Genomic DNA, 71,482 nt, shown 5'->3' on the forward strand with positions numbered 1-71,482 from the left:
TCTCTCTCTCTCGAAAATAAACATTAATAAAATAAAATAAATAAAAATAAATTAAAAAGGAGAAAAAAGAAAATATGATTTGTACTGATTTTTGACCTAGATGTTATTCTGTGTAGTTAGTGTTTAAGAAAATGAGGCTTAAATTTAAATGGAGTTACCCAGCCAGCTCCTCCCCTACTAGACCCCTCCTCAGCGTCCTGTTCAGTTGACTCTTTCCAGAACCCTTTTCCCTACCTGTGCCCACTCCTCAAGTATAAAAGTAATCTAAACAGTGCACTGTTAACTTGCTCAGGATCTAGTCAAAAGGGCGCCACTCAAGCCCCCACCACATGACAAGACAATGGTGGTCATTTTAAAGGTCCATCGACGCCCCATAATTAGCAAGGAACCAGCTCCCAGCAGTCCTCTCGGCCCCTCCTCTCAAAGCCCGATTAATCAGCATTGCTCCCTCACAGACGCAACTAATGCGAAACATCCCATTTGCTTGCTTAGTTTACAAAAGCTCTTAAAGCATTTAAAATTGATCAGCTTCTGTTTCTACCAGTTGTGGTTTTTGTTAGGATGGAGATCAAGTCAGGCTTCCTGCTCAGTCTTCCACAAAAAAATGGCAAAAACAAACCCAAACCCACATCTTCTTTTTACGAACAAATCACACAAGAAAAGGACGGGCGCATCGAATGTTTACACGCGCCATCAGGTGTCAGAAGTTTGGCTTGCCTTTGTTTTCCAAACTGCTAGATGCACGGAAATGATAATGCTTTCTCTTCTTTCCGATTGTTCTATAAATGTCCTGACCTCTCGTTTTACGGGCACACGGACATCACATAGGGTCTCTTAGAGTGCATGGTGCTAGTTAAAATAAAGGTACCAGTGAGTGAGGCTAGACAGTGCTTCTCAAACTCTGAGGACTGTAAGAACCCCCTGGGAATGTTAACATGCAGATTCTGACTCTGTTGGTCTGAAGTGGCCCGGATATTCTGCATTTCTAGGTCTCAGGAGCTGCCAGTGTTCTTTGTCCCCTCATCCCATACCCAGCAGTCAGGATGGTAACAGTGCGATAGATGTGCCTGGAAATCGGTTTAGTTTTGCTCAGGGGGCAAAACCTTTACAAGGCACGCCCTGCCAAGAAAGATAAGTTGGTTGTGTCCGTGGCATTTTCCTTTCCTAGAAAACATTGGGGGAGGAGTGCCTTTTGTCAGATGTCATAGTAACACTGACTACTAGTCTCTCTTATATCTGAATTTCCGCCCCCCCTTTCCTTGCATCGCTATCATTCGGTGTAATAACAGTGAGTCCATTGGAAATTGCCCAGCTCCCTTAAAATTCCGGACCTATGAAGGAAAGAAAGCAATTCTACTGGCCGGGGTGGGAGCCAGCGAGTTGGGGCTTAGCGGCTATGTATTTCAATAAACCCTTCTGGTAATAAAGCTTCAGGGCAGGGGGGCTGAGTTCGGGGGGCAGAGATGAAAGAAAGCCCTGGCTGAAGAAACAATGACCAAAGTCATCCAACTGTCACTTCAACACTGGTGAGTTGTGGATACAGGTGCCCAGCAAGGCCTGATAGCAACATCCCTCGGGGTTGGTTGTGACCCAGGCATCAAAGAAGGCCACCTCGAAGCCCAGAGGAAAACGGCAGCCAGAGGAAAAAACAAGGGTGGGGCCCCTGTGAAGAGATTAAATGTACCCTCACTTTCATCAGGAGCTCCGATCAGCTGGGCAGATTACGGAGCCCCTGGGCAGAGCCCTGGAGGACGCAGATTAGAGACAGCACGCGTGTGCGCAGGCGTGTGCACCTGCACGTGTGTCTGTGCGAAAGGATAGTGACGGGAAAGGAAGCCCCCGCCGCTCCAGATTCTCTCACAGCTGGATCAAAACAGCTCCAGAAAAGACTGTGGACAGAGCCGCCCCCGGGTGCATTCTAATTTTTGTCCCCGTAAGCTATGCTGTTATCACGGTCCAGTGCTTCCTCTCTGTTCATCTGGGACAACCTTTGCCCCCCACCTTGCCCAGGCCCTAATTTTCCTAGTAGGATCCTTTCAGTTCCAGAAAGACAATAAGATAACCGAAGGCTCGGCAAGAGATGATTAATACCCCGTGTACCAAACCACCATGCCTGCCCGCTGACCGAACTACACAGTTGGGAACAGAGAGGAGAAATCCTGAGGCTTCTAGAGGTCAGACCTAACTGGGGCCATAGGCCTTCAGAGGGCCTGCTGCCTTCCCGGAAAGGGGAAGCGCAGGAATGATTTTTAAGATCCCTGTGCTTTTGGAGCCTGTGTTGAAATAAGGAGAAGGGAAAAAGATGAAACCAGGCAAAGCCGGAGCTATGAGGGCAGCTGACTCCCAGAGGGCGGACTTTTCAGGTTCAATGGCCCTCTGCGCAGAAAGTTATGTGTCTCCAATCAGTTATGCTGTCATCACCTATCATGCTGCCTGAGGGCCTAAAATAGACACTAATGTGCAACTTTTATCCTTGTGACATGCAACCCTATCTGGAAATAGAACCAGGCCGATGGCCTGTGGTTGTGAATCCGTTTAATTTAGAGCTGGGAATTAGAACAGAGAAAATTTAGACAGCAAGGAATCAAACCTTCCTTGGACACTCGAGGAAAGCTCGGCCCTGAGAAAGGAAGGTGAGGGGCAGGGGCAGGGCACAGCCACTACTCCTGGTCTGTGCCACCAGACTATCCATGTCTCCCCGGCACAAGTTAAGACGGGTTTATTTAAAATAGTCATCTGTCGAGGATCTCCTTTGTGCCAGCTGCAGCAAGGAGAGGTGGAGACACGGCGGACATGGCCTTCAGCCCGTGGAGCTGACGGTCTAGTTCCGGAGACTGATAAGCGAATACGATGTCAAGTACGGCCACCCAAGAAATTAAGCTGCTACCGCTTTGGCTATGTTACGAAGGAAGAAAGCCAGGGAGGGAGACCAAGAGGGATCAAGAGGGACGACTGTTTCGGGTTAGGTGCAGAGCAGGTCTCAGCGGCATTTCAGCTGGGATCTGGAGGATTGGAGAATCATCCTCGGCAGAGTCTAGGGCAAGTACAAGTAAGCACAACAACATTGAGGAAGGAGAGCTTCCTGTGATTCAAGAACCTGAGAGGACAAGATGCTCGGGTGTTGGATTTCAAAGATCTGGGTCCAAACCAGTTGACTCTGCCAACTGCCAGCCTTGTGCCCTACACACATTAGAGCGCTGGGATTTTGAGGTCGTAAGACTCAGTGGTTAGACATATTGTCGTCACCTTGATGGCCACTGAGATCAGAAGTCACTGATTCCACATTTCACGTGACTTCTACTTAGGATATATGTACATGTATATTTTTTAGGTTTATTCATTTATGTTGAGAGAGAGAGAGAGAGAGAGAGAGAGAGAGAATGTGAGCAAGTTGGGGAGGGGCAGAAAGAGAGGGAAAGAAAGAAAATCCCAGGCAGGCTCCAAATCCGCAGCACAGAGCCCGATGGGGGGCTCCAACTCACGAACCTGAGATCATGACCTGAGCCGAAGTCAGATGCTTAACCCACTGAGTCACTCAGGTGCCCCTCTACCTTGGACATTTATTGTTGTTTCCTACACGATACAGAATGTTTGCCATTTCTGAGGAATATAAAATTATCTTTTGCTCCCACGCTGACTTTCTTAACTCTAATGTTTTAGTATTGCTACCTCTGTGACCTTAGGTCACAGGTTTCCCTAAGAGATATCGTATCTTTATTTCATTGTTTTGTGACTTGGTAGGACTGAATGAGACACCAATGAACCTGACTCCGATTTTCATAGCGCATTTTGCTCTGTACTGTAACTTCTAACTAACAAATACTAGCATCTGTGAATTTCTTAAACTGCCACTGAGAGACTGAACAAAAACATTAAGCACATTGTAACACAAATGTTTAAAAATTCAGCATTTATTAAATGATCGCAGAGGAAACGTGTCTAAGTAAGGGCTAAATACTTAGGCTACTCAGCTGTTCTTCCTCTGTTTTAAAGTGTTCAGTCAATGCAACAGAAATATCGACCCAACTTTGAGAAAAAAAAAAAAAAAAGTATAGGTCCACAGCCCTAATTACAACATCTGTCACCTACATCCTGAGCCCTCGTGAACTGTCTCTGCCCTGAATTGTGATGATGTTGATGATGACTGATAATAACGAATACGTACCTCGGGCTTACTACGTGCCAGGTGTTCTCATTGCTTTATTTACTTCCTTGACCCTCACAGCAATCCTCCGAAAGGGGATATAGTGCTATGTCCCTATTTTATGGATGAGGAAGCTGAAGCCCAAGAAAGAAACTTTAGAAAGTTAGCTTAAGTCGTGACAGTATTAAAGCCTGGAAGAGCTTCACACTTCCTGTCTTAGCCACGCCTCACTGATCCAGCTGTGGAGTATTCCTGAAGTTCTCCTGAAGCATTTGTCCCCAACGATTATTAGGGAACAAAGTAGACTCTTCTGACAGTTTTGACAGGGAGACGAGGAAGAGCTTATGCTATGCGCAAACAATCTAAAAATACAAATTGGATGTTGATGTCCCCTGAAATCCCTTCTTGGCCATCCCATGCCCTATAGGGCTTTTCTCGGTGTCGGCCCCACCCCCGCAGCTCTCATTTCTGTCAATCGTCTGCACATTCTGAGTTCCCCTGCCAACATCTGGTCCTCGCCTCAGCTGTATAAAACGTTCAAGGTCTTCTCAGTCCTTGCTCCCCGCGTCCCCCCGCAGCCTACAAAAAAAAAAAAAAAAAAAAAAAAAAAAATCCACAAGCTCAGCTACAACCTGTCTTTCCCCAGAACAAATTCCACATCCTCAGAAGTAATAATGGTAGGTAGTAAGGCAAATTGTGTTTCTGGTAGAATTTGTTTCTATGTAGTTACATAGCTCTTGTAATTCTCATCTTAATGGCTCATCAAGTTACTTCCTGCTGACGTTCTACACTTAATAAACCATCCTTTTCCTGTTGGGTATTTTGGTAGTTTTCGGTGGGTTTTGTTGGTGTCGTTGTTTGTTTCTGTTTTGTTTTATATAATACTGCAACAAACATTTTTATTCGTTTGGGAAAAAAATAAAAGTTTGGCATTTAGTGATTACTGGAAAATTCTTCTAACGTTCTGTTATTTCTTTGTGAGTCTCATTAGCATGGCTCCAAACAGCTGATTTCATGGCCATTTATTTCTTTTTACCTTGAATTGATGTATAACATCCAGGCAGGAAAGAACGGGATACATTCTCACAGTGAACTTGCCTCCTCCCGCCGGCCCCCAGCACCCAGATCAAGAAATGGAATATTCTCAACACCCAGAAGCCCTCCTATGATCCTTTGGTCACTAACTCCTCTAAAGTAACCCCTATCATGACTTCAACGTCATAGGTAGTTTTGCTGCTTTGGAGTATTTTGCCTATAGGTCGATCATTCTCGTCGCCACATAGTATTTGGAGTTTTTTATCTATAGGTCATTCATTCTCATTGCCACTTAGTATTCTACTATGTGAATGGACTGCAATGTAGCTATCCATTCCACCGTTACAGGTTATTCTTTGCAAAGCTTCCAAGTTTGAGGTCACTCTAAATAGCGCTGCTCGGGGCGCCTGGGTGGCTCAGTCGGTTAAGCGTCTGACTTCAAGCTCAGGTCACGATCTCGCGGTCCATGAGTTCGAGCCCCGCGTCGGGCTCTGTGCTGACGGCTCGGAGCCTGGAGCCTGCTTCCAAGTCTGTATCTCCCTCTCTCTCTGCCCCTCCCCCGTTCATGCTCTGTCTCTCTCTGTCTCAAAAATAAATAAACGTTAAAAAAAAATTAAAAAAAAAAATAAATAAAATCTACTATCTCACTCATTGAATCATTCCCAAAACTCATGAGGTGGGGCAAGGTCACGACTGCCAGCCGGTTAACAGCCCAGGCCCTGGAGGAAGTCAGTCCTTTTCCAACAAAGACATTGGGTTTTAAGTGGCAAAGCTGGGAGTAAATCCAGGATTTCTGTCTCTAAAACTTGGCATTGTTCCTGCATAAAGGATCAGAGTTAATATCTGACAGCGGTGACATGCAAGCTGAAAGAACTCTGCACCCAGGGCTTGTCTGCGAGCTGAGGCCCCAGCCTGAGGACGGCTGTGAGCCTGTGTCTGGGACCCCCAAGAGCAGGTGCAGACCCCACGCTCCTTTTCCTGCCGGGATTTCATTTAGAAAGATAAATTTGGATATTTGCTCCTGCATATCTCCCGAAGGACAGCTCAAAAACAAACACACAAACAAACCTAAGCAAACCACAAGTCACCTGCTGATGCACTGGGGTCCCGGTCCCCCGCCTGTGGGGCCTCTAGGCTCTAAGACTGAGAAAGTGATTCATTTCCTCTTTTTCTTTTAGTTTCCTTTCTCTGCCTGTCACCTCTTTCCTTTCTCTGAGGAACTCGACAAAGTGGGTCCTGTTTACAATCCTTGCATTCTGGTTGGAATTCGGCCCATCATGCTGACGCTTTGAGTTTTCCCGGGCAGAGCCCCCCTGTGTGCTTGGGATGGGGAAGGCACCCACTGGGAATTGTGCTGGTGGGGGGGGGGGGGAGGGTTCCTGGTGGGAGGGCTGCCACTTTCTTGCCCTGCCCTCCTCATTCTGGGAAGGGTGATGGGGGGAGGCAGACAGGGAAGGAGCCTTCCCCATGTGGCACCCACAGCTGCTACCTGACTTGCCTTCATTATCCCTTTTCATTCTCAGGACAAAGCCCTGGGTGGGAGGTATCATTATTAGTCTCCCTTTCCAGAATAGGAAACCTTGGCTCAGAGAAGTGAAGCAACTTGCTCAAGTACACAGAGCAAGTAAACAGTGAGGCTGGGATATCAATACAATGAAATAACAAAAAAAGGTGTAAGAGAACTAAGTCCCCCACTAACCTAAGTTGTACCTAGCATCGTCCTTCTTTGGGAGTCTCATCTTTCAGGTACTTCTTGTCAGCGAAAATACAGATAAACCCATTATGAGTTGAAAATATCCTAAGTCGCTGGGCTCCTGGGTGGCTCAGTAGGTTGAGCGTCCGACTTCGGCTCAGGTCATGATCTCCAGGTCTGTGAGTTCGAGCCCCGCGTCGGGCTCTGTGCTGACAGCTCAGAGCCTGGAGCCTCTTCAGATTCTGTGTCTCTCTCTCTCTCTCTGCCCCTCCCCTGCTCACACTCTGTCTCTCTCTCTCCCTCTCTCAAAATAATAAATAAACATTTAAAAAAATTAATACAATAAAATAAAATATCCTAAGGTGAAAATGCATTTACTACACTGACATCAGAGCTCGGCCGCGCCTCCCTCACCTGAGCTCCGACCACTGACATGAGCCCGCCGTGGCGCAAAATCCTGTCACACAAAGCCTGTCTGAGAACCAGGTGTTGATTGTCGTGTGTGATGCACCGACCCCGGCGCTGAGGTTGAAGAACAGGACGGCGTGTGGGCACAGGTTGTCAGCGACCCCACGATCAGAAGTGGCACAATCTACGGACCGAGCCAGGCAGGCATCCCATTAATGGGTATTTTTTAAACATTATATTTTCTAAGTGGTTGTTGCTGGACTGTAAGACTATTCTAATTTTTTTTAACGTTTACTTATTTTTGAGACAGAGAGAGACAGAGCATGAACGGGGGAGGATCAGAGAGAGAGGGAGACACAGAATCGGAAACAGGCTCCAGGCTCTGAGCTGTCGGCACAGAGCCCGACACGGGGCTCGAACTCACGGACCGCGAGATCATGACCTGAGCCGAAGTCGGACGCTTAACTGACTGAGCCACCCAGATGCCCCTTTCTTATCAACCAATAACTAGGTGTAATGAACTAAGCATAGAGTAAGAAGTTTTAGATTATCATGGCCACTGGCTTACTTCTTAGCACTGCAAATTCAGGCAAATGATAGTAATCTTCAGTTTTGGTTTTCTCCTCTGTGTGTGGAAAAGTGAAAACCTAGTCCACAAAATTGTTTTAAAGTGGAAGGTCCTTCCCAACATCCCATTAATGGCCAGGGATTTTACTCAACAAATATTTGCTGAGGTCTGCTTATGTGCCTGGTACCATAGGTCTAGGTGCTGGGACCGGGAAAGAACACACCATATAAGGTGTGAGCTCATGTCAAGTTTGAGTTCAGAAGGGGAACCAGACAATAAACAAGTCGGACAACTAAAGAAAATAGATCTCACGGAAGAGAGTCATATGGAGGGTAGAGGTGGGCAATTTTAGACAGGATTGTCCGTGGTGGGGGGGGCTTGCCAAGAGAATAGCATTTGTTCTGAGACCTGAATGGCCAGAAGTATCTAGTTATGGAAAAATCAGGAGAAAGCATTGTAGGCAGAGTCCAGGGCGAGGGTAAAGGCTCAGAAGCAGGAAGGGATTCGGTGAGTTAGAAGAAGGCTCAACGAGGTGGGTATCAGTGAGATGCATTGGCGGCCCCCTACATGTTATTCCCAAGGCTCACAAGTCCACTAGGTCAGTGACACAGAGTCCCCCCTGGGGTGCTGTCGGCAGATGGAATTAGGCATGGCTGAGGGTAAGCAAGAGTACCGCCTCCATTTCCACATCAGTGTGCCGGAGTTGACGTTGTACCTTCTACTAAAGGCAGCAACTATCCCTACAGCCGGCTAAGAATTCTGCTCCCTAGTTGTAACACTCAAAGCTTCTGGACACTCCGAACATCTTCTAATTTCTAGTTCCCCTCTCGTTTATCAATCGTGTCGTGTTTTGCCCCTTCTGCCTCTTGTCGATCATGAGTACCAAGAATTTCAGCCCTGCCTCCTCCCATTCCACTGGGCAAATGCTATGGGTTGGATTGTGAATGTGTTATCACTGTTTTTATCCTTTTTTCCTAAGACTGTTTATCCTGGAGGTCCAGGCTTCTTTTGTCTCCTGAGGATAATTAACAAGTCTTTTTTTTTTTTTTTTTTTTTTTGCCCCTTTCCCTACTTGTTTTTTTTTTTTTTTTTTTTTTTTAATAAAGTTTATTTATTTATCGAGAGAGAGAGAGAGAGAGAGCAGGGAGGGGCAGAGAAAGAACGAGAGAATTCTAAGCAGACTCTGCAGGTCAGCACAGAGCCCAGATCGGGGCTCGAACCCACCACCTGTGAGATCATGATCGGAGCCAAAACCAAGAGTCGGCCGTTTAACTAACTGAGCCAACCAGGTACCCCCTACACAATTTTTTTTTAATTGCGAAATATAACACTCATCCAATAAAATCAATGTACAAATTATTTTCACTTAACTATCTTGTAAAAATATTCCCATGTGTCATAATTTCATAACGAATGAGATTCCATTTTTTAATTATTTGCTAATTTATATATATTTTATTTCTTTAACTAGACTCTACACTATTTGAGGTCAGGTATCATCTTTTTAAATTAATTGCCTTATTTTTGAGAGAGAGAGAGAGAGAGGCAGAGCACATGAGCGGGGGAGGGGCAGAGAGAGAGAGAGAGAGAGAGGAGAAAGAGAGAATCCCAAGCAGGCTCTGTACTGACTGCCACTGTGGAACCTGGTGTGGGGCTTGAACTCACGAACCGAGAGACCATGAGTCAGCAGCTTAACTGACTGAGCCACCCAGGCGCCCCAGGTATCATTTCTTAAGTGGTATTTCATCCTCTCCATTAGTGTAGAAGCTTGTGAAAATGAGGATTTTCAGGCCAGGGTCCCATGGATTGTGAAGCACACTAATAATGTGAGATCAGGTCTGCATTTTAAATCAATCCTGAGGTCGTAGTTAACACAGATTACACTTAAACAATCATTGTTTTCTACTCACACAAGACTGAATCGCCTTGCTAGCAGTTATTCAATAACCACCTAAAAATCATTTTATCATCAGACGCTCTGGATTCTAATAAACACAGCATTTCCTAATCGTGTCTTGATTAAGTCCTCTAAGTCAGTTGAATTTACCAGTTGTTGAAAATCAACAACACAGCGATACCGACTGATTTCCACTGTTCAATTGATACTTGTTGAGCCATAACACTGCCTACTTCTCTTCTGGAATCCACAGATGAATAAAGCACAAACATGCTTGATGATCGTTATTTGTGATTATCCAGCAAGAAAACAGAAAAAAATATATTAATTGGGGGGGGGGGGGAGCACGCATCACCATGTGCGCAAACGGGGGAGGAGCAGAGGGAGAGAGAATCCCAAGCAGGCTCCACGCTCAGCACGGGGAAAGAGGGCTCGATCCCACGACCGTGGGGTCATGACCTGAGCTGAAATCAAGAGTCAGACGCTCACTGGACTGCGCCACCCCGGTCCCCCAAACATAACAACATTTGTAAACCAGAGAGAAGAAAATGAAGCATAGAAACTTTGGGGGATTAAACAAATTTAAAATGCGGTCCAAATTTTACAATGTGCTTATACGTTGCACTAACGAAAATTAAATTTGCTTTCAAGCTCCACCCAAGAATTTATCAAAAACTCGTTTGGCCTTGTGAGTGAGAAGCCTGGGGGTGGGACGAAGGGAAGGCATCATACCACAGTCTCCAACTAAGATGTGCATGCCTTCTGTGGCTGACAGGTGTCCTAAACCTGTTCCCTTAGAAGCCATCTCATTTCTTATCTTAACCACACTACTCTGGAGCTTTATTTCTGGCCGCTTGAACCCACTGTCAAGTTTACTAAGGGCCTTTTGGTTTACAAATGGTGCAAATTGCAAATAGGATGAAAGAAAATGTATATACAGAAATTTTTAAAAGGCCCCTGATAAGGGAGATGTGATGGCTTGAGCTGCGTCCCTCAAAAAGATATGCGGAAGTATACGGCCCCCCCATCTCATCATCCCCTACCTCCATTCTATGAACGTAAACTTATTGGAAAACAGGGTCTTTGCCGATGGAGTCTCATTAAAATGAGATCCCACTGGAGCGAGGAGGACCCTCAAACAATGACTGATGTCTTTGGAAGAAATTTGGAAAGAAGGCCATGTGAAGACTGAGGCGGAGATTGGAGCGATGTATCTACGAGTAAAGGAAGGTCATTACTGCAGGCGACCACGGGAAGCTGAAAAGACAAGGGAGATTTCCTCCCGTTGAGACCCCAGAGAGAGCACGGCCCTGCCCGTACCAAACCTTGATGTCAGCCTCCAGAATTGTGCGGGAATGAACTATTGTTTTAAGATTTTATTTTATTTGTTTAAAGTAATCTCTATGCTCTGTTCCCAAGGCGGTGCTTGGACTCGCGACTCTGAGATCAAGAGCTGCCCGCTCCACTGACCGAGCCCTCCAGGTGCCCACGCTCCCATTGTTTTAAACCCCTCAGTTTGTGGTACTTTGTCGTGGCAGCCTTAGGACCCTAATATAGGAGAAAATTATAATCGTGCTGAAAAATATCAAGTCTTGCTCCAATAGAATGTGGTCCTATCCTAATCAGGAAATGTGGGAATTTTATTTTTGTATTTTTTTTATTGGCGGGAGGTTGGCGGGTGGAGAAGGGCAGAGGGAGGGAGGGAGAGAATCTTAAGCAGGCTCCACGCTCAGCACAGAGCCCAACACGGGGCTTGATCCCACGACGCTGGGATCACGGTCTGGGCCGAAATCAAGAGTCAGGCACTCAACGGACTGAGCCACCCGGGTGCCCCATGGAAATGTGGGGATTTTGATGAGACGGGGGTTAATACCGTGACTGTCCTTGTGGACACTACCATCTTGGAGGAGGATGACCACAGCACATATCTTCATGAGTCACAGCGTCACCCCTCTTAGCTCAGCTCATCTAGTAACAGTGCAGCCAGAGTGAACTGTCTAGAATCTGATCCTATCACCCACGTGCCTAAAACCTTCAGTGGTTCCCCCGTGCCCCCCCCCCCAAATAATACACAGACTCCTGAGGTGGCTTCCGTCTCCCCTCGCCTCTCACCCCTTCCTCCTCACACTGCCCTGCAGTCTTTGCCCAGAACATACTTCTTTTCTTTGGCCTCATTGCTTAGCCGATCCCATTTATGCCTCGGTCCCTTTCTACGCAGATGTCCTTTCCTGCCCCATGGCCCTCCGGGGCCGTCCCATAGTCCCCCATAATTTCCGTGGGACAGCCTTGACGCACATCTCTTTGTACCCGCCTGTGTCCTTACCTGTATCACCCTCTAGCCTTTGCTACTCAAAGTGAGGTCCGGGGGACAGGCACGCGGGCATCACCAGAGTTTGTGGAGCTCAGGTAGATTTGCACCATCAGATGTGCATTTTCACCAGAGACTTGGGTGGTTCTCGTGCACATTGGCTTTGTGAGGTGTTGGTCTCTTCAGCATAACCTCCACGGGGGTAGGGAGCACTGTCTCCCAGAGCCCAGCACAGTAGCTGTTTAAAGAGAGATGTAACTGATGAATGCATCGGGCCCATTTCCTGTTAACACGCGTGCCTCGCAGGAAAAAAACAATGACCAAACTAGAAAAAAGCAAGTCTCCTTTTATTGACATACAGAGACTCAGGTCCTTAGCCTGTACGTATTTGTCACAGCTCTCTTGAAATTCCCCCTTACATCTGTCATATTCTTTGTTTTCCTGTCAAATCCTATTTTCTGCACGAAACACGCGAATGACTGTTCTATTACTAATCATGTTTTCTGTTCTGTTTTGTGTGTTTTTCTTTTTTTTTTTTTTTTTTTAGTAATTAAAAAAAAAAAACGCTCTCATGACAACACAGGCATAGCCAGGTTTACACTGTTATTTTTGAACTTGGTCCATGAAAACTGATACCTGGTAATAGCTTTAAAAATGGTCCTCACCGTTCTTTTTTCCTCCTTCTCTCTCTCCCCTCCCTACCCCAGCCCCTCCCCTCTCCGCCTTTTCTCCCATTCAGCCGATAACTGGGTATTCTAATGCTTCCTGATAAGTCTTTGTGATGTCAGTCCCGGGGGGTCAAAATACGCTGATAGGTTTCTATTTCTCACAAGCTCTCAGTAAGTGATACGTCACTTTTCCAGAGAAGTATACAGGTAAGAGAGCCTTTCCATACTCAGCTTCTAATTCCCTTCATAGAATGTTAAATCTGACAGTTTATGAACCATCTCAAATTCAGAATCTTTTTTTAACGATTATTTATTTTTGAGAGAGAGAGAGAGAGAGAGCGCGAGCGAGCAGGGAAGGGGCAGAGACAGAGGTAGACAGAGGATCTGAAGTGGGCTCTATGTTGACAGCAGAGAGCCAGATGAGGGACTTGAACCCACTAACCCTGAGATCATGATCTGAGCCAAAGTCAGACACTTGACCAACTGATCCACACACGTGCCCTCAAATCCAGAATCTGGAAAATCCTCCATAAATTGCTGACTTGACCCACCTCGGAAGCCTATCTCCTCTTAGCTTCTCTCCTCCCTTCCCCTCCCCGCAAGCTGAATTTGCAATTCGCTAAAAGGCACCACTTGCCTAAGGTTTGTACCTAGTAGGGGTCACGTGGCCAACAACCTTTTGTAATGATAATGTTCCAGGAGGAGATTGGCACCCTCTCTGTAGGTAAACAACCGTAGGACTGGCTTTTCTTTCGATGAATGTATTCCCTGCATTTCAGGGTGCACGATGTGGCCAGAAGTTTCCTAATTCATCCAGTCAGAAAGTTAATGGTGTTCCTTAAGTATTAAGACAGTCAAAATGAGCCCTGGGAGAGTCCCCGTGGCTCTGCGCTGTGACAAAAGATTTGGAGGCCCCACCTCTGCGGTGCTTCCCAGGTCGGGGGGATAACTCCTCAGTGCGGCCCCCTCTTAACCCTCTGAGTGTTTACCACACTCAAAACTACGTTGTTTAAACTCAGGAGGAGTCTGGTTCCACGATGATAGCATTGTCTATACTTCTGTAGGACCAAGCCATGAATAACTAAATACTTTCAGCTTTGCGTAGATCGGGTGATCTCAGGTAAATAAACAAGCTCAAACGCCTACTGGGGCCACGTAATGTAAATGGCAAACGCAACAGGGGGGAGCGTGGCGGATGGGAGCTCCCGCCCCAGGTCCAAGCGGGAGAGGCTCCCACACTTCCAGCCAGCTCTGCTCTGCTCGGAAACGGAGCCCCGGTTGTCAGAGCTTCGCCTTTTACAAAGGACGCCAGAGATCGGGGATTTTAATGTAGTCTCTCAAGTTTTAAATGTTGGTAACCACTTCAAATCTTCAGAAGACATTTTGCAAGTCAATACCCTGAACCAAAAGCAAACACTCCTGGGAGCCAGACAGCCCTAACTGGCCAATTTGTAACCTGGCCACTGAACAGTGCAGATAATTAAGACCACTTTCAAAACAATAACAACAACAACAACAACCCAAACAACAACAACAACAACAACAACAACAACAACCCCAAACCCCCCTCCCGTTACTGGGAAGGCCACCATGGGTACCGACTCCTGCTCCGTAGGGCCCCGCCCAGGTTCAGATCCTGGCACGACTCTCGGCCAATGTTTTCACACCTGTAAAGCGGCTTTTATGGTTAAGAATGACAGTTTCGTAGGGTTGTTCCGGGGACAGAATGAGAAATGGTCTACCGAAGCCCTTATCGTGAATTGGCCCCCAGTACCCTCTCTCCACCCCAAATTACCACTTCTCTTGATAAGAATGGAATTACTCCAGGCCCGGGCCAGCATCGTGCAAATAACTTCCTATTCCCCAGATACCTCGTTCCCCCGTCCACAAGGGCACTTGACGGTCTACTCTCCTTGTGTTTCTACGCAGCATCCAGATGGGAGAAACATGGACCTATCCGGGGGCAATGTGCTCCACACAGACCTGATCCGGGCCGAGAGCTCGTCCCTTTGTCGCCCTACATCGCATCCACACACACCAGCACCCCCACTCAAACCAAAACAGCGTTGGCTTGCTGGCTCCGGGGTTTCAAGCTGGTACTTTCTCGCACGCCTCTGGCATCCTCTCCCCTGCTATGAAAGTTGTCTCCCTTCCCCTGCCCCGCAACTACCTCTCCGCCCCCCCCCCCCCACCGCCCCAGTTCCAGCTTTCCTCCCCCCCACCAACCCCCCGCACTCCTTCCAGGGTTGGCCCGGAGTCTCTAACTGCGGGTTTACGGGAAGCGCCGAGCGCCTGGCCTCCCCACCCCCAGCCTTCCCGCCACGAGAACTTTCCCCTCTCGCGACTCCCGGACTCCCGCCACGACCGCAGCGGCCGCGACCTCGGGCGGGCGCAGCCTCTCGGCCCCGACCCACCCCCCCCCCCGGCCCCCGGCCCCCGTCCGCGACCGGAGCGATCTGGGGGCGGGGCAGGGTCTCCGCGCCGAGAGCGCTGAGCCCCCCGCCGCGGACCGGCGCCGCCGCGGACCGCGAGCGAGTCCGGGCAGGTCCTCCCCACGCGGCTGCCCCCGGGGGGGGGGGGGGGGGGGGCGGGGACGGGGGCGGGCGCAGAGTCAAGTTTCGCTACGTCACCGTCCCCGGGAAGTCCCCATAAGAAGAGAGCGCGGGAGCCGGCCGGCGCTCAGACCTGAGAGGTGCGCGCGCGCCCCTGTCGTTGCTGGTAGAGTTGGGTCCCGCCGCCCCGGTCCGGCCCGTCCCCGCCGCGCGTGCAGCTCGCGTGCCGCCGCCCCGAGGTGTTCGGGGTGGGGGACCGAGACCCCCGGGCTCCTGCGGCACGGTGGCCGGCGGCCGCTGGCGGAGATGCCTGGGAAGAGGACGCGTAAGAGCGCGCAGCCGAGCCCCGCGCGGGCCCCGGCAGGTAGGGAGCAGCTGGGTCCCGCTGAGAACCCGGCCGGGGCCGGGGCCCGGGCGGGGGCCGGGGCCGGGGTCTCGGTCGCGGCGGGCTCAGTCCGTCGGCACGCGGCCTCCGGGTCGGGCAGGTCTGCGCCCCTGCATGTGCTTTGGGGGCGCCTCCAGGAAGCCCTGCGGGGTTTCCCCCGGGACCGTGGAGACGGCGCGGGAGGAAACCCGATTTGGGATGCAGATGGCGGTTTGGGCGGAGGCAGAAAGCCTCTTCTTCGCTTGCTTCGCTTGCTTCGCTTGCTTCGCATCCCCAGTTGCTCAGCCCTGGGGCCGCGGGGAGGAAAAGTGCAAGTGCGGGCGACCATCACGAGGAGAAAGTCATTGTCACGGCAGGTGGGGGCGGGAGAGAGACTCGGGGAGCCTCCAGCGCTTCCTGAGACTAGCCCTCTTCGTCCTGAGGCGAGGACCATGGAGGTCCCCACTCTGAGTGTGGCCACTCTCGGGCCCCCCAACACAAAAAAGCAGTACTTGGCTTGGGTACCTTCACGCTCTCCCACAAAGGACTGATGGAGCGCTACAGAGGCCCTGCGAGGACCACTGCGGCCAGGAGCCTAGAAAGTTTTGCTTCTTTGTTAAAAGTGCAACATTTTAACAATCGTTATTATTGCGGGGACGGGATAGGAGAAGAACAGGAGTTGGTCTGCAGTGGTTTTTAATCCATCCACTTTCCCCTCCTCCCCACATATAGCCCCATCAAATAACTTTTCAGAACCCCCCCTACCCCCTCCCCTTCTAAATCTTACCAAACAAGGTAGTCATCTGCCAAGGGGCTGTAGCGAAGAAGGCAGAAAGGCTCTGGGCTCGAAATCCGTCCTACTGCTATTGCATCAGACGATAATGGCCCCCTTTTAAAGTTGGTTTCGCTTTATAGAGCCCCTGAGGCGTGCAAAGGAAGTGGTGATTGACGATACGGCCAAGGCTAACTTTGTACCTTGTTGCTGTCGCTCGGGTCTTGCTTGGGAGGGAAAAAGCTTGGCCTACCTTTTGGGAAGTCCAAGAATTCTCCTGTTTTGGGAAGGCCTAACCTGAGAATAACCTGCCTGCCATTTAACTTCGTTCCCAGTAATAAGGGCCCTCTTAAACTTAATTAGATAGTAATACATTGTTTAATTGAGATATAAGTGACCTGTGACATTGTATTAGCTTTGATGTGGTATATGCATATATCAAATGATGATTTGATCTATGTATACATTGTGAAATGATTGTCATAATAGATTTAGTGAAGATCGCCACTCCTAGTTACAATTTTTTTGGTTATTACATTTATAGAAGTGTAATGAACAGAAAGATTTAGGAAACGACTAGCAGCTATTTTCTGCCCGCTTTTTTGGTGAAAGGGATCATTTTTTTAAAACTCTCCTAGTAATCCTTTTTCTTCAATTAATGTTTGTTTAATTATAATATCTCACATTTAAAACGTAGTACACATGTGAGTTAAACGTTATATTTTCTGCTTCACTCATAAAGGCAACAGATTGGTACAAATTTGGTTTGTCAAAAGCACACTTTACACCAATTCATGTATTGGTGTTATTGTATGTTAGCCAATTTGACGATAAATTATATTAAAAAAAATAAAAGATTATTGGCCCCCAAAGGAAAAAAAAAGAGTATAGGAAGATTGTATGAAAAAAAATTGGTTTGTAGGAAGAATTTGATTTACAGTAGAATATAAATTTCTAAGTTATTTTAGAGAATGTGGGCTTAATTTGGATACAAGATTTTATGAGACTAGATTTCAAAGAGTTTTTTTAAATGGGGATAAGAACACATTTGGATTTGCCTATTAATGAAGGCATAATATGACCTGTGAATTACTGCCATTTATAAAATAAATCCTACTTGAAAACAGCATAAAAAAGTTTAGAATTCCGACTTCTGTTCCCCCAACCAGCCTCAAATGAGAGAGAAAAGGATGACATCATCTGAGGCTGGCAAAGGCTCACTAAACTGCGGTGTGTGACATAAATGTCCCTATTGAAAGAAAGATGACATTTACCTCATCCGGTATGCGTTAAAAAAAAAAAAAAAGACTTCAAAGTAAAAGTCTTCATTCTTACTGTAACCGTTGTTTTTTTGTTTATGAGTCACACCGTGTTAACATATGTCGTGTGTGTTCTAAGTAACCTTTCTCACGTTCAGAAAATGGGTGTGCATAGAGCTAAAGTTGACATAAACGCTTCACTGGATGCACACTCAGCTTGCCCCTCGGATGGGGCTCTTGCCGGTTACAGTTTGTCATGTCAGCATGATTTTGATGGTTTGCTTTCCTTTTCAGAGCCCGAAGTGGAATGTGCCATGCAGCTCCGGAGATTTGGAGACAAACTGAATTTCCGACAGAAGCTTATGAATCTGATATCCAAACTCTTCCGCTCGGGAACCTGACTGCTTTGGGAGCTTTCGAATGAGGAGATTGGTTTGAGACGGAAGGTTCCCCAGTAGATGCAAATTTCATCAGTTAGAAGAGACTGCCTTGTAATGGAGGTTGTGAGGGAGATCTCACTTGCTTTTGGATGCCCTTGGAAACCAGGATGGGATACATCCAAGAGGATTTCTGTCGGGGATTTCCCAGAAGTCATTTATCTGGGGCTCGGGAGAATGTTATAAGACCACTTTGTTTATTTGTAAGGCAAGAATGGAGGAACTGTGCAACATAAGGAATGAATTACTTATACCTTGAGTTTTTACTTCGAAAATTATTCTGGTATGTGTGCTGAAGGTTGCTGCCCAGGGGTGCTGGCAAACGGATAACGGTGGGCAGGGGCAAGAAAGAGCGAATGTTCAGTGTTGGTTTTCACTTTTGGAAGACAGAAAAGTGCTGTATAGTCTTCGGTTTATATATTACCTTGTTAAAAGTAAAGATTTCATTCTGGAAACACAATGTCATGGCGAATGTTGATCCCATAGGTCACTACAAAATATAGGGTAAATTTGAAAGCTTTTTCCTTTTGACTCAAAATGTATTGCTTCTGTTCGGATGACCCTTCATTGAATTATGTTCCTCTGAATCTTCGCTGGAAAGTCTGTACTTGGGAAAAAATGTGACAGAGATGTTATATGGTGCCAGTAAGATTCTTACCGGTTAGAATGTTACAACATAAAGAACGTGGGAATTTGCATACTGAGAAATAATAGGGGAAAAAGGCGATTTAGGCTTTCTACTGCTGTAATTAAAACTTAGTGAAACAAAAATTCTCAAGTAACTTGATAGGAAAATGAATGTATTTCTAAAGAAGTTTTGAAAATCTGTAAGTTGCCTTTTCTCATACTAGTCAGTGTACCTCTTTCAAGAAGTGGTCCTTTAAAAGAAATTAAGCACGTTTTACATAGGATATACTTTTTTAAAAAAAGAGAATGCATTGCTCATCCAGAATGGAAATCTCATCTATATGTGTAGTTTGCATTATAATAATATGTAGGTTCTGTGAAAGGTATATGAATTTCCCCCTTTTATTGTTAGAAGGCCAGACTACCGACAAAGCCCCCAAATACATAAAAAAGAAATAATAATGTCATGATTGAATTTCAGCAAGAATGATCTTATTTATTTTACCTATTTATAATTAAAGTATTTTGTTCAGTTTCAAAGCGTATTCGTTAAAGTTACATTTTTAGATTATGAGACCAGGCTTTCATAAGTACTTGAACAGTAAGAATGTTTTCATGATAGGCTGTAGTCACTTTAGATGAAAAATTACCTCAGTATCTGTTTTTCTGCAGTGTTACTTAAGGCTGTTAGTTTATTTCGTGGCAACGATGTTTTTTGATCTGTCTGGAGGCAGATATTTTGCCCTATGGATATTTATGGTCTGTAATTGTATTTATACAGGTAAAACTTTATACTGTAGCTGTAAACTATTAAAGATTATCACCAGTCTTGGCTGCGTGTTTACTTCGGTCACGTAAGCTGCCGAATGTTCGTTACGAAACCAAAATCGTTTCACCGATTTCCGTCTGCAGGCACATGGCTGATCACCGCCTCCTGGGTTCCAGCTCTGGGGCAGGAGTGGAAAACACGGGGACGTTTAGCATGACTTCTGCTGTCAAGGGACTAACGGTTTAACTGGCAGAGGAGATAGCGGAAAAAGAAGATATTCGTGCCAGGCGTGGGTCTCGAGTGCCCTCGCAGTACTGCCTGGAGAGTGATTTACTTAAAGGAGCCTTCAGAGATGTGGGACCTCATTAGAGACCCGGGGAGCCCTCCTTGGCCGCCCTGGGGCCTCTGCCTTGGCAGTTTCCTTTTAGATGGCCTCACGCTTCACCCTTCCTCCGCCCCCACCCCGAGCAGCAAGTATTGCTTCATCCGAAGCCAGTCGTGTGCAGAAGTAGGTGTCACTCGAGTGCCCTTCCAGTGTGAGTGAAAGCTCCAAAGATCCTCCTAATTTGTAGCTTCGAACTGGATGGCGTCTTCCTGCTGAAAGTGTGGAATGTGTATGGCCTCCCTGCGCTGGGGAGGGAGAGAGGAGGGGCTTCAGGAGGAGGGTGACCACGGGAGAGGGAGAGGGTGACAGCCAGCCGGGGACCTGGGTGGGGGGAATGAAGGGCTGCCCCGGGGCATCTCAGGAGCAGGGCTTGGGGGCAGGGGGGCGATTGGCTCTGTAAAGGGTCGGGGATCTGCAGGATTTGGTTTGAGCCTCTCTGGAAGAGTGACTCCTGTCCCTTTGCCTCTTCGGAGAGCCGGAATTGAACCCTTGGTGTTAATTAGGTTTGCTATGAGCGGCCTTGCTGCTCTTTTCTACAGGGAGTAGCAGGAAAGCCTTGAACAGTTCACAATCTTCGGGTTTGCGAACTATGTATGTTCTGAGAACTCTTTTTTTTTTTAATTTTTAAAATGTTGTATTCATTTTCTGAGAGAGACAGAGCATGAGCGGGGGAGGGGCAGAGAGAGGGAGACACAGAATCGGAAGCAGGTTCCGGGCCCTGAGCTGGGACGCGGGGCGCGAACTCAACGAACCATGAAATCGTGACCTGAGCTGAAGTTGGATACTTAACTAACTGAGCCATCCAGGTGCCCTGAAAGGTATCAATCTTTACTTTTTTTTAATGGTTAAAGAAAAAGAAGCCCGAGTTTGAGCAGAGGCCCTGAGAATGCTGTTTCATACCTAGCCTAGTCTGGATTCCTTTTCAACTGAGCTTATGGTTTCTATGGGGCTTGAACCCCTGAACGGGGAGATCATGACCTGAACAGAAGTCAGTCGCTTAACTGACTTGAGCCACCCAGAAGCCCCCCTCCCCCCGCTCAGGACTCTGAATGTAAAAAAATTCCCACGATGCCCACATCATTGTAATTGTAAATGCTGACTAACAAAAAGCTACCAGGAATTAAAAAAACAGTTTGACTTGCATTTATATATTTATTATTTTTTTTAAATTTTTTTAAGTTTATATATTTTGAGAGACAGAGCAGAGGAGGGGCAGGGAGAGAGAGAAAATGCCAAGCAGGCTCCATGCTGTCAGTGCAGAGCCTGATGCAGGGCTTGAACTCATGAACCATGAGATCATGACCTGAGCAGAAACCAAGAGACAGATGCCTAACCGACTGAGCCACCCAGGTGCCCCCGACTTGCATTTATATTTAAGAGAAAACCATAACTCGTATATTTGAAAAGTCACCTAGAAATGGCAAAGCGCTATTCACAAAATGGTTACATAAAAGTATAATTTTGCTTCTGAATTACTTCTAGTTAGTTTAAAATTGAGCAAGAAGGGGCACCTGGGTGGCTCAGTCGGTTAAACGTCCGACTTCGGCTCAGGTCATGATCTCACGGACCGTGAGTTTGAGCCCCGTGCCAGGCTCTGTGCTGACAGCTCAGAGCCTGGAGCCTGTTTCAGATTCTGTGTCTCCCTCTCTCTCTGACCCTCCCCCATTCATGCTCTGTCTCAATAAATAAACGTTAAAAAAATAAAAAATAAATAAAATAAAATTGAGCAGGAAAAAATTCACTGCCTTTCGCACAAACACGTTCGCAATCCTTCACGTTAACAAAGTTACTGTCATTCCCTCCACAGCAAGTATAAGTGAAGCCTTCCCAGGCTTTGCGTCTTGGATTAAAGCAATAGCGAATCACATTAGCAGAGCGCAGCCCCTCACCCTTCAAACTGTGGCAAAACTGATGGACCTTTGCGGGGGGGAAAAAATCAGAAATGCAATAATACCAGAATTAAGAAGCTGTGACCATCACTGAGGGAGCTGAAGAAGATCGAATCTCACAGAAACTTCATTCTGAATCCTAAATATACTAAACCGCTGAAAAATTAGTGCCTCTGGGACACCTGGGTGGCTCAGCCAGGTAAGCATCCGACTCTTGATTCCCGCTCAGGACATGATCTCACAGCTGGGGAGTTCGAGCCCCGCATTGTGCTCTGTGATGCCACTGCAGAGACTGCTTGGGATTCTCTCTCACGCACTCTCTGTCCCTCCCCTGCCCGCATGCTTTCTCTCTTGCTCAAAACAAAAATAAAACAAACAAACAAAAAACCCCAAACACAACAAAAACAAAACCACAAAAACCAAAAACCAAAACCAAGCTAAAAAGCAAAAAACCCTTAAAAAATAAAGTGTGCTTCAAATGTCAAGAAAGCTAGCACCTATAGGGACGGAATTTCTTCTGAACTTATGTCCTTGTATCATTTGAATGGGTCATCAGGTAAAAATGGGCTATGCTTTGAGGGATAACATGACATGCTTTGGTAAACTTTCTTATGTTGATAGGTTTTTTTTAAAATTTATTTATGTATTTAAGTAATCTGTACACTCTGCGTGGGTCTCAAATGCACGACCCCAGGATCAAGAGTTGAACGGTCCCCGGACTGAGCCCGCTAGGCACCCCCTCCTATGCTGATAGTTTTATTTGAGATGTTTTTATCAGCTCTCCTACCATCATTAATCGAGAAAACAGGTATCTAATTGTGTCATTTACATTTACACAAACAATTTAAGAGAAAACCGGCAAAAACATCTCAGTAATTCAAAGATTTTGCATCGTCAACACACTACAGCTATAGAGCTTTATCATAGTCTCTCCCAAAGCAAGTTTTCCTTTTTTTGGTGAATTTATTTATCTCTGTGCATGTGTCTCTCCTGTGCTTAGGTGAAATGCCTGTATTGTCTCTCTACAAATATTAAATACTGCCCAAATAACCCATCATTTCAGGGCCTGTGGGGGCTGGGCAGGGATGCAGGTAGAAACGGGGAGGAAAGAAGAGGGATAGAAATCTCTTTGTGCTGTAATTTGCAATTACTAACTAAAGGATACAGAATTCCCATCAAAACCTTTAAAAAGAAATTTTCAAATTTTTAGCATGTTGAGTCTATACTTATCCCACTATCTCATGTGTACAACTGATTCCATATGTGCTCATGGCACTCATTAATGAATACTGTAATATTTTAGTTTACTTTTTTAAGTAAGCTCTGTGCCAAACATGGGGCTTGAACTCATGACCCCGAGATGAAGAGGCACACGTCCTACCAACCGAGCCAGCCAGGGGCCCCCCGAATACCGTAATTTTTTGTGTACATCGAGGGGATGAGAAATAGTTCTAAAGAAACAATGACGAAGAGGAAGCAAACACTCAAATCATGGCTTTGTCACTTTTCAGCCCTGAGAACTTGGCAATTCATTAGCTTCTCCTAGCTTGTGCTCTCGCAGGTAAAAAATGGGAATAATACTTCATATGGCAATTGCGTGAGGACTGATAATACATGCGGGCGGGGGCGGGGGCGAGGTGGGGGGAAACAAAGGTCGTCTGTCATCTATCACCTCTCTCTTTATCATCTATCTATCAATGTATCTATGAATGAGATAAGTTGTTTTCTTCAGTCTAAAGACTCTGTGTGCTGTGATTTGGGCTGTTTAATCCCTTGCAATAACTCTGCCCCTACCCCAGCACACACACACACACACACACACACACACACACACACCTTTAGGCTGGAACAGCATAAATTGTGAAAAATCTTGCCAAACTCCTCAAACCTTTGTCAGAGGGAATGACCCAGCAGGAAGATAACTGGCACCTTGAAAAAAGTCCACACCAAGAGTGACAAGCCGTACCGAATGGAATCCTGATGCTGGACTTTGAGGGCAAAGCCATCAGTGAGCTTCGAGACCCTGAGCCAGGCAGCCTGTCTGAGCCAGAGTGATTCCCCTGAATCACCTCTCAGGTCACTTGTGGTTTGAGACAGAAACTGGGACGGCAAAGGGGTCTGGAGACATCTGCCACACGCCTGGTCCTAGCAGACCCGCTCCGGACCTCACTCACGGCACACGGTGAACTGAAGGGTTTGCAAAAAGAAGTAGGAGAGTGGGTGTAAAAAGTCCCCTCCAAAAATCTCTTTTCCAAGTTCTTCTCCTCCACATTGATTGAAGTCCTGGAGGAGGTTGGGCAGAAACACCTTGGACTCAGAAGTATTTTCTTGGACATGAAAATTCCCCATGTGTTCTGGCTTCCCCGGGGGGGTGGTGTCACTGAGTCTGGGCTGCTTCTTATATGCAGCTGAAAATAGAAGGGGTCACCTGACAGGACACACCCTACCCTGTATCTCACCTCATAGGTCATCGTTCAAGAACAAAACCTGTGTCAGTACAATCCAGGCCCTCTCTCTGTTAAGGACTTTCAGAAATCAGTTTAACAAATTCAGACCTACCGACAGTCTTCTTCCAAATCAGTCGATTTAAAAAAACACCAGAAAAGTGGGAGAATTGAGGAGTTATAGGTGGGGACTTAGGATTCCCTTACTTTGTAAGGCTGGGGCCCCAGACTGCTCCCAGGTGTGATTAGAGACTGGACAGTGGTGAAAAAAAATTTTTTTAAAGAAGGAAAGAAAGAGAAAGAAAGAAGAAAGAAAGAAAGAAAGAAAGAAAGAAAGAAAGAAAGAAAGAAAGTAAGTCTCACAGTGCATGGAGCCTGGGCTTGGATTTGGGCTGGAAATGGAATGTGCAAATAGCCCTTTGATATTTCTTGTGTCTTAATGAAAGACTTTTTTTTTTTTTTTTCTTTTCATCAGGCTCTCTCACTAATGACCTCTCAGGGAGCTAGGAGATTTGCCCATTTCCAACTTCACGTCTATTTTTAAAACCACAAACTTTCTTTCGCCACAATTGTCACTGGCTTTGGACTTTGAAATCAGCTACGGTGTTGCCACTTACTCTTTGCAGGACTCTGGATAAGTGGCTTCGGCTCCGTTCTCTTATAAAACAGTGTAAGATACACCGGTTTCAAAACTTCTGGGGAATCAAACAAGGTGAGAATGTGCATGGTGTGTGGCTCGCAGTCATGCTCAGTAAATGCCAGTTAACTTCACTTTCAAGACGGAGGGTTAGATATTAGCTTCCTCACAAAGCTGTGGAAGATCTTGCCCAATTAAGATTATTAGACTCAAATGAAAGCTTTTGGAAAAAAGGCAGTGGTGAAGCTGGAAAGGAAGTGGCAGGTTTTCCCTTGATGAGACCATCTGTTTTTAATTTATAACCTTCTAGTGATGGTAAAACCTTTATTTTCACTCTGTACATAATAGGCTTCATGAATGCTACTGAATTGCCCAAAGCTCCTGGCATGTATTCATATAAAAATGCAGGTCCTGATTTATATAATACTGCATCAAAAAATAGGAAGAAGGGGGGCACCTGGGTGGCTCAGTGGGTTGAGCGTCCGACTTCGGCTCAGGTCATGATCTCACAGCTGGTGAGTTCAAGCCCCGCATCGGGCTCTGTGCTGACAGCTCACAGCCTGGAGCCTGCTTCAGATTCTGTGTGTTCTCTCTCTCTCTGCCCCTCCCCCACTCATGCTCTGTCTCTGTCTCTCTCTGTCTGCAAAAATAAACATTAAAAAAAATTAAAAAAAAAATAGGAAGAAGGTCCTGTGTAGTTACTTTGGACAGATTTGGGTAAGGGAATTCAGCAGGGAATCATAAAAGGCAGTCTCTCCCCTGGGATGAAACTGTGAAAATAAAATGTGCTAATTTGGGGAACAGAGGTTGAATCCTGGCTGCTTCTGTTTTTGGCTTTAGGAAACCACAGGGTTTCCAGAGGACTTCTCTTGAGTCTGTGTTCAGATCACCAATACTTCCCCAAGAGAAACACTTCTTAGTAATCACTCACAAGGTGATACAATTTTATTGTGTCGTCCAGTGGTCACCTACTTGGAACCTCTGATTAGCTTTCTTATTTTATAGGGGAGAGGGCCCGCCTCAGAGAATCAGCAGTCTCCCCGAAGTCGATTGATTGATTGGCAAGTGGCTGGAACACTCATGGGATTCGAACTCGAGCCTTTCTAACCTCCAAACAGTCTTCCCCGGCCACCACAGTCCAGCCGGCTTCCCACAGGGGCCCGGGGAAGGGCCCAGTCCCAGAGCAAAGCTAGTTTGTTTTCCGCTCCGGTGCCTCATTAGATGCAGCCAAGTTTTATGCCCCTGGGTTTTCTGAGGGTGCGGGGTTGATTATTAAACCAGCTGATATGTGAAAAATACTGATAAGGTCAGTGCCAGCTCCCCCCCCCCCGCCCCCCCCCCCCAGCACAGAGCTGCAGCTGGGCGCTCCTAGGTGCTTTCCAACCCCCAGTGATGAAAACGTGACCTCAGAAAGGGTGTCACGTTATTCCAAGAAGCCAGAGGGAACCTGGAGGCAAGGAAGGTGTTGGGGCATCTCACCCCTCCGGAGGGATGTTGTAGGGAATGAGCATGGAACTAATTCTGAAAGGCACACTCCCTGCCGGCTTGCTTTTTACCGGTGAATGCCAAAACAGCACCTTCCCGAGACAGACCTGCAGGAGCTGTTTGTGATGGGAAAGAAAGGGGTTCAAAGAAGCCAGTCAAAACAGCAATTTGTGTGTTTTGTCGGATTGGGCTGCCCTGTTTCAGCAAAGCCAAGCAGCGGCGAGGAAGGAAGAAGAAAATGTTGCCACCATTTTTTTTTTTTTAAACCCAAACAATAGAGAACATCTAAGTGAACCAGTCTGCCTTCTTGATGATTCATTCAGACAAGTGTCGGAGGAGGAGGAGGAGGGGCAGGGAGCGTTGGGTGGTTGTGGCGATTGTGAAATCCTTTTGTTTTTCGAAGTTTACTTTTTAGTAAGAGATTCCCAGATCCTCTGTCTGGAGGGCACGCACGCGTTTATCAGAAAGCAGAGAGCAAAAACATCTTACTTTGCCCATCTTAAAAAAAAAAAAAAAGACCCAACGCCGTATGGCACCTGCAAATAAAATGATAAAAATACTCCTTTCCTCTTCTTGAAACTTTTATTGGTGTTGCATTAAAAGGAACAGGTTTCTGAGAGTTAGGACTAAACTTTTTTTTAAGTTTCATAATATAAATATAGAAGAACATAAGGAAGTCAGGCTAACACTTCACAGAGGACCCATGGGAGCCCTGGGAAAGTGCCAGCCAGCATGATAAATCTGGACTTTTCTTCCAGACTTGAAATTAACAGACAGGAGGAAGAAGGGCATTAAGGCTGCCTACGTGTGCCACTTCCAACCCACTTTTTCAAGCATCAGCTGGGAAATGAAGAAGTGTGCATTTCTACATGTCTTGGAACAAAGTCTGGTGTAATTTTCAACCCAAGTCATCTTATAGATACATAGGAATTCTCTTCATAATGAGTATTGCTAATAGGACATAGATATTAGCCCTTCCATTACACATTTTACTGTCTCATCCTTAAAGACTAGGGAAAGTTTCCTAGCCCTGGTTCACCTGGACCAGTCCTGGTTTTAAAACTGAAAGTCTCGGGGCGCCTGGGTGGCTCAGTCGGTTGAGCGTCCAACTTCGGCTCAGGTCGTGATCTTCTAGTCTGTGAGTTCGAGCCCCACGTCGGGCTCTGTGCTGACAGCTTGGAGCCTGGATGGAGCCTGCTTCAGATTCTGTGCCTCCCTCTCTCTCTGCCCCAACCCACTCGCGTCCTGTCTCTCTCTCAAAAATAAATAAACATTATAAATAAATAAAAACTGAAAGTCTCATGTTCTGCAAATGCCCTCCTGCCTGGGCAACCTGGGACAGTTGGTCACCCTGGTGTGGCTGTAATGCACTTTTATCTCTGAGGATCTTCGTTGAAATAAACTAGATCTCCCTTCTCTTTTCCACTCTCAGCTCATTTGTGAAAATAGAGTAAGTATAGCTCCCCAGCCCTGTGGAAGCCCAGGATTTGTAAGGGGACTGAAAAAGATCATGGATGTGATGCTGTCAGCCGAGAGCCTGGCAGTTAGCAAGCCTCCAATAAATAGTTGCTGAAAAAAATACTCTGGGGGATTACAAAGAGTGTACAGAAGCCAAAGGTTATCATGGTTTTTATTGGAATTATTAAGTACGTACTGAGTGGAGATGTGAAGGAAGTCATGATTCATGGACTTTGCAGTTTAGCTGAGGAAACGGACGAGTGCAACCAGATGAAACATGCAAGTGGTCCAGAATTAACAGTTATAAACCACGAAGGGGTCCCTTGGAGAAAGGACAAAAGTCAGGTAGGGTCAGGCTTTTGCTTTCGGTTTGTTAAAGATTTTATTTTTGTAAGTAATCTCTACCCGCAAAGTAGGGCTCGAACTCACAACCCCGAGATGGAGAGTCGTATAGGTATTTTTTTATTTCAGAGGTAAATGTTGCTTATCAGAGAAGTCATTTCACTATCAAAATGGCCCGTGACTCAGAAGTCTTAACAGGCAGGTCTCCTAAGGTATCATTGGGACACTTATTTAGAGGCTGGTTGACTTCCTCAAACATGTATTTTTATCAGCAAAACCTTTCATCTCCAGTTTTTCATAGGTACTGTTTTCTTAAAGGTTACTAGTGGCCTACTTGCCCCATCCCAAAGGCCTCTTTTAAAATTGCATCACACTCAACCTCAGAACATCACCTCCTCCTTCAAACTTATGTAAAGTGATTAGCATACCATATCACATGCCTGAGTCCGCTTAACTCTCCCTGGCAAGTTCCCCTTTCTTGTTGGTCTTTAAATGTCAGTTTCCCAAGGTTCTGCTTTCAACATGTTCTCTAAGAGTAGTGACCTCACCTGCGCCTTTGAAGCTAATTGATTTCCAATTTTCATCTCCGTCTGCTTTCTCTCCCCCTGGGACCAGGCCTGACTCTGTCACTCTGCTAGACTTTTCCACCTCTAGGATTTGTTTATGGTTTTTATTAATTTTGACTTCCTTTCCTTCCCATCTTTGCTGCTTAAAGTTCTGTTAACCTTCAAGGTCAAGGTCAAAAGCCATTTCCTCTGAGAAATATTTTCAGATTGCCCAGATCAGAAAGGACATTCTATCTTTCATGTTTCTATAGCACATTTTTCTTATTTTGATCCAACATTTATTTCACTCACATTTCTGTTAGTTGATTTTATGTCAGTCTCTCTAACTTGATTACAAGCTTCTACGCCTATAACACAGATCTAACTGTATTTTTTTAATCCCTGTGCATCACCTCGCAAAATGATATTCATTCACTCATTTGTTCACTTATCCATAAAGTAATTTTTGACCAAATGTACCAAGAGCTACACTGGAGATATAAGGATAAGATAACAAAGAACATACATCACAGCCTCAAATGTCTCAAAGTTCAGTGGAGACACCCAAACAGAATCAGGTGATTACAATGAATCCATTAAATATAGTGCTGGGGCTCCCGGGTGGCTCAGTCGGTTAAGGGTCTGACTTCGGCTCACGTCATGATGTCATAGTTCATGGGTTTGAGCCCCGTGTCGGGCTCTGTGCTGACAGCTCAGAGCCTGGAGCCTGTTTCAGATTCTGTGTCTCCCTTTTTCTCTGCCCCTCCCCTGCTCATGCTCTGTCTGTCTGTCTGTCTCTCTCTCTCAAAAATAAAATAAACATTAAGAAAAGTCAAGTACAGTGCTACGTAGTAAACACAAAGCATTGCTCTCAGGTTCACAAAGTGTGTGTGCATGTGTGTGTGTTTGGCAGAAGGTATTCAAGTCTTCATGGAATATATGTTGCATGAAATGAGTGCATTAGTTATATATTGGTATGTAACAAATAACCCCCCAACTTTCTTCCTTTCTTTCTCTTTCTCTCTTTCTTTCTTTCTTTAGTTAATTTTTGTTTTCAATGTTTGTTTTTGAGAGAGAGACACAGAGTGTGAGCAGGGGAGGGGCAGAGAGAGAGGGAGACAAAGAATCCGAAGCAGGCTCCAGGCTCTGAGCTGTCAGCATAGAGCCCGACACGGGGTTCGAACCCACGAACTGCAAGATCATGACCTGAGCCGAAGTCAGATGCTTAACTGAGACACCCAGGTGCCCCTACCTCCCCAACTTTAGCAGCTTAAAACAATCACATTTATTATCTCATCGTGGGTCGGGAGTCTAGGCATGGAGTAGAGAGATCTTCTCTTCTGTTCTGCTTCCGGGTTTCTCACCTCAATTGCAATCAAGGTGTTAACTAGGCGGTCTCATCTGAAGGCTCAAATGGGCATGGAACTACTTCTAAGCTCTCTCATGTGGTTGGAAGGACTCAATTCTTTAATGGTTGCTGGAGTGAGGTCTTCAGTCTTTAACTGGTGGTTAGCTAGAGCCCAGTTTCTTGCCACGTGGGCTTTCCTCATCTTGCTTCATCAGAGAAGCATTCAAGAAGAAGGAGGGAGAGCGAGCAAACAGAATCATAATCTTTTATAGCCTAATCACGGAGGTGACATCCCATCACTTTTGCTATGTTATGTTTGTTAGAAACAAGTCACTAGGTTCGATCCACACTCAAGGGGAGGGGATTACACAGGGCATAAATACTAGGAATTGGGCATCATTGACATCTGTTTTGAAAGGCTGTCCACCGCCCCAATGAGTGGGAATGAGAAGGTCACCAGTTCATTTCTTTTTTTTTTTTTATGTTTATTTATTTTTTAACAGAGAGAGACAGAGCATGAGCGGGGGAGGGGCAGAGAGAGAGGGAGACCGAACCCGAAGCGGGCTCCAGGCTCCGAGCTGTCAGCACAGAACCCAACGCGGGGCTCGAACTCACACACCGTGAGATCATGACCTGAGCGGAAGTCGGGCGCTCCACTGACGGAGCCACCCAGGCACCCCGGTTACCAGTTCGTTTCTCTCAGAGGAACCAGCAAGAGCAAATGCAGGATGAGGAGACTAACCCAGCATGCAAGACACTTTGATGCTTCTGGGTCTTCAGGTTTCAGGAAGGAGCGATAAGTGGGGTCTGGTTTGTCATATTCAGGGTCTTGGACTACATCTTGTAGAATGGTTGTGCTAGTATAAGTAAGGAGTGACTAGAAGGTTGATTTTTAAATGTCTCAGCCTGCACCTATACAAAGGATGCATGTGAGGGAAGTAAGTATAAAATCTGGAAAACCACAGAGGAGATTGTTGTAGAAAGAGGATGAAGGCCTTGATGTTGGCAGTGGTTTAGGGTAAGAGAATCAGGGAGAGATCTCAGATACAAAGAAGAGGTAAAGCTGATTGACTTTTATTTGCTCTAGTTGGGAGACATTCAGGTAGAAACATCTAGCAGACGGTGTGGATGTACAAGTACGAAGCTCAGGGAAGAATCTGGCCCACAGTTTGGGAGTCCTATGGATATCGGTGGTAGTGACAACTCAAAAAAAGTCTAATAGAAAATGAGATAAAAAATGAACGCGGGGGACGCCTGGCTGGCTCAGTCGGAGGAGCACGTGACTCATGATCTTGGGGTTGTGAGTTCAAACCCCACGTTGGGTGTAGAGATGACTAAAAATAAATAAATTAACTTGAAAAAAAAAAAGAACCTAGGAACACAAGGGCTTTGGTATGTGCAGAGAAAGAGAAGCCAGTGAAATAAAGACGAAGGAATAATCACAATGGTCAGGAGAATATTTGGCATCGTTCAGATGAGAAGGGGAGGTGACCAAGAGGGTGAAGCTACAGCAAAGTCCATCAAGATAAAGATCGTTAGGGGCACCTGACCGGCTCAGTCTGTGGAGCGGGGCCTCTTAGTCTTTGGGTTGCGAATGTAAGCCTCACGTCGGGTGAAGAGACTACTTAAAAATAAAAAATGAAATCTTTAAAACCGAAAAGATAACGATGGAATACCATTTGCACATTCATGCACTCACTCAAGCCTTCGTCCAGAGATTACTTTATGCCAGACAGGGGGAGAGGTGTGGGCTCTGGACAAGACAGGCATTATCCCTGCTCCCAGGGAAGTCACGATCCAGGTGGGGAGATGGACAGTAGAGACAGTGACAAGTGCTCCAAGAAAACAAACAGGGCGCCATGAGTGAAACCATAGGGAACAAAATATACAAGCCGAATCTTCCTAAAAAGCAGAGCAGAGTATAGCCTCAGAGTTCCCATTGAAGAAATCACTTTTTTTAAAAAAGGTTTTTTTTAATGCTTATTATTTTTGAGAGTGCGCACACGAGAGAGAGAGAGAGAGAGAGAGAGAGAGAGCATGAGTGGGGGAGGAGCAGAGAGAGACAGAGACACAGATCGGAATTAGGCTGCAGGCTCTGAGTTCTCAGCACAGAGCCCCGACCTGGGGCTCGAACTCACGAGCCGTGAGATATGACCTGAGCTGAAGTCAGACGCTTCACTGACTGAGCCACCCAGGGGCCCCTAGAAATCTCTCGACCATACTAGGCAGGAAGGCTGGTGCACTGAGCCCAGCAGCAGTCCTGAGTGGCTTTTGCACACCAGCTTGCTGTTTTTCTCCATGGGACAGGAGGGGATATATCAGTTTCCGAGGGCTGTCTTACGAAGTGCCACAAATTGGGTGGCTTAAAACAAGAGATTCATTCTCTCACAGTTCTGGAGGCCAGAAATCTGAAATGAAGTTGTCAGCAAGGCCACCCTCCCGCTGAAACCTGTAGAGGAGAATCCTTCCTTGCCTTTTCTCACCTGGCAATCCTTGCTTTCCGTTGTTTCTAGAAGCACGCGTACTTGATCTCTGTCTCTATGATGACATAGCCTCCTCCTTGTGTGCTGAGGTCTTCACCATGGCCTTTTCCTCTTCGTGTAAGAACCCCGTTCAGGGGCGCCTGGGTGGCTCAGTTGTTGGTGAGGCGTCCGACTTTGACTCAGGTCATGATCTCGTGGTTCTTGGGTTCGTGCTCCCTCTCTGTCTGCTCCTCCCTACTCGTACTCTGTCTCAAAAATAAATAAACATTAAAAAAAAAAAAGAATACTGGTCACATTGGGTGCGGGCCCATCCTAACGACCTCATCCTATCTTGATCACGTCTATAAAGACCCTATTTCCAAAACAGGTTGCAATCATACTGGGAGTTAGGACTTCACCATAGCCGCAGGACACAATTCAACCCACAGCAAGAGGTATGAAGGATAATTGGTAAACTTCAAGGAGGCGGTTTAAATGGACTTATGGATTGTAGTGTTATTACGTGATCGGCCCGAGATGGGATCCACAAAGGCTTTTGATGAGATACACAGCAGCCATTGCCTTTCTCATCATTTGTGGTGCCTTGCTGGGTTCCATCAGAGAAAACTGTTTGGGAGGAGAACTCACCACTAGGAGAGAAGGAAGAATATAGACCATCCCCTGCTCGTGAGCTCTCCCTCTCTCTCTCAATGATAAATAGCACTTAGAAAAAAAAAAGAAGGTTATTTTTTTCTGCGGAGGGCATCCATTGTTTTGTCAAGAGAGCCTATGACTCAGTAATATTTGTGAACCATTGGACTGCTTTGGTGGTGGTTCTAACATTTAGTTGTAGGGAGACTCCCTGCGGAGATTTAAAATGCCTGGTCCCCTCCCCACCTCCCGGGGTGGGGGACAGAGACTCTGATTCAATTGGCCAGAGGTGGGACCTGAGCATCTGTAGTTTCCAAGCTCCTCAGAGGATTGCAGGGTGCAGCTGGGCTGGGAACCACTGAACCAGAAGGCCCCCACGCCCCCCACCTCCTTCTGTACTTATACTCAGATTCTGACGCCCTCTGCTCTTTAAATAAGCAAGAGGGCATATCGGTCAACGCCATCCGTGCTATGGGGGAGGGCGTGTTGGGGCCCATGAGGAACATGATTTAAGGTACTTCTGGTGTACGTTTCAAGAACTTCCTTGAAGCTCTGGGTGGATGCCGCAGCTGCAGGGAGTGGGTGCAGGCAGCTGGCTTCTGAGGCCTCTGGCCCACTTCCTATACTATTAGCTTCCAGGAAGAATCAGAGCCACAGACAAGGATCCCGCATAGCTTCTAAGGGGGGGGTGTGGTGAGAGGGGCAGGCCAGCTCGGGGTGCCTGCGTGGCTCAGCCGGCTCAGGTCATGATCTCGCAGTTCGTGGGTTCGAGCCCCGCGTCGGGCACTATGCTGACCTGAAGCCTGCTTCGGATTCTGTGTGTGTCTCTCTCTTTGCCCCTCCCCTGCTTGCACTCTTTTTCTCTTTCTCAAAAATAAACACACACACACACACACACACACACAAAAGAAAAGAAAAGAAAAGAAAAGAGAAAAGAAAAAGCCCCAGTTACGTGGGGGGCTGCCTACAGAAAAGGAGGAGGTGGGGGGGGGGGGGTGATGAGAACAGGGCCTCTAACAGAGCCTGAAAAGTGAGCTAGCTCACAGACCCGTTGATGCTGAAAAGGGCCACAGTTGCCTTTGTGGGGTGACTCAGCAGCTAATTTTCAGGAAGTGTTTTTTCTTGCTTGCTTGCTTTAACGAGCTAGTGAAGGAGAACCAGCGAACAGGTAAGTTCATAGGACTGAAAAAGAGTTCAGCCTCTTATGTCAGGTAGGGAAATAGCTTTAATTGTTTAATGAGTTACAAAAATAATCCAATGCCTCTCTGCTTTTCTCTGCAAACTGGGACGGTGTGAGCCAGGGGTCTCTGCCTTCCGCCCACAAATCAAGGCTGGGTACTCCCATAAGACACCGGTCCCCAGTTGATTGCCCAGACACCCAGAAGCACATAGAGCCTCCCCCGTGTCATTTATCTCTCTGCAGACGGGAAAGCTGGGCGTGGGGTATTGTGGCTCTGCTCAGGGACATGGCCCCATGGGACTTAAAATTGCCCTGCCAGCAGCTGGGATGACTCAGACCACGTTCTTCAGCCAACACAACGGGGCCCGGCAGGGTGGGGCTCAGTACAGTTGGACACAAGAGACTTTCCCAGTTGTTTTATTTTAAGCTACAGTGTCTTGTAACAGGTTTGGTAGGAAGTTGGCTGGGGAGCAAGGAGGGATTAAATACTGTCTCTAGGTCCTTGTTTTAATACTAGTCTACCCTTCTGATCGAATAATGTGTGCCAGCTCTGGCTTTAAGTGCTTTGTAAGCATAATTTCATTTAATTCTTTTTTTTTTAATTAAAAAAATTTTGATGTTGGGGCGCCTGAGTGGCTCAGTTGGTTGAGCGTGCAACTTCGGCTCAGGTCACGATCTCACGGTTCGTGGGTTCGAGCCCCGCATCGGGCTCTGTGCTGACAGCTCAGAGCCTGGAGCCTGTTTCAGATTCTGTGTGTCTCTCTCTCTCTCTCTCTCTCTGCTCCTTTCCACTTGTGCTCTGTCTCTCTCTCTGTCTCTCAAAAATAAATAAAAATGTTAAAAAAAAAATTTTTATTTATTTTTGAGAGAGAGAGAGAGAGAGCATGAGTGGGGTCGGGGCAGAGAGAGAGGGAGACAGAGAATCCAAAGCAGGCTCCAGGCTCTGAGCTGTCAGCACAGAGCCCGACGCGGGGCATGAACTCACGAACTGTGAGATCATGACCTGAGCCAAAGTCGGAGGCTTAACCAACTGAGCCACCCAGGCGCCCCTAATTTCATTTAATTCTTACAGCAACGCTCAGGACGAAGTATGGTTATCCCCACTTTTTTTTTTTTTTTTTTAGCAAGGGGAGAAACTGAAGGTTAGGAGATTTGGAGGCCTGCTCAAAGTCAGAAGACTAAATGCGGAGGTCGAGACAGAACTTAGATCTGTCTGATTCCAGAGGCCGTGTCCTTGGTCTCCGTGATGAAGCTGGCTGTCCCTCTCCCTGTGGGAACTAATTCCAGGAGCACTGCTGAGAGCCTGCGACGCGCAAGGCACTTTGGAGAATGTCAGTGCTCAAGCCCACGGCTCTGGCTCTCTAGGCATCGCTAGCTTCTAGGTACACTGGAAAATGTTCATTTTCGTCTCGGTTCTTTCCCCCACCAGTGGTGCGACGCTGGCTGCTGTTTTTAGTCCAGGATTTCTTTTTGCTCTGTTATAAAGTGGGGCTAGCAAGACTTCTGTGCATCCAGACGAGAGAAGGTACTGGGGCCGCGTACTGAAAAGTAAAGTGCTCAGAAAAGTGAAGCTTTGCTCACCTTTCACAGGACAGCTGGGCTTCGGAAGACCATCGGCCGGGCTGGTTCTGAACAATTTTACGGCTTTACTATAACCTTAAGAGTATTTAATTGCAAAGAATAAGCAGCTCTCTTTTTATCCCATTTTGTTCTTTTTTTGTTTTTAAAGTTTCCTGATAATGCGGGTTTATTTATTTATTGGTTTTTAAGCGATCTCCATGGCCAAGGTGGGGCTTGAACTCATGACCCCAAGATTAAGAGTCGCACGCTCTATTGACTGAGACAGCCAGGCTCCCGTTATCCCCTATGTTCCGCGTTTTGATGTTTTACTTAAAGCGTCAGAACGCTAGAGTGACCTGAATTTGGGGTGTATGCTTGGCGCCATTAATAAGTTTAGCATTATCGGCTAAACTTTAGCCACATATTTCGAGAATGTTAGACCTAAGAAGCCCACGATACATTTGGGCTGTTCAGCATGTGTATAATGTCTTGACAAGGCACCATGCTTTATTTACACATTTATTCATTAATTCCTTAATAAACAACTTACTCAGCACCCGCCGTGTGCTGTGTGTACGGTTCCTTGTCTCAGTTAGAACCTTGCACCAACGTGGGCACCGTCCTTCACGCGAGTTTTCCTTGTGCGGACAGAGTGGAGCCATCGTGCCGAAGTCACAGTCGTGGCAGAAGATGCTCGAAGATGCTTGAAGAAGTTGCGAGGGAAGATGCTTGGCTCACAGCCACCGGGTGGCTTTTCTGACAGCACGTGATGACCAATGAGGCAATACGTTAAAGTGGGGAAAGCTCTGGACTCGGAGATAGAAGCGAAGTGTGTGTGTGTGTGTGTGTGTGTGTGTGTGTGTGTGTGTGTGTAGGGGTGGTAATTCCATAAGTCCCATTGAAGATTCATGATCTTGGCTAATTTTCTTGTGATTTGCTGCCCGTTCTGGAAGTAGGGCGTAAGAATAAACCAGACCAAACCACCCTCTAACCCAAATGACCAAACCACCAAAAACTCATGGCGGCAACGTTCACCCTCTCCTGCTCAGATTCCTGGAACAGGCCAAGCAGTGGAAAACAGGTCCTAGTGCTGTTTTGTGCGTGTGTATGCCGATCTCTTTGGCCGTTTCTGAGTCCAAAGAAGCCTCCGGTCTTTTTCAGAGCTTCCCATGGCCAGAGAAGGGCAAAAAACATCAAGGCTACAATCCACCCCAAATAATAGTCTGAGCGAGGGGCAACCTACTGACAGTCACCTGTGGCTTCTTGCTATTCTCAAATGCAAAATGTCTTACAAAGATAACACCATGGTAGAATACTCTGGTCTGGAAGCCTGACCGGTGACTGCCACTTGTATATCATCTCAAGTTTTTAATGCTGTCAACATACCATGAGGTTGACTTTTATCTGGTTCAATCTGCTGTGAAGCAGAGGGAAATCAGCCGTCCTGAGCTGGCTGATGTAGTATATCTAAACTGTGTTCACTATTGCCTTGTAATCTAAACAGGAGGCTCATTTCCATGGTTGTAGCTCTGACCGGAACACCCCAGATGACATGTGTCTTTGGAATGCCACCAAACAGGGCCAGGATTCATCCGCAAGAGGACACCAGTGCCTGGCAACCCACATGCCTCCTGTCATCTGGGAGGAGCGTTTCCTCTCACCCCATAGCCAGCAACTTCCCTGTCAAGTCCAGTGTGGCCGCATCATCCTATCAGACTCCTTGCCAGGGATTCCCACCAGAGGACACATGGCCTTTGGCTGTAAATGTTTCCCTAGATAACTTGCAGCTTTCTTTGATTGTTTTCTCCCCCCGGCCAAACATAAGGCAAGGGTGACATTTTTCCGGCTCTTTATTTCTATAGCACGGCAAGAAGATGCTTTGATATATTCACCGAGTTTTAGGTGGGTTACTCCACGAACCTCCTGCTGCCGGGCAGACGGAAACCGAGCCCCCTTTTCTTAGCAAAGAATTGTCACAGCAGAATCAGAACCAAACTCCTGGCTTCTAGTTTCCGGGTAGAGGATGAAAAAAGATTTGGAGGAAGAGAGGGTCAAGCAGAGGCAGTTCTCCCACGAGCGAAGTCTAGGTAACGTTGTCTAAGACGGAAAGGGCGGAAAGGACTGGAAGAGCAGGAGAGCCCAGTGAGGCTCGGGACAACGGGACCACAGGTGGACAGCAGCGGGGTCCGCTGGAGCGGTCTCCAGCACCAGGAAGTTGTGAGGAAGCACCCTTCACCTCCTTCGGGGTCCTGTCCTTCAGGGGAGACCGCCCCCCAAGCAACACTCGCCTGGATCACGGATCTGTGCATAGGTATCTCCTTACTGCTCATGGCAGGGGCGGGTGGGGGATGCCCAGCTCAGCAACCCAGGACGTGGGAACTGTCAGGAAGGTACCTGTCTAGGTCTTTTTGTTTTTCTCTTAACACCCCGATGTGCTGCCTCTGAACAGAAGGATACTGGGTGTGGGCAGACCCTCTACTTCCCATCTTCGCACTTCGACAGATCGAGCAGAGACTGAAAAGCTGTCAGAATGTGCGGATTGATCAATTTACCCAACAATTGCAAACCAACCGATTCCGGATGTGTTGATTCTGTAATCCTGTTAGGCACACTTACGAACGAGAGCTCTTCACCGCACCTACAAAAGTTTAGTTCAAATTATTCACACGATTGAGCGTCAGCGGAAGCACTGATTCTCTCAGGAGCCGATGTACGTGGTCAATGTCACCAAATCAGTTTGGGAGGCTACGACCTGACGGTCGTTTCCCTTTACCTGTGTCGTCTTCGCATCACTTGAAGCTAGTATGTTAATGCCTGATTTAATTAGCCAAACTCAGTAGGGGATGGTTGGTTGACTTTTCCTTCACTGGAGTGTTGTTCAGTGTATGCTCACTACTATTAGCTTCAGTACCTCAGGTTGTGGTTCTCTTCGGAGGTGGGGACTTTAAAGAGGTGATTCAGTTAAAATGAGGCAGTGAGGGTGGGCTCGAATCCCATCTGACTGGTGTTCGTATGAGGAGAGGAAATCTGGGCAGAGAGAATACCAAGTGAGGACACATCGGGAAGCCAAGAAAGCCAAGGAGAGAGGCCTCAGGAGAAACCAACCCTGCTGACAACTCGATCTTGGACTTCTAGTCTGCAGAATTGCAAGAAAATACATTTCTGCTGTTTAAGCCATCTGGTCTGTGGTATTTGTTATGGCGGCCCTCAGAAACCAGCACACCTTGTCGTCATCCTGAGGACAGAAGAGGGGAGAGAGATGAAAGTCCCCTCTGGGGGCTCTCTTGGGCTGTGTTTGCGGTGAGGAGGATGGCACGTACGTCTTCCATCTGTATCCCCGGCCCCGGATTTAGTCAGAGTGGTGGTGGCTTCATACATGTCCCCTGACGGTTCTTCTTCGAGCTGTGCGTTATGTTTTCAACACTCTGGAATACATGTGGGGTGTACCACAGTGCAAATATTAAAAAGCAAAAAACCCAAAACTAAAAACCCTATCCTGCCACCTCAAAAGCAGTGCCCGTTTACTGGGAAGTTGAGCTATCTCCTTTTCCCTGGATGGGAGGGATCCTGGATTAGACAGCAGTGAGGGAAAAACCAATCGTCCGATCTTCGTGTAGATAAATCTCATGGTTTGAAATTTGTGTAGTTTTGTTTGTTTGTTTGCTTGCTTTTTGTTGTTGTTCTATGTTTGCATGTGAAGTCAAACAATGAGAATCATTTTCGGGGCCCCTGGGTGGCTCAGTCGGTTGAATATCCGACTCTTGATTTTGGCTCAGGTCATGATCCCAGGGTCGTGGGTGAGCATCATCCTGCGGTGAGCATGGAACCTGTTTTAGATTGCCTCTCTCTCTCTCTCCCTCTGTTTTTCTCCCCTGCTTGCACACTGTCTCTCAAATAGAGAGAGAGAGAGAGAGAGAGAGAGAGAATCACTTTCATAAAAATAATGAGATTATTTTTCTGTTATTAGAGGAATTAGATATTTTTAGAAGAAACTTAAGTTGTTTTGATTCTCTATAAGGCTGTTCTGAAAATAGCCAAATGTGTTTCTTTAACAAAATAACATTCCGGGGACGCCTGGCTGGCTCAGTCAGTGGAGTGTGTGACTCTTGATCTCGGGGTTGTGAGTTCGAACCCCACGTTGGGTATAGAGATTACTCACCAAAAAAAAAAAAAAAACCGCTTTTCCCAATTGTGTTTCAAAAATTCGTGTTTTACTGCACACATGCACACTCATTTCCTTCATCCAGCAGGAACGATGCTCAGAAATGAGTAGTTGACTCACAGCCTTTCTCCTATTTTTGTGTTTGTATTTGGGGCCTGTCATATCTGTTGGAGAACGCATGCCTCCTGAGGTCCCGATTAGAGTTTCCATTGATTGAGATTGTCTCTCTTAGAGTCCCATTCAGAAACATATCATATGCGAAGCGGAATTGAGCGGTAGCCAAGGGCATTGAGTCTGGTTTTGAACCCATCACTCTACAGTTTTGAGACAGTGGGCAAGTCACTTAGCCACTCTGTGGCTCGGTTTTCCCACCTGTAATCTAGGGATAATACCAGAACCCACCGCATAGGGTTGTTGTGTCGATAAAATGAGTTAATATACAGAAAGAACTTAACACCGTGTCCGGCATAAGTAAGTGCTACGTAACTATTGTTATTTTAGACCTAGCAAAGTATTGTCATTTCTGGCCATAAAGCTGCCACTGTTGTTTATGTCTTCCAGGAAGAACAGGAACCATCAATGTGAAGAAAGTGAATACGTTAATTTACAGAATGAGGGACAATTGCACAAGGGGCTGACACGAGAGCGTGGGCCCTTCTGTTGGAGATCCACAAGTCTCAGCCTGCTTCCTCACGGGCGCCATACAAGTCCACTGCTTCTGGAAAGACAGCTCTTCAAACCACAGTCACAACCCCAACCCAGGTCTCCAGACCGGCCCAACGGGAAAAACTGGGCTTGGTGGCGAAATTCCATTCTGAGTGAGAGTGTTGTTATTTTAACCAGAGGAAGGACCTGAACTGGATAACTGGTGAGAAAGACCACTCTTAATCGCCAAGCAGTTAGGCAAGTCTGGTGGTCTGAAAGGATAGAGGATCTAGGCCAAGGCTTGCCAAGTATGTGTGGGAGTGTCCGTGACTCAAAGTCTGGGGCTGAGTCAGAATAAAACTTATTTCTGGAAGTAGGTGAATGTGATCGGGGGCAGGAGGAGAATACAACTATTTACCGTGTGACTTTCTCTTTGACTTTTCACAAAGAGTTCTCACAGAGTCCGATAGGACACATTCAGAAGACTGAAGGTTTAAGGATGCTCTGCTGTTGCCAACATTTTAGTTCTCATTTTGTGCTCAGAAGTAGGTTCTTTCCCATCTGGCCTGTTCTTCCTTCCTTCCTTCCTTCCTTCTTTCCTTCCTTCCTTCCTTCCTTCCTTCCTTCCTCTTTCTTTCTTTCTTTCTTTCTTTCTTCCCTTCTTCCTTTTTTGAAGCGTATTTATTTATTTTGAGAGACAGAGAGCAGGGGAGGGGCAGAGAGAGAGGGAGAGAGAGAATCCCAAGCAGGCTCCGTGCTGTCAGCACAGAGCCCCATGTGGGGCTCAAACTCACAAACTGTGAGATCATGACCTGAGCCAAAATCAAGAGTTGGATGCTTAACTGACTGAGCCACCCAGGTGCCCCACCCAGGTTACTTTTCAAGTGAGAGGGCCTTGATGTGGACAAGCCAGCTGCATGGGGTAGGAGTAAGACAAAATGAGCTTGAATGCAACCTTCAGTCTTCCCTAGAGCAGGAGGGAAGAAGACAGGGAGAAGGGGGTTCACGTTTTCTCCGCTTCAGACGGGATTGCACAGGTACCCCCAGGGGAGTGGAGGGCACTGTCTCAGAGGCTTACTGGGAAATGAGAGAAATGGGAACTGGCTTCTCAACTGTGTAACTCACAACATTTCTAACACCAAACATGGGGGAGTTCTTCTGCCCACTGAGCAAGTCTCCCATTCTCTTGGTTTTTAAAAGAGTTAAAAAAAAAAATCTCTACCCCCAAGGTGGGACTTGAACTCACGACCCCGAGATCAAGAGTTGCATGTTCTTCTGACTGAGCCAGCCGGGCGCCCCTAAGTCTCTGATTCAGTACAATTCTGGATCATCAGTTGTGTCAATAACGTCCCTGGAGGTTAGCACGGTCCCCAAGATTGCCCTCACACCTATACATCTGCCTGATTGACTATAAGCCGGGGGTTCCCTCGACCTCCTCCTCACATTCCATGATTGCCAGAATGGCTCACAGAACCCAGGAAACACTTACACATACCAGTTTATCATAAAAAAAACACAACTCAGGAAAGGTCAAATGGCAGAGGGGCATAGGGCAAAGCGTGGGGGAGGGGAGCGGGGTTTCCAGGCCCTCTCTGGGTACAGCATCCCCCCCGCCCCTCCCCTACAGCTCCGCATGCTCACCAACCCAGAAGCTCCAGAAGCTAGTCGTTTAGGGACTTTTATGGAGGTTCCTCTAGGAAGGCTTGATTGATTCAATGTGATTGAACTCAGTCTCCAGCCCCTCCCTTTGCCCTCAGGGGGGTGGAGCTGAAAGAATCCTGGTGGCCTCTCTGGAGACCAGCCTCTGGCCTGAAGTGGACTATGGTTCCCCCGGCCCGCAACCATTGCATGATCAGACAAAAAGACACTCCTCACTCTGGAGATGTGGAGGGTTTAGAAGCTCTGTGTCAGGGACCAGGGACTAAGACCAAGTAAGTATTTCTTGTTGCATCACACTGGCTCTGTTCTTCCAACCAGGAAAGGGACAGCACTTATGCCAGAGATTGTCAGCAACAGCCATGGCTAGGGGAAGGTGCAAACTACATGTCCTAATGCATGCAGGTGTCCTGAGAGATGAGCGTACGTTCCTTTCTAGTAGCCGTTAGGGTCCTGGCTCATTGCAGTGGTCGGGCATCGGGGCCCGGGTTCCTATCACAGGAACAAAAGAATCAGATGGAGTCATATTTCTACCCTGGCAACGTCAGACTTCTGCATTAGTTTCCAGTTGCATTGGTCTGTTTATGCGTAAGGCCTGTGGTTTCCACTAATAGATAAATAGGCCGTTTCTTTCGAGTTCTCATTGGCCAGGGGTATAATGCAGAGTTTGCAGGTGACCTCTCAGGAGCCCCTGGAAATTTCATGCAAAATTATGTTTCGGTAAGGGACACCTGGGTGGCGCAGTCGGTTAAGCGTCTGACTCTTGGTCTTGGCTCAGGTCATGATCTCACGGTTTGTGGGTTCGAGCCTCGTGTTGGGCTCTGTGCTGACGGGGCGGAGCCTGCTTGGGATTCCGTCTCTCTTTCTCTCTGCCCCTCCCCTGCTTGTGATCTTTGTCTTTCTCAAAAATAAATAAACATTAAAAAAACAAACAAACAAACTCAAAACCAAGTTTAAGTAAGCACATTCTGTTTTCTGGTACCAAAGTATATGGCTCAAAATAGTGTAAGAACAGTTCTTCAGAAGTAGATGAAAGGTACCTCAAATTATCTTATGAAATACAGTATTCTGAGTTTCCCAATACCTTTCATGAACCTGGCATTACATTTTATAAGAGCCAATAAAGATACTTCCAAAGTAAAATTATCGACTAATTCGCTTATGGATATAGATGTAAAAACTCTAAATAAAATATTCATACATTCAATGCAGTATTGTATCAGAAGAATAACATACAGAAATTAAGTAGTTTTATTCTGGAATGCAAGAATTGTTTGACATTCGGGGCGCCTGGGTGGCTCAGTCGGTTAAGCGTCCGACTTCGGCTCAGGTCACGATCTCGTGGTCCGTGAGTTCGAGCCCTGCGTCAGGCTCTGGGCTGATGGCTCGGAGCCTGGAGCCTGTTTCCGATTCTGTGTCTCCCTCTCTCTCTGCCCCTCCCCCGTTCATGCTCTGTCTCTCTCTGTCTCAAAAATAAATAAACGTTTAAAAAAAAAAATTAAAAAAAAAAAAGAATTGTTTGACATTCAAGAATGTGTAAATAATAATTTGTTACAGTAACAAATGGAAAGAAAAATTCATAATACAAAGAGGTTCTCCAAAGGCTTGTGTTAATTCAGTAAGTATCCACTTTAGAAAAAAGCTACTCGAATATGGTAAGATGTACCAAAACACAAAAGCGAACATCAGACCGAGCATTATAGTGCAAAAGAAGTCGTTGGAGACAAAATTGGGAATATGACAGAAATTACTATTATCTCAACTTATTGATTAGTTCTACACTGCTTTCGAGGAGGATCCAGCCAATTCAATAGTGGATTAAATAATCCGTGTAAATATTGGGGGAAAAAAAAGACAATAATCGAATCAAGTAAGTCATTTGGACTTGTCTGTTGTTTGCCCTTTGCTTGATATATTTATCGAATAATGTTACATTTCAATGTAAGTTTTATATTTTTATGGCAACAGATTTCATAACCTTTTCCTTTAACATTTATGATTTTGTATCCTTATTCAAAAATGTCTTCCCTACTCAAGAACGTGTACAAATCCCCCCCACTCTTTCATCTAGGAGTTTTAGGGTTTTTATGTTTAAACTTTTGGTTCCTCTGGAATCTCTTTGGGCTTCAAGAGAAAAGTTGAGATGCAGATGTATTCATCTTCCAAATGGTCGTCCCACCACCATTGAGGAAACAATGCTCTTTAGGCCGTTGATTTGAAATGCCCACCTGACGACGAATTACAGTCTAGAATGTCGTTTGATCTGTTTCTGGAATCTATACTTTCGTTTACGTCTTTTGCAGGTTCAAGGCATTTTAGTCATTGTATCTGCGTTTTATGTTTGTCTGCAAGGAGTTGCTAGAGAGAATCTTCGGTGTTTTCAAGTTGTGAAGGAAAGGTGTGAGCTGCAAGATTCCTGAAGCAGGACACAGTTTCCTGAGCCAGTGGAGGAGTTAGGCGTGGCCAGGAGCAGGGAGCCTGGGAGGGGACGGCGGAGGCTGAGGACGGTGCCAGCGGTCTGAAAGTGACAGTGACCTTTCATTTTGCTCCTGAGGCGATGGCGGTCTTCGGCAGCTGCATTTTGTGCCTGTGGTTCTGTGTCCAGCCCAACCCGTCCCTCATTGAATCGAGAAGAGTGGAGCAGGGCTCCATTCCAGAAGTTAACCAGCAGCCTGCCAAGTGGTGTGGTGTAAAGAGCTCTGTCCACACTTGGGATGCTAATTCGGTCAGAGTCTAGCGTGTTGATTTACTGAACAGTCACTCTCTGGTTCTGGGGTCCCTCTTCATGTGAAACATAGACGGACAGTGTGAATAAAGAAGGAAATTTTAATGCTACCTCTTTTCTTCCCTAGACCCAGAGGGAGTAAAGGAGAGTAGTGTCCCTGGCCAAAAGCAAGTCAAGGATTAGAATTTCCACTTATCACTGTAGTCAGGGTCCAGCTGTCACTTGCTGCAGCGAAAGGGACAGGGGTAGTTGTTTCCTTCCAGACTCGGGTCCTAGAGGACACTGGCCGTTGCCTCTTCTAATTAGGGACAAGCACCAAATCCAGCAGGCTGCCTCAACCACGCCAATAGCCTCAGGGGGTGAGTGAAAGTCCTGTTACTCCAGGCTGCCCCAGGACAGATGGCCACAGAGCCCTTCCCGTGATGGCGCTAGCTGATTGGCTTGGCGTGAGTAATACACCTGTCTTTAAAGAGAAAACAGATGAACATAAGGGAAGGGAAAGAAAATAATATAAAAACAGGGAGGGGGACAAAAACATAAGAGACTCTTAAATATGGAGAACAAACTGAGGGTTGCTGGAGGGGTGGTGGGAGGGGGGATGGACTACATGGGGAAGGGGCACTAAGGAATCTACTCCTGAAATCATTGGTGCACTATATGCTAACTAATTTGGATGTACATTTTAAAAAACAAAAAATAAATTAAAAAATTAAAAAAAAAAAAAAACCAGACAAAGGGGTGCCTGGGTGGCTCAGTCAGTTAAGTGTCTGACTTTGGCTCACGTCAGTATCTCACAGTTGATGAGTTCGAGCCCCGCCCGCATTGGGCTCTGCTCAGAGCCTGGAGGCTGCTTCCGATTCTGTGTCTCCTGCTCTCTCTGACCCTCCCTCTCAAAAAGAAATAACCATTAAAAAAAAACCCAACAACCAGCCCAGAGTCAACCAAACATACCATGTGCAGCGAAAATTCTCACTGCTGATCTACACTCAAATGTCATCAGCCTGTTTTGTACTTAAAAGTTTTTTTTAATGTTTATTTATTTTTGAAAGAGCATGAGTGGGATGGGAGAAATAGGTGATGGGCATTCAGGAGGGCACTTGTTGGGACGAGTGCTGGGTGTTGTACGTAAGTGATGAATCACTAAAGTCTACTCCCAAAACCAATACTACACTATGTGTTAACTAACTTGAATTTAAATAAATAAAAAAAAAAAAATCAAGCAAGGAATTAAAAAAAAAAAAAAAGTTTTAATGAATTTAAGAGACCAGAACAGTCTCTCCCCTTAAGGAAAGAGAGTCTCTTCACAAAATGGCGTCTGCTTTTTTTTTTTTTTTAAATATAAAATTTATTGGCATTTGCTTTTTGGCATCCACCAAAATCCAGGCGATTCCACCTGGGGACTCTACCAATTCATTACGTTAATGGTTTTCAATAGGTGGCCTTCATGTATTTGGAGGGCATGCAAAGACTTTGCAAGGGGAACACACACGTGGGTAGGTTTAAGGAATGAATTTCCTGATATTCAACGGGCATATGTACATATTCCTAAAACGTATCTGCCTGAGAGTTTGCTATCCTGTCCTCTTTTATCCATTTATTATGAATCTTGCCGTGGCTACCAGCCCTGGGGATGAACACCGTGCCTATGAAAGCCAAGGGCAGCTGGAAGTGTAGGTGAGGAGTTGAGAAAAGTGAATGACTAATGATGGACTGGTAAGTTCTTCTGCAGATCAAGGATTTTTCAAGTGGAAGAGGACATAAGCCTGTGGTGAGCTTTTAATCCGATGACTATTCAAGTGATGTTTTTGATGACAGACAACTAAAAAAGTAGCTTATTTTTCATGGTAAATGGTCAAAATAATTTTGCCAGGAATTCTGAGGAAGCATTCAAGTAATTGAGGTACATTTTTATAGACAAATGCCTTCCATTTCTACCTATTTGTTTATTTCACAATTGTTTCCAAAAAATGGAAAGAAGAATAACACCCACAGATTTAGTAAATAATTGAGGGAAAAAAAGCCCCAAACTAGAAACCAGCAAATGAAATAGTCCCATTCATCTATTAAAAGCTTTATTTTCAATACATGTTAGTTTTCATTTTACATTTTGTTTTATATTTTATTTTATGTTTATTTTATATTTAATGACTTAACAGATGTGATATTCAGGTACTTTGAGCCCTTGTTTCCTGATAACAATTGTAAAGATGATTCAATGCAGGGGGCGCCTGGGTGGCTCAGTCAGTTAAGCATCAACTTCAGGTCATGATCTCACAGTTGGTAAATTTGAGCCTTGCACTGGGCTCTCTGCTGCCTTCACAGAGTGAGCTTTAGATCCTCTGCCCCCTCCTCCCCCTCCCCCACCGCCTCTCTGCCACTCATGTGTGCATGCTCTCTCTCTTAAGAATAAACATTAAGGGGCGCCTGGGTGGCTCAGTCGGTTGAACGTCCAACTTCGGCTCAGGTCATGATCTCGCAGTCTGTGAGTTTGAGCCCTGCGTCGGGCTCTGTGCTGATGGCTCAGAGCCTGGAGCCTGCTTCCGATTCTGTGTCTCCCTCTCTCTCTGCCCCTTCCCTGCTCATGCTCTGTCTCTCTCTGTCTCAAAAATAAATAAAAACATTAAGAAAAAAAATTAAAAAAAACATTAAAAAAAGATAATTCAATCCAGAAAAATAATATATTTTTAAATCTTTATTTATTTTAAGAGAGAGACAGGGTGTGAACAGGGGAGGAGCAGAGAGAGAGGGAGACACAGAATCCGAAGCAGGATCTAGGCTCCAAGCTGTCAGCACAGAGCCCGACGCGGGGCTCGAACTCACAGACCGTGAGCTCGTGACCTGAGCCGAAGTCGGGCGCTCAGCCGACTGAGCCACCCAGGCGCCCCCAGAAAAAAAAATTTTTATTTATGGTCAAAAGAAACCATTCTCAATTTCAATTTATATACCTATTTTTGGTATAGACACATAGGGAAGAAGGACAAAAGACTTTCGGGCCTAAAAATGTTGCATTAGGGATATAATTCTGGGGGAGACATGGGAAGGCACAGAACCCGGGTCAGCCCTCATTTCTCCCTCTCCGTGCTGAGTTTTAGGTGCTGGAGGCCATGTGATGATTGCTGTTCTCAGTTTCTGTGAGGTCATCCCTCCAGTGACAGTAGGTATCATGAAACCCTAATTGTTCAGCCTACAGTAAGTTGGTCTCCAGCATTTAAAAGAGAACAAAATAAGATTTCATTTTTCTTCTTCGGGAGAACAGGAACAAGGCCACACTACAAGGAGGGTGAGCTGGGTGTGAGGAGGGAGACGAGCTGATATTCTCCTCCCATCTGTTTCTGTGATCTGACTGTTGTTTATTTCTCATTCAGGTAGAATCCATTTGGCACAGAAAGCGCAGGGGTTGGGGTGTGCGCGCGCGCGCGCGCGTGTGTGTGTGTGTGTGTGTGTGTGTGTGATTTGTTTCGCAGAGTCATTCAGGGCCACATCAGATAGAGGTTCTGAGTCACAAGAAAGAGATACAGAGCCTTTTCTGGGTAATTATGTTTAGGAGTCCTTTTCTGTGTATATACATTGTATTCTGTATACACAGCAAAGTAAAGGATACTATCACAAAGCAGCAAAATGTAAAATATAACTCTGTCTTAGGGGTGGATAGAAATGAGCCCCAGCCAACTTCAACCTCATGTGGTGACACTGTACCTGTTATAACCTGCATGACTTAACGGGTGACCTCCAAGTTCTGCCCCAGGTGTTAGCATCCACTGTGCAGATGGGCCAAGAGACAGAGAGGGGAGGTTTGGATAGGCCACTCCTGGGAGAAGGGGAACATCACTCTGCTCAAATTCTATGACTAGATCTCAGAATGACCCCACCCTATGTTAAGGGGGGCTGTGAAACGTGGTTTTCCCGGGGTCCTGGAAGAAGACGACTCCGGTTGTCTCCACAGCATGCTGTATCTGCCGTCCTGGGGTAGAAGGCTTGGAGAAAGCTGAGAAGGTTGAAAATAGCCACTGGAGCACGAGAGGAACAGCTGGCCAGGAAAACATCGATGTCAAGTTCCAATCTGTGGGGTGGTGAGCTTTCCTCCAGCAGCTCAAAACAGGCGGATAGTTGGTTAGATCCAGCTTGGGGTCTGGGGCAATGGACAGAAGGGCAAGGGAACCAGGGAGGTGAAGGTCTCGGTAGGAAAGAATCAGAGGTGAGGAACCACCGTACGCTTCCTGGATGGGGAACAGAGCTGACACGCCTGGTTGACAGTAAAGGAAGGGCTCAAGTTCCTGGAGGTCTAAAAAAAAAATTTTTTTTTTTTGGTTTATTTATCCATTTTGAGAGAGAGAGAGAGCGCACAAATAGGGGAAGGGCAGAGAGAGAGGGAGAGAGAATCCCAAGCAGGCTCTGTCCTGTCAGGGTGGGGCTTGAATCTACGAACTGTGAGATCATGACTTCAGCCAAAACCAAGAGTTGGAGGCTTAACCTGACTGAGCCACCCAGGCGCTCCATCAAGTACCTGGAGGTCTTGATGGAATTGGAGAGAGATGTAGTGGGTGAAAGGGATTTAAAGCAGGGAGGGAGAGCTTGCCATCCAATAAAGGATATGCTGGGGTGCCTGGGTGACTCAGTTGGTTGGCTGTTCAACTCTTGGCTTCGCTCAGGTCATGATCTCGAGGTTCATGGATGTGAGCCCCACGTTGGGCTCCGTGCTGGTGGTGTGGGGCCTGCCTGGGATTCTCTCTCTTCCTCTCTCTCTCTGCCCCTCCCCCACTGATGCCCCCCCCCCCCCGTCTCTCAACATAAATAAACTTTAAAAAAAACCCAAAAGGGATGTGTTATGGACTGACTGTGTGTCCCACCCCGAATTCATATGTTGAAACCCTACCCCACAATGTGACGCCATTAGGATGTGGGGCCTTTGGGACAGGGTCAGGCCAAGAAGGCGGAGCCCTCATGCATGGGATTCATGCCCTCATTAGAGTCCCAAGACAGTTTGCTTCTCTCCCCCTCTCTCCCTCCCCCTCTCCCTCCTTCTCTCCCTCTCTCCCCTTCCCCCTCTCCCTTTCTCCCTCCCTCTCCCTCCTCCTTCCTCTCTGTCTTTCTCTTTTTCTCCACCATGACCATATGAAAGAAAACAGCCTCTCTGAAGAGGACCCTCAGCGGAATCCAACCATGCCAGGAGTCTGATCTCGGACTTCCAGCCTCAGAACGGCGAGAAATAAGTCTGTTATTTGTAAGGCACCCAGTCTATGCCACTTTGTGGGGCAGCCAGGATGAACTAGGCAGCACATTTGAATGTGTGGTTTTGGAGGGGGGACAACCTTGGGTAGACCTGAGATGCACTATGTGGCCAAGGGAGTTTGGGGTGGGCGTGGGCGGGTTGTGTCTTTCTCTCCTCTGTTTCCCCAGAGACCACCCGTTGGGGTGCTGGGTTCCAGGACACATCTGTCATCTTGGCCATCAGGAGGTTGAATGCTTTGATTCAAAAGCAGTTAAAAATAATTAGCAAGTTGATTTTGTTGGTAAAATATTTTTAAAAAATCGACTTTCGGTGATGTGGATTTGTATGGCATGAAAAAGATATTAAAAAGCATAGCCTCTTTCAGGCAATTATGTTTACTGGCCCTTTTCTGTATACGTGCCTTGCATTCTGTAGAAATAACAAAGTGAAGATCGTTGTGATACCACTATGATATCCATTTAGCAAAAGGTAAAATTCAGCTCTGTCTTGGGGGTGGTTGGAAATGAAACTCAGCCAACTTCAGCCTCGTGTGGTTACACTGTACCTGTTATAACCCACAAAGCTGAAAGCCAACGGCAGATGAAGAATAAAAACAGCAGGTTTTAATGTACGACACCTGTTATGATATTAGATGGTGTTATTAGCATCCTGTTACAGAAGTGAGGGTTTTAGGGGGCCCACTCGGAAACAGGTAATCATTTATACTTTAAAGATTAAGAAACACTTTTATATTTTAGCTAAAGGTAGTCAATTCTTCTTCTCCTTCTTCCTCTCCTTCTCCTTCTCCTTCTCCTTCTCCTTCTCCTTCTCCTTCTCCTTCTCCTTCTCCTTCTCCTTCTCCTTCTCCTTCTCCTTCTCCTTCTTCTTCTTCTTCTCCTCCTCCTCCTCCTCCTCCTCCTCCTCCTCCTTCTTTTTTTTCTATAAAGCCTTCCAGGTGTCAGATAGGGAGACTTTCCAGGTGGGAGGATCCTAGCCAGGTGGGATCCCTTCCAGGTACAAACAACTGATGTAATTATCTTGGCTGACACAGGCAAGAAAGCCACCTATTAGGTGGCCATCCATAGAGGGCTTTGCTCTAGAAGCCTCTCTACACACTTTGCTGTGCTCTCTCACTGTATGAAAGAACAGCTTTAAAATCAAACGCAAAAAAAAAAAAAAATTCTGTGTTGGCTTCAAATAATCTTTCATCATTTAGGCCACAGATAGAATCTAAGAAGTTGGCCACTGACAGTTGGATGCAAACACCATGGGGTCAGTGGCCTTCCCTTCTGCTTCCTTCTCTACATGTAATTAATTGCTGGTCCTCAGGGAGACATTGGAGCTGACCTCATCAGGGCTTCTTATGCACACCTGCTGGCCCACTCCTCCTTGCATGAACTTGAGTCCACGAGGAATCAGAGGTTTGGGTGTGGCCTAGAATATTCTCTCCTATTTTATTTATTATTATTATTTTTTTAATTTTTTAATGTTTTATTTGTTTATTTTTTGAGACAGAGAACATGCCCACACAAGCAGGGGAGGGGCAGAAAGAGAGAGGGGGACAGAGAATCTGAAGCAGGCTCAGCACAGAGCCCCACGCGGGGCTCAAATTCGTGAACTGTAAGATCATGACCTGAGCAGAAATCGAATGCTTAACCGACTGAGCCACCCAGGCGCACCTCCTTCTTTTGTTTTAATATACTATATTGTTGTATGAAATGTCTTCTGTGTGTTCATGTAAAAAGGAGGGTGTTATGATCCTTTTTACACAGAGGCCTCGTGGAATGGAAGGACTTGCTCAACATCGTGTGTGGGTCTTCTAGTGTGGGATGACTGCCAGCTCTTCCTCCTGGTCTCAGCCCAAATCTCATCCTTTGGCGCTCTCAGTTTCCTTCCTTATCAGGAACGATAAGTATGTTCATACGTATGTGTCCTGAAACGGCCAGCCACCTTGTTCTTGGAAATGGGTCCCCTTAATGTCAGCTTAGGGAAGTCGGGCAGAGTGGCAAGGCGAGGCCCTGTGCCTATCCCGATTTGCAGCCAAGATTGCAGACTGAAGACCATTGGCTAAGTCTGGCCATTAACCTACGTAATCATACAAGCATAGATATTTGTCTTCTGGTGACCCTGAAGCGCCGTGAAGTTTAGTCTGGCATCTGGCTTAATGTTTTGACTTTTCTATCCTGTGGTCTGATCTTCTTGTAAGCATGGAGCTGGTGCTTATTTACCCAGATAATCCCAAGTTTTGGGAAAGATTTTGAAAGGTGAGAAATATTATGAAAGGTGAGCATACATAAGCTATGATGCACAGTTAGATCAACTGAAACTTTGCTCTGCCTCTGAAGTGAATGCTTATGTTTGCCATGTTCTTGGAAATACAGACAGCTTTCATGGAGATAAACTAAACATGAAAGTTTAAACTTAACGACCAGCTAACCCAGGAAATATATTAGATGTACATGGTCAAGATTTTAGAATTCAAGAGACTTGGGGTCTCACGTACATACTTTCTTTAATGGAAGTTCCAACCAGCAGCTGTTACATATTGTCAATCTAGAGAAAATGACAAGAAAGCCATCTGAGTTCTTGGAGCCAATAGCTGGGATAGTAATGTTTAAACATTGGGGAACTTACTAGTGATTGTCTTAGAGGCAGATGGCCTCGGAGGTCACAAATTCTGTGGACTCCATGCAAGAGAATAGAGGTGAGTGGTCAACGTAAAGGCACAAAGAAAGAGTAAAACAAATAGCAGGGGCTACAGACCTCTGGGTTATAAAACACCACCCAACATCTCACTGGACTTCACAGTTTTTTCCTACAAAGTATCAGGTTCCATCTCTTGGGGAATTTTTCTTTCCTAACTTCTATAGCAAGCAAATTAATTATTTTCTTACAGTTGCGGGGGTGGTGTTTATGTTTTTAAGATGGTTCTTAGACTTTTAAAAAAGATTTTATTTTATTTTACTTATTTTTGTATATAAAAGAATATTTTAATCTTGTCCTTAGGAACTATAAAGACTGTACGTGATTCGGAAATGAGACCCTACCAAACAATGGCCAAAGAAGAATCATTCACTCTATGCCTTTTCTTCGGTCGGGTCACCCAGAAATAGACTATTACCAGCTCTGATTGTTGTTGCTTGTGGCCCCACATTGTGTTTACCTGTGTATTCACCGTAGTTGAGTTTCCCTTTCACGTAGATGCGGGACCCCTTTTTCACATACTGATACGCCATGTCTCAGAGGCCTGGTCTGAATGCTGATACCCTGTGCTCTGTCGTCTGACTGACATCACCCATTTTGGTGCACTCCACTCTCCCCTGACCGCCACACCTCATTCGTTGCTAGAGAAATATCGTGACCGGGTTCTTCCCTTCCACCTATCTCATGACGGGGTGCTGACCCACTGTTCCAAGGAGCTGCACACAGTTCAGAGATCTTTCAGCATCAAAGCTGCTGGCAATTTCAGACTCACTTCTTACAAACTGATGAAATACCCCTAACACGGGTCTTTGAAACATGGCTTCTGTTTGCTTTTCCTACAGTCTGTCTTTGGTCTTCCCCTAGCAAAGGACTCGTAGCTCCCTCCCTCCTTCACCGGACGCTCTAGCTTGAACCATAAGATTTTATTTTTAAGCAATCTCTACACCTAACACGGGGCTTGAATTCACAACCTTAGATCAAGAGTTGCAGGGGCACCTGGGTGGCTGAGCCACCTCTTGGTTTTGGCTCAGGTCATGAGCTCACAGTTTGTGGGTTCAAGCCCTGCGTGGGGCTCTGCCCTCACTGTGGAGTCTGCTTGGGATTCTCTCTCCATATCCCTCTCTCTCTGCCCCTCCCCTGCTCACTCATGGTATCCCCCCCCACTCTCAAAATAAGTACATAAACATTTTTTTTTTTAAAGAGTTGCGTGCTTCACTGACTGAGCCAGCCAGGAGCGCCTGATTTTTAGAGTTTTTATCCCTCTTTATATCAGGTTAGATTTTAATTTGCAAACTGAAAAAACCAAAAAACCAAAAAACCAAAAGACCTAAAGATCTAAAAAAAAAAAAAAAAGATCCCGAAAAATGTTACAGGTAGAAACCAGAAATGCACATTTTGCCTCCCAACCTGTCAACAAAGTACGAGGACGGTCCCACGAACGAAATGTCCCATGGCAGCTGATGTTGAACTTCCTTGCTGCCCAGCTTACAATTCATCTGACTAAAAACAATACTTAACCTCAGTGTTTTTCTGTCATTTCAGGATCTCACTGTACTGAAACATGCCACTGTGGTATACAATTAGGAAGGGAATTGAAACAAGGGAGATTTTTACTGTTAAGAAATATAAGAAATAGTGCTTGCTTTATCGTATGATTTCTATGCTTTCTAATTACGTGAACTCCAAACAAACTAGATAGCAGGAACTTCGTCTTGCTTTCTTGGGCCCAGCTTTTTGGGCAGCCCCCCCACTGCCACCATGAGTATACATTAAGTGTTTAATAAGGAGACAGATGCCCAGATACTGGCTCCCAGAACTGAAGGAGTCCCCCAGTGCCTGTGGACACTTTGGGAAAGTCATTTTTCACTACAGAGCAGTGTGGTTAGTCTCTCTCTCTCTCTCTCTCTCTCTCTCTCTCTCTCTTTTATAGATTCGAGCTTCTTACTGTTGTATGTTGAATTTCGGTTATTATTAAAGTCTGTAGCAATTAACGTCAAAATATAAATACTTGAAATTTAAGCATAGAAAATTTGGTGAGTAAAATAGTGTCCCGGAGGAGATGTAAAAACCCAAGGCTGCCCACAAAGGTAGGTTTGCATATAGCTTGTGTTAGGTAGCATAGTATTATATTTGTGTGTGTGTGTGTGCGTGTGCGTGTGTGTGTGTGTGTGTCTTTAGGGATGCCATAACAAAGCACTACAGAAGAGGTGTCTTCAACAGCAGAAATTAATTTTCTCACGGTTCTGGAGGCAGAAGTTTGAAATCGAGGTGTTGGCAGCATTGATTTCTTCTGAGGCCGGTTTCCCTGGCTGGTAGACGGCTGTCTTCTCTCCGTCTTCACGTGGTCTTCCTTCTCTGTGTGTCTGTGTCCAAATCTTCTCTTCTAACAAGGATACCAGTCATATTGGGTTGGGGTCCGCTTTAATGACCTCACTGTAACTTAATTACCCCCGAAAGACCCTATCCCGGTAGGTCCCCATCATACTCTGAACTGCTGAGTTAGTGTTTCAACATATGAATTTCGGGGGACACAGTTAGGTCCCCAACAATGGGTGTGTGGCCTTAACAGCTTTACTGAGGTATAATTTATGCACCACAAATTGTACCCACCTCAGAACTGCTTGGTATTGTTCTAAGTCTCAAAGAGTACGATGATTTAGTGGGAGTACTGGATGACAACCTAACTGTTGCATTCTCAAATTACTTACTAAATTTTGTATTTTCATAAAGGGTTAAAACTACTGTTTTTTTTATGCATGTGTGGAGTCAGGAAGTATGCGGGAAATCTTCGTTCTTGCCCCCCAATTTTGCCATGAACCTCAAACTTCTCTAAAAAAGGTGTCTTTAAAAAATTTTTTTTAATGTTTATTTATTTTTGAGACAGAGAGAGACTGAGTGTGTGTGAGTAGGGGAGGGGCAGGGAGAGAGGGAGACACGGAATCCGAAGCAGGCTCCAGGCTCCGAGCTGTCAGCACAGAGCCCGATGCGGGGCTCGAACTCACCAACCATGAGGTCATGACCAGAGCTGGAGTCAGACACTCAACCTACTGAGCCACCCAGACACTCCAAAAAATTAAGACTTAATAAAAACAAAACAGTTGCTTATTGGCCTAAAATTTTCCCTAATCAATTATATTGGTATTAATACATTTTGCACTTGGCGTTCTACCTGTTTTTGTTTCTGTTTTGCCATGGGTTTTCAGAGAAGGATGAAAACACAGGCCCCAGACAAGGGTTTCATTTAACTTGTTAACTACAGTTTGATAGAATGGAAAGAGCACTGGGCCTAACGGGGAGCTCTCAGTTTGGTCTGATCTCCATGCTTTCCTCTCTGAGCCCTGGTCCCCTCACCAAAATAAAACCCTCCTCACTGTGTGGGATGCTTATAAGCATCAAATGAGATTACATAGGTCAAAAATCCTTAAAAATTATAAATTGCAATGTAAGTGTGAGGTGGTGTTACTTTTTTTTTTTTTTTTTACATTTTATTTATTTTTGATAGAGACACAGCACAAGTGGGGGAGGGGCAGAGAGAGGGACACAGAGGGACACAGAGACACAGAGTCCCAAGCAGGCTCCAGGCTCTGAGCTGTCAGCACAGAGCCTGACACCGGGCTCAAACCCACAAACTGTGAGATCATGACCTGAGTCAGACACTTTACCGACTGAGCCACCCAGGCGCCCCAGGTGGTATTACTTTTTGAAGAGAAATAAAATGGGGCCCCTAATTAGAAAGAATTAAAATAAACTCTTGTGAATTGTTAACACTTTATTCAGTTACTCTGAAGCATAATTATCTTGCCAGAACCTCAAATTTTAAATTGGTTTATGATCTAATTTTGAAGGCACCAAACTGCCTAAAAAAATTGGCTCAAAATTACAAAGAGAGATTAGGGCGTACGTTAACTATTGCAAAATCAGGTTTTCAAGTTCACGAACGGAAGTCATATTGATAACACCTTTCTGTACACCTCTTATTAGATTGCATTTAATACACTGGGAAAGCTGTTTTCAGCTTGAGGCTTCCTTTGCTTTTGCTCACAAAGGTCTCTTCCCAAAAAGTTATGTATTACATGATCATAGGGTTTGGAAAAGGAAAAGTCATTCCCAACATTCCACTCTGCCATATACCTGAGTTCAGATCACCCCCACCGCAGCCAAAATGGTCTGATGCTAAAGTCAAACTTGGGTCTCAGGTGAAATATACACAGTGAGGCAGCTTTATAGCAAATTGATTTATCATTAAATAAGGCTGCCTCAGAACCCATACTTTTTTTTTAAGAAGTAGTTTTTTAAAAGTGTTTATTTATTTATTTTGAGAGAGAAAGAGAGAGAGAGAGAGAGAGAGAGAGTGTGTGCATGCTAGTGAGTGTAGTGAGGGGCAGGGAGAGAGGGAGAGAGAGAATCCCAAGCAGGCTCTTCACAGTCAGTGTAGAACCCGATGCAGGGCTCGATCCCATGAACTGTGAGATCATGACCTGAGCCAAAGTCAGGAATCAGATGCTCAACCGACTAAGGCACCCAGGTGCCCCACAAAACCCATATTTTTAAAGTTTATTTATTTTTGAGGGAGAGAAAGACAGAGTGTGAGCAGGGGAGGGGCAGAGAGCGAGAGGGAGACACAGAATCCGAAGCAGGCTCTAGGCTCCGAGCTGTCAACACAGAGCCTGACGGCAGGGCTCGAACCCACGAACTGGGTGATCATGACCTGATCCAAAGTTGGATGTTTAACCAACTGAGCCACCCAGGTGCCTCACAGAACCCATATTTTTTAAAGAGATCTTTAGTCCTTGAAGCAACGCACCTGAATGGAAGACAGGCTCCTTCCTTGTAACGTAGGAGGTTTACTGCGGCAGGGAAGGTAGACATGGGGGAACCCACGTGAATATGCAGGATGGTTCTTATGCAGGTATTTTAGGACAGGATGTTATTCCCACAAAATTATCGGTGTTTACTTATCCTTTTAACTGTTGTAAGAGTTCACCGAGCAGTACGTGCGGGAACCCCCATTTGTGGACCAATGAACGATGAAGCTTGTAACTTCAAGTAAAATATAGTTAATTGTATTTAGATCTTATGACTGGCAATTCTTAGATTGAATCACCCAACTTCCAAAGAACTGGTGCATTCTTAAGAACATTAAGTCTTCTTATATATATATTACAAAACATCTTTCTTTCTAAATGAAGTTGCTTTTTCAAATGGAAACCATTAGTGGTGCATTGAACCATACGTGGAAAGAAATCAGATAACAGAAAGTTCTGTTGGTTTCCTCAGGATGTTAATTTTAAACACGCTTTTACAAACAGATCTGTCTTAGCGTACTTGCTTTTTCTTCATTGGAACTGAAGTCTAAGCCGGCAGTAGACTTCAGTGTCTCAACACACATAATGTTTTTTAGGGAAGCCATTGAAAGCAGCTGGGGCTAACAGAGTCTCCAGATCTCAAGGCCATGGGTAAGTTATAAAAGCCACGTGGTGGATATCCAGCTGTAGCTTCTGCATTCGGTAGATATTTCAAGGGAAGAGCAAAATGTCTTTCCTACTGACCGCCCCCCCCCCCACCGCCCCCGCCGAGAATATTTTGCTCTTTAGACAAAAGTGGGAGAGAGGAGACTCTAGAATTGTCTGAGGTGTAGTCTGTACTCATTCAACACAAACTTAGCTGGAACCTCAGAAACGGAGAAGGTACCAAGGTAGCATATGGCCTTTTCAGCATCTCAGGTAACTACCACATCTGCCTCCGGAACTCCTAGCAAGCCACGAGGTTGTCGACATGGACACAGGCACAGACTTATGTTTTATTTTTAATTTTTTAAATTTTTATTTCTTTTTTATTAAAAATTTTTTCAATGTTTATTTAGTTTTGAGAGAGAGACACACACAGAGTGTGAGTGTGTGTGTGTTTGGGCAGCAGGGAGGCACAGAGAGAGGGGCAGACACAGAATCCGAAGCAGGCTCCAGGCTCTGAGCTGTCAGCACAGAGCCCGACGCAGGGCTCGAATCCACAAACTGTGAGATCACGACCTGATCCGAAGTCAGATGCTTAACCGACTGAGTTTAACCCAGGCGCCCCAGACTTACGCTTTTAATCATAAACTCTCTTCCCTTTATTCCTGTTTTTTTTTTTTTTTAAACAGGAGTGGACAAAATCCTGACATTTTCCCAAGCCTACGTTTTTCACATTACTGCTTCTTTTCATCAAAATGCTTCTAGAAGAGTCATCTCTGGATTATTCCCTGATTAGCGGGATGTGGTAAATCGTAAAGGCACCTACTTCTAAAGAGATTTGGAGAAGTGTTGAGCAGTCAGTTTTCATCCCAAATCTTATGCTATGAATTGCTGGGTTTGTTACTGATTACTCTGAGCAGCGTCTCTGTGTCATGACAGCGAACTTTAGAACTTACATTCATCTTCTCTGACTGCAGGGATCGCATGTCCTTGCACTACAGGGAGTTGGTGCATTTCTCCAGTTTCCAGATGCTTTTCCATGAGTCCAGTTTCCTTCTTGGGGCATCAGTCCTTCTTGTGGCAGGTGGAAGATAGCTCTCGTTTAGCAGAAGACTGGGCCATCTTTCCCTTACTCAGTAACAGGTTTTGTACAGTTGCTGCTTGTAGAAGACTTTCAGGACGTCTCTATCGGTGGAATGAGCCAATAGAGGCAGAAGGACATCTCCTCGGAGGTCGTCCCTGAGGAAGACCTGTGGAGAACGAGTGGGGAGCTAAGAAAACCCAAATCCACTGATGACCTTCAGTAGAAGCAATGAAATAAGTTATAAATCAATTTTTTAAATTGTTTATTTTTGAGAGAGAGAGAAAGAGACAGAGTACAAGTGGGTCAGGGGCAGAGAGAGAGGGAGACACAGAGTCCCAAGCAGGCTCCAGGCTCTGAGTGATCAGCATAGAGCCTGAGGCGGGGCTTGAACTGATGAAACGTGAGATCATGACCTGAGCCAAAGTCAGACGCTTAACCGACTGAGCCACCCAGGTGGCCCAGCTATAAATCCGTCTTAAAGGAAACACATTAAAGGCCAAGTTTTCCAAATCAAATTGCTCAGTTGTGCACATCGAAAACTTGTGTACTAAAGAGGGAGCAGATGTCTAAAAGTGATATACCCGTGTCAGTGTGGGCCTACATTTTCACTCAGCAAGTATTTTCATTGTCAAATGTATCCCTGAGATTCTGTTCACTTTTAGAAATATAAAAATGAATATAACATGATTTCTGTCAAGTTGGAACACAAATGAATAAAGGTCTTAACAATTTCAAAAGGACATTCGAGTGATTAAAAAATCCCATTTTGAGGGAAATGTCATTGTACAGCAAACACAAAGTATATATATGAAACAGTTCTAAGACCGTTAGTGCCCTCATAATGAAACACTGACAAATCATAGAGATATATATGTATATATATATATACACACACATATATCTGATAGCAGTTAATATTCATTTGATAATCTATAATACTCTGATATCAGCTGCATAGAAAAATGAGCTCATCTGTATCAATGAAAACATGGTATATTTTTCCACTTGAATAGTACTTGACAAAAACAACGTTTTTAAAAAAACGCAACTAACCTTTTTGAATCATTGGATCAAATTGGGTTTGCAAAAATGAGCACTTATTTTGAATCATAATCAGGCTTATTTTGAATCATTGGATCAAATTGGGTTTGGATAAATGAGCACTTGATGAAATATTAAGGCAGGAAAAGAAATTTGCTGACTTTTAACATCCTTTACGGTAATTGGTTTTCACCCTGTACGTCTACTTTATGCTGTAATGAATACCATACTTGGCTCTCCTTTGTAAATATTTACTTGCTCCAATAAAAGAGAAATAGAAAAAAGTTACTCATTCTTGTGCTCAGAACAAGGAAGTTTACGAACCCAAATCATTTGGTGGCACTGACAACAGTGGCAGACTGAAATCTGTGACCACATCAACCCTCAATGTCCATGTTGGGCTGAGCTGTCGCAGAAACTGTAGAGGGGTCCCAAATCCACCACCTAGAAGATGGAAATGGAGAAATGGAGCCAAAGAGAAGTGAAAGCAATCCTCGATGCTTTAGGTTGAGGACAAGCCCAGAGAAACGATTAGAATTCTTGAGCCTTAACGAGCCATTCTGATCCCTGGGTCTGGTTTTCCCCCTCAATTAGGTCATGGAACGTAATTTTGCCCAGAAGAGAAATCCTGTTCTTTAACTTTAAAGCTTAACCCCGCTCCCAAAATGCACATGCTGCTCGTATATCAAAGTACCGTGGGCCAGAGGGAAAGCATCTTTAAAATCCTCGCCCCAATAGTGTTGATTACAGGTAAGATGCAAAGAGCAAAGGAGCTGTTGAGCTAAAACATAGAGTATTTCCAAGTAAAATCTCACTTTTCTTAGCTCACATTCAAGCTAAAAAAGCTCTTCGCAGTAATTTAGAATATTATCCTAAAAGGCTCTCCCAAGCCTCGAATGTGAATCCAGTCGCTTATCAGGGTGGAAAATTTTAAAATAAAAATGCGTCTATGTATTTCTGCTGAATGAGACCCCTCCGTCAGGAGACACACTTATGCATTTTTTTTTTCTGTCCCTGTTGGGGCCAACATGGCCAAGTTTTCAAAGTGTTTTGCAGCTCATCATTTCAGAGTGTTCTCAAGTAGGTCAGAAGAAAACAATTCTTTAATGATGACCTTCATGCTCTCCTTTGATGACAGGAAGTATAGAGGCCCTGCACAGATCACCAGCTTCTGCGCTACAAGCCTACATTTTGTTTAGTGTTTTGAGAAACACAGCGTCCATAATTCCGACTACAGGTGGTTAGTTTTGTAATTAGTCGTAGGGAATTTACCTTGGCAATTTTTGCTGTCTAGAAAAGTGCGTGCAGCTCTCAACCCACTGTACTCTGAGAGCTCCGATTCTGTCTGTACTTTAATGACTTTCCCATCTTTTGAGGTTTCGTGAGTGATCTCCTGATTCCTTGGTGTCCGGAGGTCCAGAGACACCGTGCCGCAGAAAGAGAGACAGACTTATTTCCAAAATAATATTGGGAAGATATGGGTGACAAAATATTTTGTGTGTGACTTCCGGGGGAGGTGACTTGGGTGTTGAAATCTTATCACTTTGGAAACATTTCACTGGTTTATGGGAATAGCAGGGAAGATGCGTTTATTCCAAATATCTCATGCGATCAAGTTATGTTTTTCTATTCCAATACTTCATTTTTTAAGATACTGGCATTTTTCAAACAGATAGAAAAGGAAGGTATTCATCTGTGTATTGAGAGTTTACTATTTGCCAGCACCTGACCTCCATGCTTGGGCTGCGTCCGAGAATTACGTAGGCAAAATCCCTGCTTTCACGAAGAATAGGTTCTAGCCGAGGAGACAGGCAATAAAGAAATACTGCAGAGATCACCTTGAATAAACAACACAGTGGAACCTAGTGACAAACAGAGACATAGGTTTAGATAGTCCCTCTAATGTCAATCGGCAAAAAATCAGAATATGTGGGTCTAGATGCTGGTGGGTGGGAGGATGTGGTTGGGGAGGCCTGGGCAGTTGTGATTGTGTCAGTGCTTTCTGGAAAGTGGGAGGCAGGAACATCAGCAGAAATTGAGGATGGGGAAGAGGCGTTGGGGGGTTTGAAGATAGACGCTGAAGGGTATGACACTGACACATTTCGTACCGAAAATGATGTCACGGACACTTGTAGATGACCGCTGGGATCGAACAGATGACAGTTTCCCATGCCCCGTTCAGAATTTGGGAGAAAGAGTTGCAGGCAGGGATGGTCAAAATAACTCTCCGCCAACAAGTATGCCCTTTCCGTCCTCCTAAAGATCACCACTCCCTTAAAGCTGATGTACGTGGTACAGGTTGTTCCAATTTTTGGTGTTTAAGTTGGGCTCGAAGCTGCTTGCTTCTCTGAGACACTGAATTTGACAAGTTTTCCCTTCCCCTGCTGCTTTTGTTGCTTCGTTTTTTTTCCGATTGTGGTAAAATAGACCTAACATCACATTTATCATCTTAGCCATTGGTAAGTATGCATTTGTGACATTATCTCCATGCACAGGGTTGTGTAACTGTCGCCAATATCTATCTCTAGAACTTTTTCATCATTCCCAACATGAACTCTGTACTTTCGAGACAATTACTCCCCCGTGGGCCCTCCCTTCACCCTGTGGTAACCCATATTCTACTTTCTGTCTTCATGAATTTGCCTGTTCTGGGCACGTCACATAAATGGAATCGTACGGTATTTGTCCTTCTGTGCCTGGCCTGTGGCAATTAGCATAATGTTTTTAAGGTCCATCCATGTCGTAGCATATGTCAGAATTTCATTCCTTTGGGCTTTTAATATCGTAAAAGCTTACTGCCACAGCCATCACATGGGTGCAGGGGCACACGGGCTAAAAACCCTGGCGATGCCCTCTGCCTTTCTCTTCTCTTGGGGTCTCCCGCAGACCCCAGCACGAAATTGTTCTCCGTGAACAACACTTGAGCTTTCTCATTCCCATGGCCTACAAACCATACCGGATTTACACGGGAAGGCAGAATCTTGTTTCTAGCAATGCATCGAGACCCTGGAAGGCTGCCAGGCTGCTGCAAGCTAGCCCTTGAGGCCTTGCTCGCTGCAAATTATCTGTGCTGGGCGGGGCCGGGCAGGTGCAGAGGGAAAATGGCCACTGCCTATCAAAAGCAGATGCAGCCCGCTGACCAAAATAGGGCCAGCACAGGCAGGGGGTGGAGAAGAAACATTTTGGTCATTGTTTCCATAATTTTCCTCCTTGGAAGGAAATCCTCTTTCAAACGGCAGAGCCCCCGCAAGGAACGGACGCGAATCACAGGCATTTGTACGTGGCCTTTTCTAACCGTGCATTCTGCTGCTTAACGGATGACTTGGATTTGGTAGTCCTCCGGTTTTAAATCCCTTGGGCCTTTTAGCTCAAGAGTTGTTGCATTTGAAGAAATTCTGGCCCGCTTTCCAGATCTCTTTTCTCAGAAGAACTAACACTGAAAAAGTATTTTCTAAAATTCCTACCGTCGGTGATATTATTTTTGAAATGAAAACACATTTTAATGAAAAGACTCACGTTTGTTCTTGTTGTTGAATATCAAGTGGCTTGTGCTTTCAGTATGAGAGCTGTCTATCTCTTCCGTAGGCTGTTATTAACACCGGTAGCAATAAAGACTTTTTTTAAAGGCTTAGTGTATGCCATGCTTGGGTAGGCATTTGATATACACCCTTACTTGGGGCGCCTGGGTGGCCTAGAGCATGTGACTCTTGATCTGAGGGTTGTGAGTTTGAGCTCCACGCTGAGTGTGGAGCCTCCTTGGAAAAAAAAAAAGATGGAAGGGTGACTAGAAACCCCTGGCCAAACGCCTTGCTTTATGAATCAGGAGACTAAGGCTAGGAGTAGTCTCAGCTCTGCTTGCTGTGTGAGCTGGTTAATTGCAGGGCCAGAACTGGGGTCACCCAAGCCCAGATAACTCACATGCTTGCGTATAAGGTTTTCTTGTAAAATGCTTTATATCCAGTGGCTTAAAAATCAAAACTCTGGGGGCGCCTGGCTGGCTTGCTTGGTCAATGGAGCTCGGGGTTTTGGGTTCCAGTCCCATTCTGGGTGTAGAGATTACTTAAAAAGAAAATCATCAAAAAAACAAAAACGAACCAAAACTCTGGTAAATACTGAAACATAAAACAGTAAGTTGGAGAAAGGAGAGCTGGGAGGTGAGGTATCATGGTTTTTCTAGAAAGTGATAAAATGGGTTATGTCAAGGTATTGCAGCTGCATTCAGTTAGACAGACCCCTTTGCTCTCATCCTGTTTGCCTTCTCTCTCCTCTCTTCCTCCCACCTCTCATCTTGTTCCTTGAGCTGCCCTTTAACAGCAAGACATCCCATCCCAAAGGTGATGCCTGTGTTTGGATAATGGTGTCACCTGATTTAAAAAAAGAAAAAATGTTTCTTGGACCTGCTGGAGCTAGCATCTCAAAGCAAACAAGAAAAATCCACACTAGTAATAATAATCCTTAGGTATGTGGTGAAGTGTGCGAAATCAAAGCAGTTATTTGTGTTTGAACGTGAAAAGGAGTGCCCAGTTGCCCTCTGTTATTTTTTTCCACGTTTAGTATTGCTGTCCAATGTATCTTATTTTATTATTGGTTTTTAGAGCTTATGTATGTATGTATGTATGTATGTATGTATTTATTTTTAGTAACCTCTACACCCAATGTGGGGCTCGAACTCATGACCCCAAGATCGAGTCACATGCATCACATGCTCTATGGTTGGAACCCCATTCAATGGATTTTAAATTTATTTTTAGGTGCCAACTGGCTTCCTTGTCTTCTCCTTACAGCCATCAGTTTAGCTGCTGCTGTCTTTTAGGGCACTGAGGACGGGTGGGATGGGAGAGGACCAGACACCGGGCGCATCCTTAGGTCTGATCGCAGTTTGTGCTCAGGGTCTGGTCGTCAAGGCACCTAATTCACTGGCATATTCCCTGTTCTGCTGAGAAGACACAACAAAGCCCCAGGTCAAGGGCTGGGGTGGCTACACGCTGCTGCTCGAGACGAACGTCCGGTGTCCCCAGCCTCGTCCCTTCCTTCTCAGGACAGGGTGGCTGGAACCAGCTGAGAGCATCAATGCACAGTCCCCTCAGCACAGCTGGGCTCCCCCAGACCCGGTGGAGCAGGGGCTCTGTGCAGAGCCCACGCACCTGGACACGAACAGCAGTGGTGGTTTCGTCTGCAAAACAGGAAAGCCTTATATAGCAAAACCTCAGCTAACAGGAAGCCAATGAATCCAGACTTCTCATTCACCAGTGACTCTTGTAACCAGCTCATTAGGCTTCTCAAATAATTGTACTTTGTGTTCCTGCTGCTAAAAAAAAAAAAACAAAAAAAAAAAAACAGAACCCCCCCCCCCAAAAAAAAAACACCCAAAAATCCAGAGCTCACTTTGCACGCACTTTCACAACGAACAAGAGATTTTCTGATACATAATCTGTATAGTACTTACCCAACCAGCTTCACTTGGCCATTTTTATTATTTATTTAAAAAATTTTTTTTAATGTTTATTTATTTTTGAGAGAGCGAGAGCAGGGGAGGGGCAGAGGGAGGAGCCACAGAATCTGTAGCAGGCTCCAGACTCTGAGCTGTCAGCACAGAGTCCGACGCGGGGCTCGAACTCGTGAGCTGCGAGATCATGACCTGAGCCAAAGTCAGCCGCCCAACCGACTGAGCCACCCAGGCGCCCCTTGACCATTTTTGTTATTAATATGCCTATGCCTTAATCACATTCTCGACTTTTATCCTACGTTTGTATATGATGTATTTTTATAAATGGCTTCAAAGTCCCTTTGAAACAAAACTACAAAGAAGGTGATTATTGAAAATATATTTCTGCTAAATACAGCCTTCTCAAAAGGTCCACAAAACATTGTTCGTTGCTTCCTGACTGCTAATGAACCCCATCTCCACACGACCTTATAGAGGTCACTTCTACTGCCCTCCCACTGCACCTGAAACCCAGCTCTTTATTTGCAAGAATGTTTCCTCTTTACCTCAGGCTCAGGCTCACTCAGCTATTGCCTCTGGTTGGAAGGCTTGAGAAAAGCTCTATTTTTCTTTTACTGCCGTATCTTCTGTTTTGTTTATTTTATTTTATTTTATTTTATTTTATTTTATTTTATTTTATTCTATTTTATTTTTAAGAAGGAGAGAGACAGAGCGTGAGTGGGAGAAGGGCAGAGAGAAAGAGGGAGACACAGAATCCCAAGCAGACTCCAGGCTCCCAGCTGTTAGCACAGAGCCTGACGCGGGGCTCAAACTCGGGAGGCGTGAGATCATGACCTGAGCTGAAGTTGGACGCTCAACCGACTAAATTATGCAGGTGTCCCCTAAGTATTTTGAAACTCATCCTGTTTCTCTCTTTTCTCTGGTGCTAATTCTGGTCAGTTCTTTTTTATTTCTCTATCAGACAAAGGCAATAGATTCTTTTTGAAATTTAAGTTGTATTATTTTAAGTTTTCCAATCCAGTGGTTTTTAGTATATTCAGAGTTGTAGACCATCACCACTATCTTATCGAATTCCAGAACATTTTCATCATGCCCCCCCCAAAACCCCCTATACCCATTAGCAGTCACGCCCCAACCCTTCCTCCCCTCAGCCCCTGGCCATCAGTGATCTACTTTCTGTCTCTAGAGATATGCCTAGTGTGGGCGTTCTCTACATTTTCCTTCATTAAAATACTTATGATTCTGTATGGTAACTATTTCTCCCTGAATTGTCACTCCTACCTATCGTGGCAGCCCTCGGAGGAGAATGCGTGTTTCTCATTCCACTCGTTGGTGCCTTCTTTGTGACTAACTCAGAGAGGATGCCTCGTCAGTGATTATTTCATACGTGTGCACCTTGTTTAACCTTTACTTTAAAACTTATATGGAGTAGCTTAATGTGCCGGCCACGCGATGTTTCCGTTGGGAAAATGAAGTCAGCCACTTTGTGACTATCACCCTAGGAACGAAAGCAGAAGGGAATGATTTCATGCTGTGGCTCCTACCCCTCCTCCCCCTTCCAGAAGATGACATGCTTTTACATGAATTATCTTCTTCTGATCTCACATCGTTCCTGTATCTGGCAACTATTGTTCTTCTCATTTGAAAACAATTTGGAAGCGCGACCAGGGAAGCTTGAATGACTCGCCTGTCAGAGATCACATATCTAGAATTAAGGACCCTGCTCCTGCCTTATCCTGTAAACTTCTAAGACACTTCCTAAGGAAGAAAGAGATCCTCAAGGAAGAACAGAAATGCCGGACTTGATAATTTCACAACTGGGGGGAATGGTCCTGAATAAAGCATAGTTTTGTACGGGTCGTGTTTGCAAAAGCTTGTGTATTTATAGATGAGTTCCCTTTGCATGTCTGACGCAGGGAAAAGAGAGCAAAGCGAGTCTTTTGCGTCCCAGCATCAGGCTGAGGGTGCTGTGGAGGAAGGCAGAGCAACGTGCCTGCCAGAGCCTTCAATTTCTTCCAGGACAATTGGCCCCAAACCCGTGACAGAGAGGCCATGACGTCCAGGCTTAAAACAACCGAGAACAGAAGACGGTGTTTAGATAGAATCAGGACCATCATTAAGTATTTCAAGACAGGGGCGCCTGGGTGGCTCGGTGGGTTAAGCGTCCGACCTCGGCTCAGGTCATGATCTCACGTTTCGTGGGTTCGAGCCCCGCACTGGGCTCTGTGCTGACAGCTCAGAGCCTGGAGCCTGCTTCAGATGCTGTGTCTCCCTCTCTCTCTCTGCCCCTCTCCTGCTTTCACTCTGTCTCTCTGTCTCTCTCAAAAATAAACAATGAACATTAAAAAAATAAAACACAAAAGAATGTCAAGACAGTGGCAGCAAGACCATTAAGCAGATCAAAGGCATGGGGGGACCTGAACAGGTCACAGTCCCTTGAAACTGGCCCTGGGCAGACTTGCATATCCAGATACACATTTGTTCTCACAATCACAGAGAAAGCAACAAGGGCATACACACCGCAAAGGAATACGGACCCCAAATGTGTTACCTTAAAATTTCTTTACTATAAAGTAGCTTATATCATAAAACTTGTACTTTCTAGGTGCCAGACATGGTTCCAAGAGCTTTGCAAATACTGACTCATATTTTTCTTCTTGAAAACTCTACGTGGTAGGTACTATTTTTATAATAGCCACTTCATAGATGAGGAAATGGACGCATGGGGAGGATTCATGTAAATTGCCCCATATTCTACAGAACTCAGCCAGCCCGAGTCTGTGCTTCTGGACACTGTAGTTGTGGCCTCGTAAATAAAAACAAGACTTGTTCTCTTCACTACACGACTCTGCACTAACATGTCTCAGAAAATGCCAGTTTTGAAGGGTATCTTATGTGTTTCATCTTAAAAGAGAGAAAACTAAATTCATTGCGGGACTTTGTACAGAACTGCACGGATCCTTCCCATTGTCACAATCCAGCCTGCCCACGGATATTCCTTTCCTCAATGTTCTACACATCTGAGAAACAGACTAATATACAAAGTAGCAGCCCTAAATGAACGACAAATCAAGAATTAACTCTCCTGCCTCTGTTCCAATAACAAGATAGCTTTCAAGAAAAGCAGATAAGTTCCTAAACAAACAAACAAAGAGCATTTACTGTAGCTCCCAGGAATGCCTCTCTACTCATTGCCAGGGAAAACAACGAGCATTTTGAACGTGAAAAAAAGATTAAGTTGGATTTTGTGCTATAAGAAAGAGTCAGGTATAAACTAAAATTTACAAAGCATTTCGTTCGAAGCGTTCAAAGTAAATACAAAGTGATGGGATACGTGTAATAAACTTTCATGATCTGGAAGCTTCATAGATTCAGCCCTGTTAACCTTCTGTGAGATGTTGGATACCTCTATTGTTTCTGTATTTTATTTACCTCTGTGTGTGCTTTATCTTCCTGATTGGGAATTAGGATTGTAGATTTGAGCCTCCCTGACAATAAGACAGCAATCTTTCTTCCTTCCTTCCTTCTTTCTTTTTTCTTCTTTCTTCTTTCTTCCTTCCTTCCTTCCTTTCTTTCTTTTTTCTTCTTTCTTTCTTTCTTTCTTTGTTTCTTTGTTTCTTTCTTTCTTCTTTCTTTCTCTCTTTCTTTCTCTCTTTCTTAAGATTTTATTTTCAAGTAATCTTTACACCCATCGTGGGGCTTGAACTCACAACCCTGAGGTCAAGAATCTTCACTGATTGAGCCAGTCAGGGGCCCTAAGACAGGATTTTTTCACTGAGTTTGAATTGATCTAAACTAAATTATATAAAAATGTTGAAGAATATTAAAGAAAATAATCTCACTGTATAAAGATACATTTAAAATATGTTTTCCTGGGGCTCCTGGTTGGCTCAGTCCCTACAGCATGAGACTCTTGATCTTGGGGTCGTGAGTTTGAGCCCCATGTTGGGTGTAGAGTTTACTTAAAAAATGATTTCCCTAAAAAGTAGCTACTCCAAAGCTGTCAAAAGTCTCCTGAAGGATACTGAAACCAGGGAAGAACCCCCTGGAGTTCCTCGTGCATTGTTCCTCAGGCAACCTTGGGTTTGTCTCCTGCATTATGTTGCATTTGTGAAAGACAAAACCCTTACCACAAGGAGAACATTTTATTTTATTTTATTTCATTTTATTAACTTTTTTAAATGTTTATTTACTTTTGAGAGAGAGACAGAGAGAGACAGAGAGTGAGCAGGGGAGAGGCAGAGAGAGAGAGGGAGACACAATATTTGAAGCAGGCTCCAGGCTCTGAGCTGTCAGCATAGAGCCTGACACAGGACCTTGAACTCACAAACCATGAATTCATGACCTGAACTGAAGTCGGACGCTTAACCGACTGAGCCACCCGGCACCCCGAGAACATTTTAAACGTGCCAGAGATTCCGTTAGTCTGTCATCTTACACTGGTTTATGGTAAATGATTTCTAGTTACATCGACCCGTTTTCCAACCCGCCCATCTCTTTTCCCTTCTCTGCTCGCCCTCCTCTGTCTCTCTAGTGTGCGGGGCCATTGTCTATATAATGTTCTCATCAGAACTGCATTTTGCAGAACATTCTTTTCCTTTCTTTTTTTTTTTTAAATTTTTTTTTTCAACGTTTTTTATTTATTTTTGGGACAGAGAGAGACAGAGCATGAACAGGGGAGGGTCAGAGAGAGAGGGAGACACAGAATCGGAAACAGGCTCCAGGCTCCGAGCCATCAGCCCAGAGCCTGACGCGGGGCTCGAACTCATGGACCGCGAGATCGTCGCGGGGCTCGAACTCACGGACCGCGAGATCGTGACCTGGCTGAAGTCGGACGCTTAACCGACTGCGCCACCCAGGCGCCCCCAGAACATCCTTTTCCAATAACAACTTTATTTATTTATTTTTTTATTATTATTTTTTTTAATTTATTTTTGGGACAGAGAGAGACAGAGCATGAACAGGGGAGGGGCAGAGAGAGAGGGAGACACAGAATCGGAAACAGGCTCCAGGCTCTGAGCCATCAGCCCAGAGCCTGACGCAGGGCTCGAACTCACGGACTGCAAGATCGTGACCTGGCTGAAGTCGGACGCTTAACCGACTGCGCCACCCAGGCGCCCCTCCAATAACAACTTTAAAAAGAAGTAAAGCCACTTATCCGCAGACCCACTAAAATCTCCAATCCAAACAATCCATCCTGGGTTCATAGGGCTTCATGAAGGAGTCAGAGAAGTAGGCCAAGTGGGTGAAGTAGGATGCTTCATCTTGGACACATTCTGTTTCATTCCTTGACTTGACAGACCTGTTGCAGGAAAGTCGACTGATCCCTAGGGACAACACCACTTTCCTCCTTTCTTCTTCTTTTTGTAATTGGAAAAGTTAAAAAGAAAGAAAACAACAGAATGTAGCATAACAAACATTACCATACACAAGAAAGTAGCACAATTTGTCAAAAATACACACACGTTAGTGAT

At 45.5% G+C, this 71,482-nt stretch overlaps 1 protein-coding gene, 1 long non-coding RNA gene and 1 pseudogene across 2 annotated transcripts; 1 reads left to right on the plus strand and 2 right to left on the minus strand.

The window, feature by feature from the left end:
* Nucleotides 1-10,035: 10,035 nt before the first annotated feature.
* Nucleotides 10,036-16,514, minus strand: LOC109275652 (uncharacterized). Its single transcript, XR_002084296.2, has 3 exons — nt 16,425-16,514; nt 12,069-12,291; nt 10,036-11,002 (listed from the first exon to the last, which is right to left on the minus strand). It is a non-coding gene; the product is annotated as an uncharacterized LOC109275652 (long non-coding RNA).
* Nucleotides 15,389-19,561, plus strand: PMAIP1 (phorbol-12-myristate-13-acetate-induced protein 1). The gene is made up of 2 exons (XM_019463876.2): nt 15,389-15,637; nt 17,963-19,561. Exons 1-2 carry the CDS (start codon nt 15,580-15,582, stop codon nt 18,067-18,069), a joined length of 165 nt encoding a protein of 54 aa, XP_019319421.1. The 5' UTR covers nt 15,389-15,579; the 3' UTR covers nt 18,070-19,561.
* Nucleotides 19,562-53,361: 33,800 nt separating this feature from the next.
* Nucleotides 53,362-53,805, minus strand: LOC109275788 (single-stranded DNA-binding protein, mitochondrial-like; annotated as a pseudogene).
* Nucleotides 53,806-71,482: the final 17,677 nt, after the last annotated feature.

Source organism: Panthera pardus, unplaced genomic scaffold, assembly GCF_024362965.1.
Source record: "Panthera pardus isolate Hobbes unplaced genomic scaffold, ASM2436296v1 HiC_scaffold_15, whole genome shotgun sequence".
NCBI lineage: Eukaryota > Metazoa > Chordata > Mammalia > Carnivora > Felidae > Panthera > Panthera pardus.

Bases quoted from the DNA above. Each gene is read 5' to 3' on its own strand.
- PMAIP1 (XM_019463876.2), top strand. From the start codon at position 15,580: ATGCCTGGGAAGAGGACGCGTAAGAGCGCGCAGCCGAGCCCCGCGCGG. The intron at 15,638-17,962 runs GTAGGGAGCAGC...TTTCCTTTTCAG, and splicing joins CCCCGCGCGGGCCCCGGCAG to AGCCCGAAGTGGAATGTGCC.